The sequence below is a fragment of the Bufo bufo genome, chromosome 3 (genome assembly GCF_905171765.1).
Source record: "Bufo bufo chromosome 3, aBufBuf1.1, whole genome shotgun sequence".
In the NCBI taxonomy this organism is placed as follows: Eukaryota; Metazoa; Chordata; class Amphibia; order Anura; family Bufonidae; genus Bufo; species Bufo bufo.
In genome coordinates, this window is record NC_053391.1 from 587,773,852 (window position 1) to 587,845,940 (window position 72,089).

At 44.0% G+C, this 72,089-nt stretch overlaps 1 protein-coding gene across 1 annotated transcript; it reads left to right on the forward strand.

Annotated features, from left to right (window-relative positions):
• Positions 1–7,488: 7,488 nt before the first annotated feature.
• COPZ1 (COPI coat complex subunit zeta 1) lies at positions 7,489–28,162 on the forward strand. The gene is made up of 9 exons (XM_040425850.1): positions 7,489–7,587; positions 16,612–16,680; positions 17,598–17,679; positions 19,812–19,903; positions 20,978–21,033; positions 22,820–22,897; positions 23,507–23,558; positions 25,491–25,529; positions 26,951–28,162. The coding sequence occupies exons 1-9, from the start codon at positions 7,570–7,572 to the stop codon at positions 26,996–26,998; spliced, it is 534 nt and encodes a 177-aa protein (XP_040281784.1). The 5' UTR covers positions 7,489–7,569; the 3' UTR covers positions 26,999–28,162.
• The last annotated feature ends 43,927 nt before the right edge of the window (positions 28,163–72,089 follow it).

A 72,089-nucleotide genomic window follows, 5' to 3' on the forward strand; every position in this document is an offset into this window, starting at 1 on the left:
TCTCCTCTCTCATTGGCTGCTAAAGTTTGGGCCTTCAGGGTGGCCGTAGCGTGGCCTATGAGTGCCAGTTCTCGGGTAGGTGGGTGGAGTCCAGGTAAAGAAGGAACGAGGAGGGGGCGGTTGCAGTGAGAACTGGCAGGCAATGGGCACAGGCGGCCGGACGCAGACGTTTTAGAAGCGGTCAGTGCAAGTGTGATCGCTCCTATGACGTCACTAATATACCGCAGTAATTAAGAAACTGTGATATCGCCATATCGGCGTTTCTTAACACCGGTATATTGCCCAACCCTAGCCGCGCCCAGGCCAGTTGATACTAGTTGTGATGTCACTGGGCCTGCGGCTAAGCTCTGTTCACTTGAATGGAGCTTAGCCGCGCCCGGGCCAGTTGATACTAGTCGTGACGTCACTGGGCCTGCGGTAAACAGTGAGAAGGCCGCGGCGCTCCTGGAGCGCCACCGCCTTCTCAAACAGCTGATCGGCAGGGGTCCCGGGTGTCCAGAGGATAAATCTTTAAAAAAAAAAAGTGGAAAACCGGCACTCTTCACCTGGTAGAACAGGTAAAAATGCGCATTTATTCCATATAAAAGTCAATCATAAAGAGTATACTTTAAAATGAAGGGGGTAAGGGAGGATCGTAAAATACAATGTATAAAACTAGTACATGGTACAGTGCTAATGAATGGTTTATCCAGGAGAGAGGGACTTCTGGGTGGTTTTCTGTAAATAGGTTGCAAAAAAGAAGAATAAAAATAATAATGAATTGATCATTCAGCAGTTATCTCCACCTTCAGTGGTTGTTAGTGAGTTTCAGATAGTTTCCAATGCAGTCAGTTTGCAGATAAGTTAATATGTAAATGTACTTGTTATTTGCAATGCTTCCCTCTTATGAATTGGTAGCCAGTCACTGTTACTGATGGTGTTAGCAGGGTTATAGATGTTAATATGTCAGTTGGGGGCTGTGCCTTGTGTGGCGTCCCACACGGTGAAAAGGACCACACCTGACTGTAATTTACCTTCTCCGGTCGATTCGTATGTTGCGGCTGTTAGCGCGCCTTTCTGGACTCTGTGTTGGCCGTTCAGATTATTTTCTTCGGAGTCCCACGTGTCTCGGGTCCGTTCGCGATCGCTGTGTAGCGATCTTTTTAATCCAGTATAGGGGGAAGGTACCGTAGTTGTTGAAAGCGCTTCCTAGACTTCATAACTGAATTAGCCCTTAAAAAAGTGGGTTCAAACATTTTCTTAAATTTGCTTCTAGAATTCTAAGCCTTTAAACGTTCTAAAAAAAATAAAATAACATTTACAAAATGATGCAAACATAAAGTAGGCCGCCCTCGATTCATTTCTATGGGGCAGCTGAAAATAGTTTTTATATTTTCCCAACTCCCATAAAAATGAATGGAAAGCACGCTGGCATAAACGGGGGTCACAGAAAGGACCATACTAGTGACATGCCACCAATGTCTCAGATGACACAAACCCTTTAGGCTCAATGCACACGATCAGGATTGCGTGCGAAAAATCCGCACTGTAGGTCATGTACGTTTTATTCTATGAGAATTTGAAATTCTCAGTGCACACGATGCAGATTTTAAAATCCGCAGCATGTCAAATTTATTTTATTTTTCCTGACCGGATTTTCTTCATTCACTTAGTAAAATTCGCACCGAAACCGCACCAATTGATGCGGATTGACCGCACAGAATTGCCTGCGAACACCTGCGGATTTCAGTGCGGATGCTCCGCACATATATCCTGAACGGGTGCATGTACCCTTAAAGGCCTCTTCCACATGTTTTTGTTCCATTAAACGTATCCATTTTTACTCAGAAACATTAGAAAAATGGATGCATTTAATGGATACATGTATGTGAAAAGTGCTTACACTTCATCTGTTTATTTTAACTGGATGAGAAAGCAGATGTCTGCGCGATTCCATCCAGGGGAAAAAAAACAGATGTGGCGCTTTGTGCCGCAATCTGTAAAATAAATAAATAAATCAACTGAGAGTAATTGGAGGATTTATTAAATAGATTACATGTAATAGTATCAATTTTAACCCCTTCCTAAATGTACAGCGGAAATGGGGTCTTTAACCCTAAGAGAACCTTGCGATTTTCAGTTTTTGTTTTTCATTCCCTACATTCCCAGCACCATAACTTTTTTATTTTTCCATTCACATAGCCTTATGAGGGCTTATTTTTGGCAGGACAAATTTTACTTTCTAATGGCACCATTTAATATTACATATGATGTAGTCGGGAGCTGGAAAAAAAATTCTAAAATCGGGTGTAACTGGAAAAAAAAATTGAATTGTGCCATATTTTTATATTATATATTTTTTTTTATGTGTTCCCTTCATTCTCCAGGTCAGTACGATTACAACAATACCACACTTGTATAGTTTTTCTTGCTTTTTAATACTGGAAAAAAAAAAAAACTCGCCATATTCTGATACCTATAACTGACAAAAATATATTTTAATAGTACGGGTGTTTTCACACACGACAATGCCCATGATGTGTTTTTTTTATTGGTAATGTATTTTATATACTTTTAAAACCTTTTTTTTTTGTCACCCAGGGTGACTATAACTGGCAAACATTAGATTGCCCACTGTGTTCTGTGCTGGCTATACAGCCATCATTCAACACCCCATTTACAATATATCAATACAGTGCTGCCACTTGCTGGACTGTATTGGTATGTTCTAGTAGCTTGCTTGAGGCTTCAGGCTATTACTACCCGGAACAGGTTCTGATGTCAGCCGCGGAATGCTGTTATGGGCGCAGGAGAGCGCCTCCCACATCTGGACCGCTCAGATGTTTGAGACCAGAGATTGGTGGAGCTGTTCATTCGCTGTGGTAGCCTGGAGACTTCTATGGGCATCGGAGCCTGCCAGTCACAGAAGCCCAGGAAATCCATCCCCTAGGCTGGGTCTCCTAATCAACTGTCAGTTAGGGTCCATTCACACGTCCGTATGAATGGGTCCACATTCATTCCGCAATTTTGCGGAACGGGTGAGGACCCATTCATTTCAATGGGGCCGCATAAGATGTGTGCTCTCCGCATCCGTAGTTCCGTTCCACGGCCCTGCAAAAAAGATAGAGCATGTCCTATTCTTGTTCGCAGCTACGGATAAGAATAGGCATTTCTATCACAGGGTCCCTGTTTTGCGGATCTGCAATTTGCGGACAGCAAAACACTTGCAGACATGTGAATGAACTGTAAGACACTGGCAGTTCAATCCAGCACAATACAGCAAGTATTGTACTGCATTAAACCAGGAATCAAACCCTGAAAAGTCAAAATCCCACAGTGGGACAAAAATAAAAAAGTGAAATAAAAACCATAAACCATAAAATCATGTATAATAAAAAATAAAATAAATAAAAACAGACATATTAGGCATTGCCAAATCGTAACGACTGGCTCTATAAAAATGTCACATGATCTACCCCCTCAGATGAACGTCTTAAAAAAATAAATACAAACTGTATCAAAAAAGGCATTTTTGTTACCTTACATCACAAAAAGTGTAATAACAAAATAGTACCAATCAAACCATCACCTTATCCCGCAAAAAATTATCCCATACATAAGACAATTGCCCAAAAAATAAGAAAAATATGGCTTTTGGAAAATGAAAACATTGGTCAATTTAAAAAAAATTGACATATTAGGTATCGCCGCGTCCATAACGACCTGCTCTATAAAAATATCACATGATCTACCCCCTAAGGTAAACGCTGTTAAAAAAAAAAAAAAAGAAGGCCAAAATAGTATTTTTTTTTTTTTTGGTCAACGTAATCATATGTACCTAAAAATGGTACTAATAAAAACATCAGCTCTTCCTGAAAAAAAAAAAAAAAAGCCCCTACACAGAAAATTAAAAGAAATGTAGCTTTCAGAAAATGAAGACACAAAAATAACACACAATCTATTCTGTCAGGAGAACTCCGTAAAAAACAAAGAATAAAAACAGTGCCACAACAGCCATTTTGTGGTTACCTTGCCTCACAAAAAGCATAATATCGAGCGATCAAAAATCATATGTACCCCAAAATACTACCAATAAAACTGTCACTTTAACCCGTAGTTTCCAGAATGGGGTCATTTTTGGCGAGTTTCTACTCTGGGGGTGGATCAGGGGGTCTTCAAATGCGATATGGCAACTTAAAATGATCCCAGTGAAATCTGCCCTCCAAAAACCATAGGGCGCTCTTTCACTTCTGTGCCCTGCCGTGTGCCCATACAGCAGTTTACGACCACATATGGGATATTTCTGTAAAATGCAGAATCAGCGTAATAAATATGTAGTTTTGTTTGGCTGTTAACTCTTTCTGTGCTACAGGAAAAATGGATAAAAATGGAAAATCTGCAATAAAAAGTGAAATTTTGAAATTTCACCTCCATTTTCCTTTAATTCTTATGGAACACCTAAAGGGTTAAAAAAGTTTGAAAATCAGTTTTGAGTAATTTGAGGGGAGAAGGTTCTAAAATAGAGTCATTTATGGGTGATTTCCTTAAAAAATTCAAAAATTGCTTCTAAAATTCAAAGTCTTAAAAAAGTCCTAAAAAAATAAAATGACATTTACAAAATGATGCCAACATAAAGTAGACACATGGGGAATGTTAAGTAATAACTATTTTATGAGTTATCACTATTAGTGATTCAAAATTAGAAAACAATGAATTTTTCCATAAATTAGCAATTTTTTTTAAATAAATCTGAAATTTACCACTAACTTGAAGTACAATGTGTCATGAAGAAAGTAGTCTCAGAATCGCTTGGAAAAGTAAAAGCATTCCAGACTCATTACCACAAAGTGAAAAATGTCAGATTTTCAAAACTGGCTCGGTCTTCAAGGAGTTGTCAACAAATGGCATTTATCATGTAGAGAAAGTTAATACAAGGCACTTACTAATGTATTGTTGTTATGCATATTGCTTCCTTTCTTGGCTTCATTTTTCCATCACATTATACACTGCTCGTTTCCATGGTTACGACCACCCTTTAATGCAGCAGTGGTGGTGTTGAACTCTTTGGCAGCTGGGACCGTGAGAGTGCGCATAGGCCAGACATGCCCCAGCTAGCAATACCCATCTGTACCTATATTTATAAACTTGTAGCAAGAATAACAGAAGAACAGCACAACATAAAGTCATAAGAACATATGCTCCAACAATACAGCGCTGCGCAGGACTGTAAAGATGGCATCCACTTGCAAGGGTGTCAGGCGCCATAGGTGCCAGCTACTTTAAACAGCAAACTGGCCTAATATCTGCGACCGGCAGTAATGCCGATTGCGGACATTTAACCCCTCAGATACCTTTGGTCAATCGTGACCACAGCATCTGGAGGTGCAAAAGCCTTGAAGCGGACACTTCCAGGGGTGTTTTGGCTCTCCCCCCCCCTCCGGTAAGGATCTGGGGAGCTGGAATGTGTGTGCAGCAGCCTCTGTATTTCTCAGTGATTTGAAGCTGCCCCACATTAGTGCCTATGGAGCCCCTGTCTGTTTTAAAAAATATAAAAAAATTCAAACCATCCCCCCTTTCCCCAAAATTAAGATACATTAACAATAAAAAATATACACATCATGGACATCGCCACATGCAAAAATGCCCATACTATTAAAATCTAAAAACATTTATCCCATACGGCAAACAGCAAAATGAAAAAAAAAAGTCAAAATGGCGATTCATTGTTTTATGGTCGTTTCACATCCTACAAAAATTAAATAAAAATTGATCAAATAGGCATACACAACCCAATATGGTATTAATGAAAAGTGCAGATCGCCCTGCAAAAAAAATGAGCCCTTGCAGAAATCCATACACATAACTCTATTCACTGCAAAAGAAAAAAATATTTTTTTTTAAGGTTTTTATTTTTTTTGGTATTACATAGTAACATAGTAGTAACATAGTAGATAAGGCCGAAAAAAGACATCCATCCATCCAGTTCAGCCTGTCATCCTGCAAGTTAAAAAAAACAAACTGTGAGGTAGAAGCCAAGTTTCCTCACTTTAGGGGAATAAAAAATTCCTTCCCGACTCCAATCAGGCAATCAGAATAACTCCCTGGATCAACGACCCCTCTCTAGTAGCTATAACCTGTAATATTATTACGCTCCAGAAACACATCCAGGCCCCTATTGAATTCCTTTATTGTACTCCCCATCACCACCTCCTCAGGCAGAGAGTTCCATAGTCTCACTGCTCTTACCGTAAAGAATCCTCTTCTATGTTTGTGTACAAACCTTTTTTCCTCCAGACGCAGAGGATGTCCCCTCGTCACAGTCACAGTCCTGGGGATAAATAGCTGATGGGATAGATCTCTGTACTGCCCCCTGATATATTTATACATAGTAATTAGATCTCCCCTCAGTCGTCTTTTTTCTAAAGTGAATAACCCTAATGTTGATAATCTTTCAGGGTACTGTAGTTGCCCCATTCCAGTTATTACTTTAGTTGCCCTCCTCTGGACCCTCTCCAGCTCTGCTATGTCTGCCTTGTTTACAGGAGCCCAGAACTGTACACAGTACTCCATGTGTGGTCTGACTAGTGATTTGTAAAGTGGTAGGACTATGTTCTTATCACGGGCATCTATGCCCCTTTTGATGCAACCCATTATCTTATTGGCCTTGGCAACAACTGCCTGACACTGTTTTTTTGTGTTTTTATCAGTGTTTTGCAGAATGCAAAATACCTCTGGTCGTGTGCATGAGCCTTAAAGGTACAGATACGGGTGGCTGGTCCAGGGCAGTTTCCTTACAGAGATGCTGCCCATTGACTTCCAGCAGATTTAAAGGGGTTGTCTATGGGCAAAAAAAAAACAACAGAGCCGCACTCTTCCAAAAACCGTGCCACACCTGCCCACAGCTCAATCCTATTCACTGCAAATGGAGCTGAACTGCAGTGCCAGACACAGCCCATGGACAGGTGCGTTTCTGGAAGAAATCCAGGTGCCTTGTGAAAACCTTGGACCCTTTAGCTGTTACTCTATATATATGATGTCGATTTTCTGCCTGGAAACCGGCAGCCTGTTTCAGACGACAGTAATTTCTGTCTGAACACGGCCCACGCAATGCTGCAGACCACGTGACCCATGTAGATTACGCCAATTAGCCGGAACCTAACTGCGGAAGCCACGTCTTCATCTCAGTTACCATAGCAACTGGAAAACTATTTCTATTGGTTTACATTCTGGACCAATCACACATAATAACTTCCTTTCTTCGCGGAATCGTCGGACCAATCCCAAAGAAGCCGGAGAAGAACGTAACAGCAAAGTAATGGGCGGAGTTTATCCGATACCTCAGCCAATCAGAGAAGCTCACTGGTAAGCCAGCGCACCAGTGGCTACAACTTCCGCCTGTAGATTGGAGGCGACGTGCATTTTTCTGTCAGAGCAGGGAGACGCTGACCAATAGGAGAGCTCGGCGTGCGCTATTCCGGTTTCTCAATGACTGCATCCAATTAGAATTGCGGAAAGGCGGGGCCTATAGTGCAGACTGACAGCTGTGGTAGCCAATCCGTGTTTTGCTCCACGTCGGCAAGACTGAGGAAGATGGACGCGGTGCTGCTGGTGAGTGAGGCCGCAGAGTCTGGATGGGACGGTGTGCGGTTTGTTGTTATGTGTTAGGCTGTTGTTTTAGGTGGTGGCGTGTGTGACTGTATGGCAGAGGGGCAGACCGTGCCCACCGTCACCAGCTGGCATGTCTCCAGTCCTTACAGCTAGAAACCAGCAGGCATGGAATGCAAACAAGCCTATATAGATGTCGTGAGAAGAGGGTTCATCCTGTGTGGGGCCCTGTCGTGCCAGTGTGCCCTGCTGTTGGCACAGTGTAGTCCCAGCTCGAAGAAAAACCAGGGGCCAAATGTTTTTGTGCTTCAAAGAACTTTCCACTTAACCCCGCTGAAGACCTGAGACTAAAGGGGAACTCTAGCCAACCCCAGTACCCCCTCCTGAGATATGAGAGATTGTAAGGTTCTCCCCCGGGCACATTCTGGGGTGACGCACCTCAGGCAGTCCGTGAAACCCACGCCAGCTCCTGTTTCCAGGCGTGACAGGTTAGTAAGTTTGCCAGGGGCCAAAGTTACAGAAAGGGGTCTTGTAACTTTTTTTTTTTTTTATACCAAAAGCAGGCGTAGCGGCCTTAGCAAATGACCCCCGCTGTTCCTGCAAATCTGGGACTGTTGGCAGCTGTGCCTTACGTGGTCCAAAATGTGTGATACATGTAGTTTGGGTCTTGGTAACAGATGATCACGGCGACCACAGATACCAGTGTCTTATCTTCCTGGACTCGGTGGCGGGGAATAATTGAAGTCCGTTTTTCTTGAGTCTGCGTTGGTGAACTTTGTACCAAATTTATCAAATGTCACACGTTGCTGGTTAAATTTGGAGCATCTTTAGAAGCAGTGCTAAGTCTGGAGTGCAACTAATTAGCATAGCTAACCACGCCCACTCTTCAAAGCTGGAGTGGTGTAAAAATGCCAATATTTGTGCTGATAAACCCAAAAACTAGCAAAAGCCCTATTTTGTCACTTTTTAAAGGAGTCTGTCGCCTACATTTCACATTTGTACTACCAGCAATGCTGTCATGCAGGCGCTGCGTTCTCTCCACTGTTTACCTGCTCGCTGTCAAAATAGCTGCGGCGATCAGTGTAATTACAGCTCCTCCGCCCCATTCAGGTTCTATTAAGGGAGAGTTCACATCTCAGTGTCATTTTCTGTTCTTCTGATCCGTCAGAAGAAGAGGGGCAAAAAAAAATAGTTCCTGTAAATTTTTTTTTTAAATAATCCGGATCCTGTTGCATCAGTTGCCCATCATTTGAGCCATCTTGTCTGAAAAGTGCTGCATACAGGACTTTTTTTTTTTTCTTCTTTTTTTTCCTCCTATCTAAAAAAAAGTGTCAGACAAATGGGTCAAATGGATGCCACATGTGCAACAGGATCCGTTTTTTTTATTTTTTTCCTATTATGTTCTTTTGATCAGAATAACAGAAAATGAAATAGTGATGTGAACTCTCCCTAAGCAACTGGTTTCTGGGGGTGCTGGAGTTTGGACGCTCGCTGATCTTAAATTGATCAGGTCATCAGTATGGGAAAACTGGCCCAACTCCCAACAGGCAGCTCTGTTCCAGCACCGAGGGTCCCATCCCTGCTGCTTTTGGTCCCCTGTGGGCCGGAAGCGTGACGTCCCCTCCGTGGTCGCGTTCACTGCTGTGAGTTACGTCACCGCACCACGAACAGGAAGTCACAATTCTAGTCCACGTGGCACCAGAAGCAGCCGGGATGGGACCCTCTGCTCTGGAACGGAGCTGCTTGCAACAGGCGGGTGTCCTTCTTTCACAATTTGTAACATAGTTTCACCAGCTGTTAATTTTGTTTGGGGGTCCGACAAGCCCTTTAAATTTGCCATGTGTTTTGTATATTTAGGAGTTCCGTGGCAGGTTAGCACAAGGATTGTGTTCAGTGGAGCTAATCCTCCACATTTCTGCCTGAAGGTTTTTTTTTTGTTTTTTTTTATAGTTTTTTCCATTGCGTAGCCGGAAATCAACACAGAAATCTTCCCATGCATTGAATTGTAGAGACCTCACAAGCGTGGCATGCAGACTCTCCTAGTATATGATGTGAATCTGCGTCAGTGTGAATGTGGCTTATGAATTGCATACAATTAACGCCTCCTAGAGCCATTGAAATGCTGAATTGTATTATACTTGTGCGACAGGTCCTGGAAGGGTAGTAGTGAAGCTACGTACTTGCAGAGAACGATTAAAAATACTGGAGCAGTTTTACTTGGGCCTCATTCACATCTCTGTTTTCAGATGCGGCAGGTGGTTCCAGCACAGGGCAGCCTGCTGGATCCTCCGGTGATCCGGCCGATTTTCCGGCATAAATGCCAGTTTTCAGCTGGATAAAAATGGTTGCATGCAGCCAGCATTTGTGCCAAATCCGGCGGATGGATCTCCTAAACGGCGATGTGAACGAGGCCTACCATGCGGTTAAAGGGCTTGTTCAAGATTAGAAATATGGGGCTGACTACTTCCAAAACACCACCTCGCCTCTCCATGGTTAGGGAGTGAATGGCGCTGAGCTGCACTTCCACACGCAACCTGTGGACAGACGTGGTGCGGTTTTTAGAAGAAAGCAGCCATGCTTTTCTAATCCTGAAAACTCTTTTAAGAAAAAAAAAAAGTTTTTTCTCATTGGCTCCTTGTTGCCTAGGCTGCTTTCACACAGTCAGTAGGGATTATTTATTAAGGGACTTGAGACTATTTTAGTAAAAAAAGAAATCGTCACAAGTCTCTTTTTTTTAACCAGTTTCACACCATGTTAATTGGGAGGGAAGGGGGCATGTTGGGGTTCGGGACTGAAAGTGTAACTGTCATGTTGTCATCAAAAAATTAATTTTATCAAATGTTACTGTTGCTTGAGGATAAAGCCATCTAGTTTCTTCACATATCACTGGTTTCCTTGAGTTTTACTCTTAGTTATAACTGTTTTAACCCTTACAATATGAGGATCTTCTCGGGATGGCTCCTCTGCCAGTTCTGAGGCCAAAACTGCTTTCCCTCACTTCCCGTACACACTTGCTGTAGCCAGCAGCTTTCTGCCAGCCAATCAGATTGGATTACTGAGAGACACGCCGCCTCACTCTGAAGCCTAATGCAGCCGTGCAGTGTGGAGGACCGCCCCTCCGTCTTCTGTTTATACTAAAGGGAAGACAGACAAGCCATAGCAACGGTCTTGAAAGGGACAGGGGACATTAAGGAAAGCTGTTATTATAAGTAGGAATGAGCGTACTTCTGTTTTCAAGTTCGATGTACAAGGTTCGGGTTATCTAGGAATTCTGTTATGGATTCCGCTACTGCGGACAATAAGTTATAGTACGTGGTAGCAGAATCCATGACAGAATTCCTAGATAACCGAAACCTTGTACATCGAACTTGAAAACAGAAGTATGCTCAACACGAATTATAAGGCAATTACGGATCTTTTGGCAATAATTGAAAGACTAACTCAAGAATACATGCCTAGCTCATGACCGTTACACTTGAAGCCCTGGCTAATCTACTAATATCTATACCTGCAAACAGGCATAATTGTTGGCGGAACACTACTTCAGACAGGCGCAAGGCCTGCCTTAGATGTGTCTAATTTATGACGAGGCACACACCTCGTCATAAATTAGATGACTGTAATGGCCGTACAGGGGGGAATCTAAGATCCCCACTAGAACGTATTTTCTTTCTGTCTGTTCCTTTTTTTTTGGCGGACCGTATGTGGAGCCATTCATTTCAAAGAGTCAGCAAAAAAATGAAAGTTACTCCGTGTGCATTCTGCTTCCGTATGTCCATATTTCCGTTCTGCAAAAAAATAGAACATGTCCTATTATTGTCCGCATTACGGACAAGGATAGGACTGTTCTATCAGGGGCCGGCTGTTCCGTTCCGCAAAATACTGAATGCACATGGATGTCATCCGTGTTTTTTGCAGATCTATGTTTTGCGGACCACAAAATACATACGGTCGTGTGCATGAGGCCTTACAGGGATTGTCCACTTTTTGCTATTGATGACTTATCCTCAATGGGATGGCTCCTTCCTATTCAAGTACAGTGGTCCCACAAGATACAATGACCTCAGGATACAATATGTTCAACATACAAGGGTCTTTTCTGACCCATCGTAAGTTGAAACCAGACTCCGCATACAATGACTCAGACTCAGATCCAACCAATCAAGGTCACTTCTCTGGTAAAATGTCTGTATTAGTTGCTAGTTAGCAGATATTCCTGGCTGTTATATGTAAGGACTTGTATCTGTCTCATTTATCTGCTTAATTTTCTTAAATATTCATTTTCTCTTGAAGTGGATGACATTTTGGGGCTTTGGAACCGATTACTCAACTTACAATGGTTTCAACATACAATGGTCCTCCTGGAACCAATTAATATTGTTACTTGAGGGACCGCTGTATATAGGAATGAGGGTCCCATAGAAGTGGATGGGACCGCTTGCAATTACACTGCTCACCGCTGCGATGTCAACGGCGAGCAGGTAAACAATGAAGGGAAAGTAGCGCTGGCACGGAGCGTGGCCTTCTCTTCAACCAGCTGAATGGCGGGGGTACCAGGTGTCCGACCCCCACCAATCTGATATTGATGACCTATCCTGAGGATAGGTGATCAGTAAAAATAACTTGGACAACCCCTTTAACCCTTTCTTGTTATTGGTGCCATGTTTTTACATTGTCGCAATGTATCAATCTGTGTAAAAAAACAAGCCGATCTGTGTATGTAGTCCCCTACAACTGAAAACCGCCACATAGATCTTAAGAGATTAATTAGGAATACTTTGGGAGATTCTTGGATATATTTTTGCACACGTGGTAACCTGTAGATTAATTGAGATGCCCCTGTCATTATTATGGGTAATAATAATTGGTTCATGTGTCATTATCCTAAGAAAAAACACTTTTACCTAATTTTGGGGATTAACCCATGTTTGTGAAGCATTTGATATGAACCCAGATGAGTTCTTAGATGTGGCTGGTCCCTTCAGTAAAACGCAGTTCGGCTGCATTGTATAGAAATTCTTCTTTTTATTCTATGCCCATAGGAAGCCCCGCCCCTCTCAGAAGAAGGGCGGGGCTTCCTTGTGCTGTTGCTGGCAGGCTGCTGATACAGCGCTCTGGACGACCATGCGTAATAATACTCGCAGGTCTTTTTTTTTAAGGGAGTAAAATGGCCCGAACAGACGTCTATGATGTTTGTACAGGCGTTAATGCGAACTCTGATGGAGGGGACACGGGTCCCATTTTTGGGATCAGCAGGGGCTCCAGGGGTGGGATCCCTACCAATTAGACACATGTCCCCTATCATGTGACTAGGAGATAAGTTGCTGTAATGGGACAAACCCTTTAATGTGTCACATCCATGATACAAGTGAGACTCCAGGATGCCATGTTTTATTCCAACTGTACAATAAAGGCATTTACTCTGCTTATCCTGCCGTTGACGGCTTTGTGTTTATCGGGGGACGTTGTGGTGTTTTTGCATAATGGATACAGATTTTTATGCATTTCTCCTAGACTTCTGAATGATGAACACATGACAGCTCTGCAGCCTCTGTTCGTACACCTCTAGGCAGATGTGGCCAATATTAGTATACATGTAAGGCTACATCCACATCACTGGTAGCCTAATCCTGCAGGCTGTTCTAGCAGCTGCCAGAGTTCACCAGATCCAGCATTGCCGGTTACTGCCGTTCACCGCCGGACCCCATAGACCCAGACAAAAACCATTGCAGTGATGAAAAGTTGCTTCTCTGTTACTGTTTCTAATATCTTGCAATGTATGCAGATGCAGTACCTGGTATGGCGTCTGTCACATATTGGCAGAGAATTGAGAGCTGTCCGACTCATGGGCAGGTCTGTCCCCATCAGAGGTTGCAATAACGCCTGTACAAGTATAAGACGCCTGTACACGCCATTTTACTCACTAAAAAGTAAGATAAGCTTTGTTATTGGTTGGTTTGAGCGGGCTGCTGACCTGAAGCTGCAGCACACCATCTGCACAGGGCAGCTCTCTCATTGGGTGCTGCCCACACTCTACAGCACCCATAGCACCATGTGCAGGAAATAGACCGGTGCTCGCCCTCCGGTCCTAGCTGCTGCTCAGGATGAGCCCAGTGAGTTAGCTCCTCTTCTCCTGTGGTGAGGGGTGCTGTGGGTAGAGGGGCACCAGGTATCATCTCTACAGTGTGTGTATTCATCCATGGTGTATGGCACAGAGCTGAGGCACTGCAGCCTCCAGTGTGTATGCTCTGAGAAGAGGAGGGGCATGCCCCTGGCACTGCTCTTCTGAAGTTGCCCTGTGCATGTGGAGGGCAGTGAGGTGCAGTGGCAGGAAGGCCTGTGCCCTGCTCTGGTTCTCTGGCCTTTCTGCAGTACTTGGGATGGAAGTGACGGCACAGTCCGAAGCTAGTCATTCTCCATGGTTCTAGCTCACTCCCATGTTACAGGTCATATGCGTGTCTGACATTAGCCAGTGCAGCTGTATGCCACCTATACCCAGAGGGCTGTTGTGGCCTACTGATTCTGTCAGGGGAGCTGTCACTTTTATGACTGACCTGTCATAAAGAACAGGGGAGATCCACTCTATTGGACTGTACTTTATCACTTCACTATAATTACCTGCTGTTATTTAGACTAGTAATAGTTCCCTTGAATAAATCCCAACCTCTTAGGCCCCTTTCACACCACCACAATTTATTTCTGTTGTTCTGCTCCATTAGATGAGCAGAACAATGACAATAACGGAAGTGCTGGATCGGGCAGGTAAGTGAGATGTACAGAGCTGAACAGACTCCGCTGACTGTGATGGAGTGCATTCAGTTTCTGTTCAGGATCCTGTCTTTTTAGCAGGCAGCTCATCCCTTTTCTCTTGAATGGGACAGAGTTGTGGCTAGGTCATGTGACTGATGAACATGAGGTCATTGGCCTAGGAAGAGGCCACAATGTTCACCAGAGCGCCTCTGTCAGCGGGGTCCCGCTTGTCACCCCCCTACCGATCCAATATTCTCGGACAACCCATTTAAAGGGGTTCTACAGTTTGTTTTAACTGATGATCTATCCTCTGGATAGATCATCAGCATCTGATCGGCAGGGGTCCGACACCCGGGACCCCTGCCGATAAGCTGTTTGAGAAGGCAGCGGCGCTCCATCTGCGGCGTGGCCTTCTCACTGTTTACCGCTGGCCGAGTGACGTCACGACTAGTAACACTGGCCTGGGCGGGGCTAAGCTCTTTTCACTTGAATGGAGCTTAGCCCCGCCCAGGCCAGTTGATACTAGTCGTGACGTCACTGGGCCTGCGGTAAACAGTGAGAAGGCTGCGGCGCAGCTGGAGCACCGCTGTCTTCTCAAACAGCTTATCGGCAGGGGTCCTGGGTGTCGGACCCCTGCCGATCAGATGCTGATGATCTATCCAGAGGATAGATTATCAGTTAAAACAAAGTGCAGAACCCCTTTAAGGTTCTTGTAGAAACCTTCAAGTTGGCCTGGCCTGTAAGAATCCCTATGCCCTTTAGCAGTCCATGGGGATCAGGTGAGTATACTTCTCCTCATAGGTGCTGCTGGGGGATGAGAGGGATTTAAAAAGTGGACGGCCCCTTCATGTTCTAGTATTTTCTAGAAAGACAGAGCAGAAAGTTGCAGAGCACATTGACATTACACTAATGTCCCCACGTCCGTCTCTGTCACATATTGCTTATTGACTCATTGGAGTCAGTTCAGTGCCCAGAATGGTTCTCCACCACCTGCTCCATAGTTTAGGATGCTGTGTGCCCTTCTGAATATCACACCGGGAAGAAGTATGGATGCCTAGAGGATGTTCAGCCAAGCAGTGTGTAGGAGTCTCTTCCCTCTTCTCCTGCACGTGTCTGTGGGAGAAGTGTAGGGGGCATATAGAGGACAACAAATTAGGGGAGGATCTCTCTCTGATACGGGGCACTTGGAGCTATTCATGTCATTAATCTAACCCTTCATTGCGGTAAACCAAGAAGTGAACCCCGATCTACTGACCCTAAAGACCGTCTGCGTTTGAGGTGAAGTTCTGTTATACACTCAGGCTGAGAGTATGTGGAAGTCAGTGCATCACAGAACTTTGTCTCGAGGGCTCTGGGGCAACTACAGGATGACCCGCCAAGAAGAGGCAGCGGCTGAGGGGCAGGTTGGGCTGTGGGGGCAGTTCCTTCTCCACTCCTGTGTGACTCTCCTGCCTCAGGCTCCTCTTCTCTATCTCTTCATTCTTTCGTATCCATTTCTTAAAGGGAGCCTGTCACCAGGAATCCACTGATAAACCAGACTCAATGTGCTGTAGTAGGGCTAGCTCAGCTGAATGCAATGATACCTTTCACTTAGTGACCTGTTGCTTCATTTTGGAGGAAAAGTGCTGTTGATACATATGGAAATGAGCAGTTAAGTGCACTGAGGGTGGGCCCAAGCCGCTCTGTGCACCTATTTTTCACCTGCTTCCACTACCAGCCCCTCCCTCTCCTTGATTGACAGAGCCAGGTGAGATGACTATGCAGAAATCTGGCCCTGTCAGTTACAGAGAAGGAGCAAGGGTGCACAGAGTGGCTTGGCCCCACCCTCAGTGCACTTAACGGCTCATTTGCATATGGTCCAAAAGTACGGCTGGCTAAGTGAAAGTTGACATTACATTTAGCTGCACTAGCCCTACAAGACAGCGGGGGAGAGACTGATGTAAAGGAAACACAGCAACCAATCACATTGGTGGAATCTGATTGGTCGCTATGGGCAACTGAGCCAGTTCTACTTTACACCAGTTTGATAAATCTCCCCATTGATACAGGTTTCTCCGTGAATTATCTGGGGACAGATTGCACCATGTGTCGACATTTCATAGACACTCTGTATTATGTTGGAAACACTTATTTTTCGAAACAATAAAAATCTTCTACCTTCCATTCCCATATAAAATATGATTTCTTCTCATCTAGGATCTTCAGTATGAGCCGTGCGGGGGAGGGGTGTGTGGGTACCGAATGATAGTGATTTCCATGTATTTTTGTTTTTGGCAGGACCCTTCACTGTACACAGTGAAAGCTGTTCTTATATTAGACAATGACGGGGAGAGGCTGTTTGCTAAGGTAAGTATCACAGTGCATGTTACAGGCTTCTTACACTGAGCGGTGACCTGCAGAGGCTTTCATTGGGTCCCCAGCGCTATAGGTTTCTTACTGCAGCCCTTGACTTTTTTAAGGAACTGTTGGAAATGTGGACACCTTCTTTGACCATAACCCTCGTAGGCTCTGTGCTCCACATGGATGACCTGAGGGCTTCCTATAGGCTCCTGTCGCTGTGTCAGCCCATCGCCACCCGAGTGACTGGAAGCCCTGTCCCTCTATCGGTTTAGATGTCATTGTTACTACTGACCAATCAAAGAGGTTAAATGGGCAGGATCAGCGTAGATAAGTGATGCCAGTCTCGTGCCGCTGCTTATCTGTCCATATGTTTGGACGGTTCAGTTCCAACCTGCCCAATCTTTGTTTTTTAAAAGTGTCTGCTCAGTCCTGGACTCTCAGATTAAGGAGGACCTGTCACCCTTCTGACATGTCTGTTTTAGCAACTACTTACACCCCCCTCGTTATAACCGTTTTGGAGAATCTATTCTCATCTATGTTGTGCCATTTCCTTAATTACTCCTGCTAGAAGTTTATGAATGAATTAGTAGTAGTTTGCAGTGAAGGTCCAGATGGGTGCCTGATACTGGCAGCACTGATTGGATAGTGTCAGATTAGGCAGAGTCCCCCTCCCCACTGGTAACACCCATCTGGACCTTCACTAAAAACTAAATTCATTCATAAACTTCTAGCAGGAATAATAAAGGGTTGGAACAACGTACAGTCATAACAATAGATGCTCCAGAATTGTTATTACAGGGAGAATATCGTTTCTCAAACAGCTATGTCCTGTTTAAGAGTCGTTGGTTATGGGTAAATACTGGGACTAATGTGGACTACACAAGCAGACTGTGTACTGTACTGACATCCTATTAACTCCACAGTACTATGATGAGACTTATCCCTCGGTGAAGGAGCAGAAGGCTTTTGAGAAGAACATCTTCAATAAAACACATCGGACAGACAGTAAGTTTGGCGCCGTGTAGAACTAGTGTACCGTTACTGAATATAAGGGAAGAAAGGGACACAAATGAGCGCTGTCTCTAATGCCACCAGATGTAAGGCAGCTGTCCTATAAGTCAATGTTTGACCCTTTAAATAGGCCTTGAGACATGACTTGGCTAATAGATAAGCCAGCATCTCATCTGCAGACAGCTGTTTCAGGGTGATTGCCCCTCATCAGTGCAGAGCTGAGAGTACTAGCTTAACTGTGCGAGAGGCCCAAGTCAGGAATTGGAGGTACTCGCTCTCCTTGGGGAGAGAGCACCTTAATCGCCGTGAGGAGACTTATAGGACATACATGCTCCTCTGGGATGAAAGGGATGCATGTATGGCCTATAAGTGTCTTCACGCTGATTCGCTCTCCCCAAGGAGAGATAGTACCCCCCAAATTACTGAGCATGTGATACTTGATGAAGGATGCGAAGCATATAGTATAAGGGCTGTTTCACACGAGTGCATCCTGTGTGTCATCCGCAGCGTGAATGAGGGCCAAGCGCCGTTCCGGACAGCAGGGACACGGAGTAGTAACATGAGTGATAATGCTCTTTGCTTCTCGGTGACCTTTTTACTACAAAATCATGGGGACAACTTTATCTCACTGTGATTTTGTAGTAAAAAGATTAGAGAGGCAAAGAGCATCATCACTCATGTTACTACTCCGTGTCCCTGCTGTCCGGAACGGGGCTTGGCTCTCATTCTCGCTGCGGATGACACGTGTGGGATCCGCTCGTGTGAAAAAGCCCCAACATCTAAAGAATTTAATAATGGTCATGTGATAACTGCCTGTTCAGACAAAGCAAGAAACAACTAGTGTGTAAGGTCTTATTGACTAGGGCAACCTCCAGCACTCCAGCTGTTGTGAAACTACAACTCCCAGCATGCATACTTGTTATGCTCTTCTAAGAACTCTCCTAGAAATCAATGGAACATGCTGGGAATTGTAGTTTCACAACAGCTGGAGTGCCGAAGGTTGCTGATCCCTGGACCAGAGGAATGAGGGCAAACCAACTTTTATTCATTTATTTCCACGAGGAATAACATAGGAATGGAACAACATAGAGTTCCAAGAAAATGTGATGGGAGATGCAAGTATTTACTAAAACAGACGTATTGGGTATACTGACAAGTCCTTTTTGAACAGGACCTGTCACCATCTATAACAGTAAAATGCTTGTATTCCCCATAAAAATTGACAATGGTAACACTTAGTTGTCAATTTATTCATATGTTTCTTGGAGGAATAACAGAGGAAAGGTATAATGCAGAGTCCTAAGAATTGCTATTCCATGGGGAATTAAAGTATTTAATTCCCCATGGAGCATATACTGGGCCTGTAATCCTGCTGAAGAGGACTTTTGGGAGAAGCAATGTGAGGGGAGCTATATCTGTCAGCCAGTCACTGAGAACATTACTGCAATGAATGCTTCTGCTAAATGGTTAATGTCGGGCTCCGTATACCACTCCACTGGCTTAAAGTGTCGCAGATGTTTCCAAAAACACTCGATATGTCATAGCAACGTATCATAGGTTCTGATCAGTGGGGGTCTGTGTGCTGAGACCTGCACTAATCCCTAGGACGTGTAGAGAAGCGCTCGCTTAGTGTACGCTTTCTCCTTGCTGACGGAGAGGAAGCAAGACGGACTCAATAGAAAGTCTATGGGAGCGTCTCAGTTTCGTTATCATCCTTTTGGCACTGATTGGACCCTGTCACTTTGACAAGAGAATGGTAACACTTCGTTGTCAATTTATTCATATGTTTCTTGGAGGAATAACAGAGGAAAGGTACAATGCAGAGTTCTTGCTATTCCATGGGGAATTAAAGTATTTAAAAAAAACAGATGTCCAGTTCTGAGAGGCCCTCTTTAAGAAATGCCCAGAAGGTAGTTATCTGATGACAACCCCTTTTGTACTTTTCTTACACGTCAAGAGGAAAGATTAGAAAAGTCAGAATAGTGGTGGTCGGACCTCTAATACTCCCACTGTTGCTGAGTGATTAGTTCCTGTTGGCAGCCAGAGAGGCGGGTGAACATGTCGCTCACCGGAGACTCTGATGGGTGCGTCAGAAATGTCTAACTTTTTGTTTCCGCCCGGTGCAGGTGAGATTGCTCTCTTGGAGGGCCTGACCGTGGTGTATAAGAGCAGCATCGACCTGTACTTCTATGTCATTGGAAGCTCCCATGAAAATGAGGTATGTCTCGCAGCTCGTTCTGCTGATGCGTTTTAGAAGCTGCCGTCATTTGCTTAGATAACTTCACCCCTGCCTGTGCTCACAGCAATTATATTCCCGTACATTAGCTAATATTAATGAATTGCCGCCGACAGCATGTTAATAGGGTTATATAATCTAATGATGATCACCTAACAGAAGAGAACTAGCAAAGACATTCATCCCATAAACTTCAGAAGTGTCTGCAGGTTTTCTTCATGAAGACAAATGGCTGCTATTGTTGAGGTCTCCTGTTGTGTCTCAGTTGTCTTCACTTTTCAATCCCCCTTTCTCCTTTGACTTAAAGGCCATGGGCCCCTTTTGGGGCATTTTTTTCCATTACAGTATACTCCTTTTTAGCTTAAAATTTGTTTTCTATGGACCTTTATTAAACATTTTCTCGACTGGTTTCACTTTTCACAAGATTTTCAGGGATTTTCAAGTGATGACTTAGGCTCTGGATTAGGTCAGCAGTATCTGATCACTGGGGGTCCGACACCTGGGACCCCCACTAATCGGCTGCTTTAGAAGGCACCAACCTTCTCTCAGCTCACCAAGAACAGTGCTGTACATTATATAGCGGCTGTGCTTGGTATCGGTCCCAGCCCCATTCACTTCAATGGGGCTGTGTGACTGAATAAAGTGACGCTACATGGCCTTAGCTAAGCTGCTAGTGCATTCTTAAACAGCTGATCTGCAGGGGTCCCGGGTTTCGGACCCCCACCAATCAGATACTGATGACCTATCCAGTGGATAGGTCATCAGTATAAAAATCTCCCCCTTCTCATTGAAAGTGCTCTTGATGACTTGTTCTGTAGCTCTTATCTCTAACCTCCTGACAGCTCATAAATACTCATTTAAAGGGGTTGTCTGAAAGTTTAATATTGATGACCTATCCTCAGGATGGATCATCCGTATCTGATCAGTGGGGATCCAACTCCTGGCACCAAAGCAAATGTGAACAGAGCCTTTAATATGTTTTATTTCTCTGTCAAAGTACAAAAAAATGTTTTTATATTCTCTAATGTTTCTGTATGTCCTTTACACCCCCTAAAGCTCATGTTGATGGCTGTCCTCAATTGCCTCTTTGACTCATTAAGTCAGATGCTGAGGTAAGTGAAGGGGTGGCCGCCGTTACCATAATAATCTGTAAAGCAAAGAAATAGACTTTTTTTTTTTTCAACTTTATTTTTAAAGCAGGGCTATATATAAAGGATTAAACTAATGGTTGCTATTGCCAGATTTAGGGAGCATATACTGGGCCTGTAATCCTGCTGAAGAGGACTTTTGGGAGAAGCAATGTGAGGGGAGCTATATCTGTCAGCCAGTTACTGAGAACATTACTGCAATGAATGGTGGAAGTTCTCAATGCTTCTGCCAAATGGTTAATGTCGGGCTCCGTATACCACTCCACTGGTTTAAAGTGTCGCAGATGTTTCCAAAAACACTCAAAATGTCATAGCGACATATCAAAGGTTCTGATCAGTGGGGGTCTGTGTGCTGAGACCTGCACCAATCCCTAGAACGTGTAGAGAAGCGCTCGCTTAGTGTACGCTTTCTCCTTGCTGCTGGAGAGGCAGCAATACGGACTCGATAGAAAGTCTATGGGAGCGTCTCAGTTTCGTCTCCTGCTGCGAGGAGAGAGAGAGTGTCTGTGTTATGTGAGCGCTTCTCTCTCCTTGTTCTAGTGATTGGTGGGGTTCTCAGCACTCGGACCACCACCGATGGCTATGAAGGCTCAGTGACCCCTTAATAGCACTTTATGGGAATGTTTTATAGAATGATCCTGTACATAGAGAGCTCCCAGTAAGAATACGTGTCACAGCACCATTTTCTAATACTTTGTTGGAGACGCTGATTGACCTGCTCTTAGTTGGGATAGGAGGGCTGTTTAGTCAGTAAAGTTATATTAAAGGGGTTGTCTCACTTCAGCAAATAGCATTTATTATGTAGAGAAAGTTAATATAAGGCACTTACTGTATTGTGATTGTCCATATTGCCTCCTTTGCTGGCTGGAATCATTTTTCCATCGCATTATACACTGCTCGTTTCCATGGTTATCACCACTCTGCAATCCAGAAGTGGTGGTCGTGCTTGCACGCTGTCGGAAAAAGCACTGTCCTATGTGCGGTCCCGGCCACCAGAGAGACCTGCGCTTTTTCCTATAGTGTGCTAACATGACCACCACTGTTGGATTGCAGGGTGGTCGTAACCATGGATACGAACAGTGTATAATGCGATGGAAAAATGAATTCAGCCAGCAAAGGAAGCAATATGGGTAATAACAATACACTAGTAAATGGCTTATATTCACTTTCTCTACATAATAAATAATATTTGCTGAAATTCTCTTCGAAATGTGTTATTAAGGATACTTTCACACTAGCCTATTTCTTTTCCGGCATAGAGTTCCGTCACGGGGGCTCTATACCAGAAAAGAACTTATCAGGCATATCCCCATGCATTCTGAATGGAGAGTAATCCGTTCAGGATGCATCAGGATGTCTTCAGTTCAGTCGTTTTGACTGATCAGGCAAAAGATAAAACCGTAGCATGCTACGGTTTTATCTCCGGCGAAAAAAAACTGAAGACTTGCCTGAATGCCGGCGTTTTTCCCCATAGGAATGTATTAGTGCTGGATCCGTCTGTCCGCATGACAAGCGGAGAGACGGATCCGTTCTTGCAATGCGTTTTTGAGATTGATCTGCATCCGGATGCGTCTCACAAATGCTTTCAGTCACATGCGGATCCGGCGGGCAGTTCCAATGATGGAACTGTCCGCCTGATCACACTGACACAAGTGTGAAAATAGCCTTACTTTTTGTGTTTGACCTAATACCTTTGAACCTGTAGTTTATGGAAAACAGTGACTAATGCTAACCATTCATACTTCTGCAGAAAAAATGTTGAGAAGAGAACTCTGCTGGAGAACATGGAAGGGTTGTTCCTGGCAGTTGATGAGATTATAGATGGCGGGTAAGAGATTAATTGGGTTTCTGGTCTAGCCTCTGATATACGAGGGCATCTGTTCCCGTACGGAACGTGCCATGGAAGCCGCTCCTTCATTTCACCTCTATCTATTTCTCAGGTTATAAAGTCTGTGCTGCATTAAATGCTACAGTGCTCTTCCGCGTCTTGTAAAGCATGGCACAGCCGGCGTTAACGACCGGCATGGCAATGGTTAAACATTCAGCATGAACATTAAGGCAATTCACATTCACGAATGAAGACAGTAAAATCCTCCTGCGATAGTAAATAGAAGTGTTAATCTGGAAGCTGTACATTTCCCGTCTGTGCTTGTTTTTGTTTGAATTGTGATAGCGCAGCAGTTACCACCATAGAGACTGTGCAAGGAGAGCGGCTCCTAACAATGTCATTACCGTGTAAGAGCGGCAATGTATCCGCGTAATGACATCATTAGGAATGCTTCCATCATAGACTTCTGCAGATTGAGCAGCCGTGCTCCCGCTGTAAAGACGTGGAAGAATTGCCTTTCCTTTAACTCTCTGAGAACTGGAGCTCTCCTCTAGCGTACAGTAGACTTGGGTTATGTATAATCTTGCTGACCTGTGTCCCTCTTTACAGTGTCATTTTGGAAAGCGACCCCCAGCAAGTGGTTCATCGCGTTGCCCTGAGGGTATGTTGACATATATTGATTATAGGAGATGGTGTTGTCTACATGACCTGGAAGGCAGAATATGATTGAGTAATGATAATGGGTTAGTCAGAGCTCAGGAGCTGGATAACCAGAGTGCCTAGAGATCTGATACTGGCACCCAGCCTGTTACCTGTCTCTTCTGCTGATCCCATAGCTCCATTGGAATTGGTACATCCTGATGTACATAGGTCTTATCACAAATCCATAACTATGTAATTAAGTCTGTTAAATGGGTTTTCCATGGATAGGTCATCAGTATCTGATAGGTGGGAGTTTGCCACCCGGGTTCCCCACCGATCAGCTGTTTGAGAAGACGGCTGCACTCCAGTGAGTGCCACAGCGCCATACATTGTATAGTGGCTGTGCTTGGTAATGCACCTCTGCCCCAGTCGCTTGAATGGGACTGAGCTGCGCCTAGGCCACGTGACCGATGAACATAACGTCACTGGCCTAGGGTAAGCTATGAGAAGGCTCTTGTGCTTTGGGGTCTCCGTGGCCTTTTCAAACAGCTGATTCCCTGGTGTCGAACCCCCATCGATCAGATACTGCTGACCTATCCAGAGGATAACGAGTCGGAAACGAATGAAGTGGAAATATTCCTTCCTGACCCCTGCTGGCAATCTGATCAATCCATGGATCACCATTCTACAGCAAGCAATATTAACTCTATCCACACTGTCAGCCTTGATCATATCCTGTAGGTACCTGTTCCAGCTCAGACAGAAGAGTAATGCTTTCAATATATAGTGCTAGGGGGTAGCCTTGGAATGAGATCCTTAATCCCATTCGGCAAGGTTCCAAGTTGCCTTGGGGAGATGTAACCTCCATTGGACTGACCAAAAGCTGAATTGCAGTTTTGGTGTTGCGTGTATCTGAGAGGCCATCAGTGGGTGCATATAATAAAAACTACTGCTAGCAGGAATAGCTATAGTGTGTCGGATATAATTGGGAATAATCTACAGTAAAGTCCAGCCTCTTGCACTCGAGGACTCTTTAAAGACTTTGAAAACTGCTGGGTGTACTTTGTGCATTTTGATCTGACAGCGGTGAAGTGGTTAAGTGCCGTGTCGCCATATGTTGTTTCTCTTCCTGGCATCTGTCCCCTGGGTCCTCCACACAGCTCCCTGTGAATGCCTGCTGAGAAGACAGATTTATGGGCACCATTAGCATGCTGTTACAGTGTTTGCTGTGCTCTCTTAGGAGTCTGTGCCCAGCTACTGGCAGTGCCACCTGCTGAGCTGTGGGATGATGGAAGAGGTTTCTGTACCACTGTAGTGGAGAGAAGATCAGTAGGGTGCCTGGAAGGGTGGAGGTTAATATGGGGGAAAAACTTCCATTTTATGTCAAAGTATTCAGGTGAGGGACCCAAGTACTAATTGTACAATAAGAAAAGAAGTTAATATTGAACATAAGAAAAAGGTTTGGTACCGTGTTAGCCAGTAGTCTTGATGCTCTCAAAGAGAGAAACAATATAAAATATTGTAATTTGATACCTTTTAATGGCTAACTAAAATACATGATATTATAGGGTAAGCTTTCAAGACTCTGAGGGTCCTTCTTCAGGCCAGGAATGAAAAAACTCTAAAGAATCATGGATTTACTAAGGAAAGAACAGAGAGGTGGAGTAATAAATTGCAAAACACCAACAAACGGAGGAATGGTCTTGGAGAAACAGTCCTTTTTATAAAATTACCGATGAGCTGTGGGAAAGTTTGTTTGTCTCTACGTTTAGAGAGGAGCGACCCCTCTTTCTCCTCAGATGTTGGAGCAGGCCATAAAACCTTGAGACAAATTCATTCCTGTGTTGAGTGTATCAAAGACTAATAAATAAATTTGTATTCCCAAACTCGTCTATCCCGTTGGGATTTGAAATGAGCCTTTCAATATTAATTGTGGCATTTTGTTTCCTAGGGTGATGATGTGCCTCTCACAGAACAGACCGTCTCACAGGTAGGTTGGACATACTGCAGTTTGTCATGTACCACAATACAGTAAATCGGCATCTTTAAGTGGTCCTAACATTCCTCAGTGACCTGACTGGGAGCTGACACCATGATCTCCCCCAGAGTGGTGGTGATCGTCACCCACTGCTCGTCAGCTGATTACTTGTGCATCTTCTAAATTATATCTTTATCAAGATCGTTATGCTATTTAGTAACATCAGCCAGCCATATTGATGAGGTGCAAGCACCCGAAACAGCTATCTGCGGATGGATATTTGGTTGGCTATTTTCCCTTGTTCTGTTCTAAACCTTGTTAAAAAGTCAGACTTTGACTCGTAGTGAGCCACTTTCAAAAGGGGGCACTAGCAAGATGTTTTTCTTTATCGGCAACCTACCTTTTGCATAGTAAAAATTGGCAAAGCTGTACATTGCTTCATGTGGGTTCAACACTTACACAGTTTCAGCTCTGAAAACATTTGACTTATCTTTTGTTGGCTCCGTTTGTTTGAGTTCGCAGACTTTTTTGTTTTCCCTTTGCTGGTCTTAAAGGGGCTGTCTCACTTCAACAAATAGCATTTATCATGTAGAGAAAGTTAATACCAGACACTTACTAATGTACTGTGATTGTCCATATTGCCTCCTCTGCTGGTTGGATTCATTTTTCTATTACATTATACACTGCTCATATCCCGGACTTACGAGGTGCAAATACGAGGTGTCCCGGATAGGAGCTGCTATGCATGTGTACTGGCGGTTCCAGCCACCAGAGGCCATTTACAAGCACAACCACTGCTGCTGGATTGTAGGGTGGCCATAACCCCTTGATATGAGCAGTGTATTAAAAAAATGAATCTAGCTAGCAAATGAGGCGACATTAGTATGTGCATTGTATCAACGTGATAAATGCCACTTGCTGAAGTGAGACTACCCCTTTAAGCCCATACGTTGACCGATTGTCTATATCCCCAGACTACCCCATACGTATACATGCATGAGTTTTCAATGAGGAGAGAAGAGAGAGCTTCTGCCAGACACTTGTCTTCCTGGAGAACGAAAGGATCATACATTACATCTTAAAGTGCTCAATCCTTTTCTCCCCCTGACACCATCTGTAGGGAGCCCTCATACACGTTAGACTGTCAGTTTCTCCTGCTGAAAACAGTGGTTTTTGCCAACAAGGTGGTAGCGTGACCATCCAAATCCATGACGATAATAGGCATAGTGCAGATTTATCTGAATGTTATATTTTTAGTCTATGGAGTATAGAGTGTAGTTTCTAATAATCAGAGGGGCTGTTCTGTGAGAACCTGCTGTGTGTGATGGGGCTTAAGAACATGTCCCATGTACCACAGTTTATTGTGTGTACATTTGCATGCGTGCGTACTTCTAAGATAATAATCAGTATTTGCTATGTGTTTCTGTTCACAGGTTCTGCAGTCTGCAAAAGAGCAAATCAAGTGGTCACTTCTACGATAGCTGTAACTTCCTGACCAAGTCATGAACATTCCATCTTGAAGGGAGGGCTCGCCCGAGTCCCACCTACGCTCCATTGTTTTTATTGTATAAAAACCTTACGTTTAGGGCAGTAGCACTGAAGTGTATTAGACATTGGCAGACGTAATAACGTCTGGCACTGCATGTGCATTTTTGGATGCCTTTGTACTAGAGAAGCCTTTCCTCATCCCAGAATCTTTCACTGGTTCCTTCTGTTTGTGAACAATATAATTATATTAATGCTGCCGTTAAGAGTACAACTACACCATGTTACTGCTCTTTCAATATTAATTCAGATGTAACATTTTACACCTAAATTATAGTTCGCCCTATTAAAGGGGTTGTTTATGATTTTACTGATTAGTGGGGTCCGACACTCCTAAACCCCCTACTGATAATTTTTTTTGTGGGTAGCTTCAGTGCTGGAACTACGTAGCTCTGTCCATTGTGTAGTAGATGAAGCTGGCTACTGCAGTGCTGCTCACATTGAAGTGAACCATTTCCACCTACTGTACTACACAATGGACAGGACAGTGTAGTTCTACCTTTGAAACAGCTGATCAGCAGGGGTGCAGTGTGTCAAACACCCACCCATCAGATATTCATGGCGTTTTTAGAGGATAGCCCATCAACTGTAAAATCCTGAACTACCCCTTTAGGACTAAAGTTAAAATCTTCATATGCTTCATACTGCACATGCACGTTCTACAGCTGCTCATAGTCCGGGGAACTCATTACTGTTTAGAAGTAAATAAAATATTTCCTAGTGGACCAATATAGGAAGGAACATGTAAGTACTTAAAGCGGTTATGCAAACATATGCTGATTTAACATCAGTGTGACGTGGCACCACAGAGTTACTGTGACAACTGTCTAAAGGCCTGCAATTATTGTCTAGGTTCTGTAAATTAGAATGGGACCCATGCACGGTACTCACTGGGTGCAGCTGTACCAAGCAGCATGCAGTGGCACCTCTCTGCAACCAATGTCGATTTGTGCTGAGAATATGCCTGCACAACCCCTTCAGGTAACTTTCTGCTTCTGATCTGGATATTAGACCAGCAGTGGGCTGGTTCCTCCTTACACTTTGTAATGTGCTGTACAATTCCGAACTCTACAATGAGTAATAAATTACTGATGAAATAACGACTGTTTTAAGTTTCGTTACTGTGTCAACGGTATTTTGTAATTAATTATAGTAGACTTTTATGTTTGTTTGATTTGCTAGTTGAAACTAGCAAAATCCCGTGCGTAGTTCACACTTCAGTGATTTGATCAGTAATATCCATCTGTGATTGTGGAAAGAAGAAAACCTAGAACAGGTGCAAGTCCTATCATTGTGCCTTATGATAAGGGGGTACAAGAACCAACTGGTTCTACTAAGATTGGACTCGGAGGAGAGTATAAGAGAGCTGGAAAGCCAGGTTCCACCCTCTGTAGAGTAGCACTGCCAAGTCTGCTGCCACCCGCTGGGGAACCAGGGTATTGCATGAACATAACAGTTTTGCATAGGAAGAAATGCACACTAAATGAAGGACCTGGAATAAAGGCATAAGGTGACATGGTTATTGCATACACAGACAGAAGTGGGGTGTAGGAGTGGTAATGCCACTTGGGGACGTTACATTCCCCCTTACTTAAGAGTCAAGCCGCCCTCGGCTTGTGCTTTTAGGGTAAGCTTCAAGGGTACCCAAGGGAAGTTAAAGTGCTGCCTTAGACTATATACACAGTGTAGGCTTTACTTCTAGTTTTGGCTCACAATAACTGATGGAAAACTCAGACCTAGTTAACACTTCAGTGATATGGTCAAAGTCAGTAGTTCCCAGAGCCCAAACTGCAGCAGTTAATGTCATTCATGGTGATGTCACCTCTGCAGGTGCTTTGTCCGTATGAAGGACAGAACTGAGCCACAAATCATAATTGTCCCAAAATGTTTGACACATGTTTCACACATGCCTAAAACACTTCCATCTCGTTCATCACCCGTCTTTATAAAGAATTTTTGATATACCAGTCTTCAGACAGCTGCACTGACCTTAGGACTGTCTGCGGAAACCCACAGGTTTTTATTTTTGTAGTTTGCGTTTTGTTAACATTTTGCTTTGTCCATCTGGCCTTAAGGCCCCTTTACTCTGCTCAATTGAGCAGATGATTGTTGTGAAGAAAGTGTTCCTTCCCAACAATCGCCTGCTCATCAATGAGGGAGACCATAGCATTTACATGCAACGATCTCCTCCACAGCATGGAGAGGAGCGATCACTAATGCCACAGCTCGTCCACGAATCATTATTTTCCAGCAGCAAAGGCTGTTTAGACAGCATGATCTGCTGCCCAGAAACAATAATTTAGGTGTCCACAGAAACTATCCTGTTACCTGATGAACGAGCCTTTTGCTCGTTCCTCGGGTCATTAGCAGCACCTTTTAGCCCGGCAGATCATACAAACGCTCATTAGCAATAATCTGCTTGATCATCGGGCAGTCTAAAGGGGTCTTTAGTATATTATGCAAATTAATATTTGTGCAGTGCAATGCACAGAGTTGGATAGACTAAGCTATATTTCATCCTCAGTAAGGCCCCTATTACACGAACGCATAGCACCCGCACTGAATCCTGACCTATTCATTTCAATGGGTCTGTGTACATGTGTTTTTCCCCTCCCCCACGACAGCACCTTAGAGAGCACCTTAGAGAGAGATGGCTCCGCCCCAGGACAGGTAACCTGCAGCATAAAAAGGTGGAGCCTCTCTCCCACCTCAGTGAGGTTTCCTGTCCTGGTACGGGAGCCTGCAGTTGTCCTGACCTGGAAGTCCTGGTAGATGCCGGAGGGTTAGCGGCGGCGCGTTGTACCTGCCCAATCATTCCCCACACCACAGGCGTCGGGGGGAAGGATGCCGGTGACAGATTCTGGGCCGCAGAGGCAGAAGGTGCAGTTTCCTCAGGCGAGGAGGACCGCACCAACGGATTGAGTGTGGCCAGAAGGCCCCAAGTTGCTGCAGATCAGCCAGGACGCCACCGGATGTAGACGCTGGTTAGTGGCGTCCGGGCAGGAAGTGCCATGTGTTCCACGGCCGGGCGATTCCGGTCAGGTGACCGGAAGTTCGGCATCCCTGCAGTTTTAAAACAAGCTCTATTCAGGTATGAGTGTGGTTGGGTTATTTGGACACCGGTGTCTGAATTCAGAGTGACAGAAAGTGGACCAGGTTCTGTTCCAGTGCTATCTGTGGAGTGGTGGGTCTGCAAGAAGCTGTGTATCTCTCAGGTGAGAGGAATACTTGGTGGCAGAAGGTAACTTTGACAATGTTTCATCAGTGCAGGTTTACCTTCATTATGGATGAAGAGAGGAGGTCTGAAAGTGCGGATATTGAGATCCTGCTGCCGGTATTGTGAGTCCTAATCTCGGGCCTTAAAGGGTGTAGGCTGTTCCTTAGATTTGGGTATGTTCCTTTTTTCTTAGACTGTGCCTAAGAAGGTGGTGGCTAAGAAAAGGAACAAGAAATGCCCTATCTGCAAGTGCTCGCTGTCTTCTTACACTAAGAAGCTCTGTCAGCAGTGCATTGAGAAGACGGTGGCTGAGGAGACCCAAGTCTTCTGAAAGATCTAAAATCTATTATGTCAGAAGTTAAAAATTCCCTGAAAGGAAGAGGAGAAGAGCGGTGAGGCAGGAGTCTGACGTGGAATCGGAAGATAGTGAATCTCTCTCTGGGAATCTTCTGCGGCTGCTTTTAGGCCTAGTATAGCTGCCACCGTTGCGAGGTCTATGTCACTGTGGTTAGATAAGCTAGAAGGGCAGATTAGGGATAGATGCCCTAGAGAGCAGTTGCTAGCGTCTATACCCACTTTCCAGAAGGCCGCAGACTTTATTGCGGATGCAGCGGTGGACAAAGTGAGGCTGGAAGCAAGAGCCGCATCCCTTTCCAATTCTGCGCGACGTGCTTTGTGGCTTAAAAATTGGAAAGGGGGTGATATGCCGTCTAAGCTGAGGTTATGTAGCATCCCCTGTGATGGCCAGTTTCTTTTCAGGTCTGAACTTGACTCCTTACTCGAAAAAGCGGCAGATAGAAAGAAAAAATTTCCCCAGGAATCTTTTACTCAGTTCAAGCAGTATAAACGGCCCTTTCGGAACCCGTCAAGATTTCAAAATAAGAACCAGACGGGGGATAGAGAGCAGGGAGCAAGGCCTAGATCAGGAAGTAGAGGTTTTTTGTTCAGATCAGCCACAGCTCGTGCGGGAAAACAAGGAAAGCAATGACGCCATGATCCCAGTAGGAGGAAGATTAAAATTCTTCCTTCCTGCTTGGGAAAAGATGGCAGGGAAATGGTTGATAGGTCTTCTGCGGGAGGGTTTAAGATTGGAGTTCTTGAGATTCCCCGCGGAAAGATTTGTGATTTCAAGATTTTCTCTCATTATGCTGCAAGAAATAAAAAAATTGATAAGCAAAAAGGTGTTAATTCCTGTCCCAGAGTCAGAGCTAGGGAAAGGTTTCTATTCCACCCTGTTTCTAGTGAAGAAACCAGATGGGTCATACCGGACTATAATAAACCTCAGATACCTGAACAAGTTCCTGAAAGCCAGAAAATTCAAAATGGAAACTATCAGGTCAGCGATATACAGTCATGTGAAAAAATTAGGACACCCTTTGAAAGCATGTGGTTTTTTGTAACATTTTTAATAAATGGTTATTTCATCTCCGTTTCAACAATACAGAGAGATTAAAGTAATCCGACTAAACAAAGAAAACTGAAGAAAAGTCTTTTCAAGATCTTCTGTAAATGTCATTCTACAAAAATGCCTATTCTAACTGAGGAAAAAGATAGGACACCCTTGCCCCTAATAGCGAGTGTTACCTCCTTTGGCTGAAATAACTGCAGTGAGACGGTTCTTGTAGCCATCTACCAGTCTTCGACATCGGTCTGAGGAAATTTTACCCCACTCCTCAATGCAGAACTTTTTCAGCTGTGAGATGTTTGAGGGGTTTCTTGCACGTACAGCCCTTTTCAAGTCACCCCACAGCATCTCAATGGGATTCAAATCTGGACTTTGACTTGGCCATTCCAGGACTCTCCATTTCTTCTTTTTCAGCCAATCTTTGGTTGATTTACTAGTATGTTTTGGGTCATTGTCATGTTGCATGGTCCAGTTCCGCTTCAGCTTTAATTTTCTAACTGATGGTCTCACATGTTCTTCAAGCACCTTCTGATACACAGTAGAATTCATCGTGGATTCTATGATGGTGAGCTGACCAGGTCCTGCTGCAGCAAAGCAGCCCCAAACCATGACACTTCCACCTCCATGCTTCACAGTTGGTATGAGGTTCTTTTCTTGGAATGCTGTGTTTGGTTTACGCCAAACATGTCCTCTGCTGTTGTGTCCAAATAATTCAATTTTGGACTCATCTGTCCAAAGAACATTATTCCAGAAGTCCTGGTCTTTGTCAACTTTATCTCTGGCAAATGTCAGTCTGGCCTCGATGTTTCTCTTGGAAAGCAAAGCTTTCCTCCTTGCACACCTCCCATGCAAGTTTAACTTGTACAGTCTCTTTCTGATTGTAGAGGCATGTACTTCTACATCAACAGTAGCCAGAGCCTGCTGTAGTTCTCGAGATGACACTTTAGGGTTTTTGGAGACCTCTTTTAGCATCTTGCGGTCTGCTCTTGGGGTGAACTTGCTGGGGCGACCAGTCCTGGGCATGTTGGCAGTTGTTTTGAAAGCCCTCCACTTGTAGACTATCTTCCGGACAGTGGAATGGCTGATTTCAAAATCTTTTGAGATCTTTTTAAATCCCTTCCCAGACTCATAGGCTGCTACAATCTTTTTTCTGAAGTCCTCTGACAGCTCTTTTGCTCTCACCATGGTGCTCACTCTCACTTCAACAGTCAGGAGCACACCAAACTAAATGTCTGAGGTTTAAATAGGGCAAGCCTCATTCAACATGCAGAGTAACGATCTACTAATTATGTGCACCTGGTGTGATATACCTGTGTGAGATCTGAGCCAATTTAAGAGGGAATACATGTAAGGGTGTCCTATCTTTTTCCTCAGTTAGAATAGGCATTTTTGTAGAATGACATTTACAGAAGATCTTGAAAAGACTTTTCTTCAGTTTTCTTTGTTTAGTTGGATTACTTTAATCTCTCTGTATTGTTGAAACGGAGATGAAATAACCATTTATTAAAAATGTTACAAAAAACCACATGCTTTCAAAGGGTGTCCTAATTTTTTCACATGACTGTATCTTTTATCTCCAGGCTGTCATATGGCGGTTCTGGATTTAAAAGATGCTTACCATCATATTCCGATTCATCCAGATCACCAGAGATTCCTCCGGGTGGCTGTAAGAACCGAGGCGGGTCTTCACTATCAGTTCCAGGCTCTTCCCATTGGCCTTTCCATGGCGCCTCGGATCTTTACCAAAGTAGTGGCGGAGATGGCTTCCTTCATCAGAAGGGAGAACATCACGTTTTTGCCTTACCTGGACGACTTTCTGGTGGTGGCCCAATCTCAAGTGGAGTGTGTCAGGGCTCTGAATCGGGTGATGGAGATACTTCAGTCCCTGGGGTGGCTGTTGAATGTTCAGAAGTCCAGGATGGAGCCGTCAACAAGCCAGGTTTTTTTGGGTCTGGTTTTAAATTCCTGGCTGGAAAAAACTTTCCTCACAGAGGAGAAGGTAGCTGGGGTTCAGGGAAGAGTTCAGAGGGAAAAGGAGTTTAGCCATGGACCCTTGGGTCGTTAGGTTTTTTAAGGCAGTAGATAGGATTACCCCAGTAGCAGGCCCTAGATTTCCTCCCTGTGACCTTAACCTAGTGTTAAATGCCCTTACCAGACATCCCTTTGAACCTCTAGTCTCTTGCTCGGTTAAAGTACTTTCCCTTAAACTAGTTTTGCTAGTGGCCTTAACATCAGCTAGGAGGGTTGGGGAGATTCAGGCCCTCTCCATTAACCCCCCTTTTATGTCCATTAGAGAAGACAGGGTAGTTCTCAGACCAGATCCTGGTTTTATGCCGAAGGTTCCTTCTAGGACAAATAGGGCTCAGGAGGTAGTTCTTCCAGCTTTCTTTTCAGAACCAAAAGATGACAGAGAAAAGGAGCTGCATTCCCTTGATGTCAGGAAGTGTATTTTGCAGTACCTGGATGTGACTAAAGACTGGAGAAAATCTTCCGCCTTATTTGTTCTGTTCGGTGGGGCTAGAAAAGGTAATACTGCCTCTAAAGCATCTATTGCCCACTGGATCAGAGAAGCTATATCCTTGGCGTATTCAGTGTCCGGGGCGTCTCCCCCTGTTTCTGTGAGGGCTCACTCCACGAGGGCGGTGTCCACTTCTTGGGCTGAGAGGGCCAGCGTATCTATTGAACAGATCTGTCGGGCTGCCACCTGGTCTTCTCCGTCCACTTTCTATAAGCACTATAGGCTTCAGCTCGACTCTATTTCTGACCTTCTCTTTGATACAAAGGTCTTGAGTACTGTCTCCCACCCTGAGGATGATCTCTGAAATCTCTCTCAGGTGCTGTCGTGGGGGAGGGGAAAAATGATGATTACACTTACCGGTAATCGGATTTTTCTGACCCCACGACAGCACCTCTTTATTCCCTCCCTTTGGTGTTGGGCTGTGTGTTCACGGGTGTTGCAAAAAAAAAAAAAAAGTGTAATAACTAAACTAACGTAAGGGGGAGTCCCTCTCATGCTCTGGAAACTCACTGAGGTGGGAGAGCGGCTCCACCGTTTTATGCTGCAGGTTTCCTGTCTTGGGGCGGAGCCATCTCTCTAAGGTGCTGTCGTGGGGTCAGGAAAATCCAATTACCGGTAAGTGTAATCATCTTTTTTTTTTTTTTTACTCAACAGTTTTGCGTTGACGTGAAAAACGCAGCATGTTCTATGTTATGTGTTTTTCACGCAGCCCTGGCCCCATAGAAGTGAATGGGGCTTCAGTGAAAAACTCATTGCATCCGGAAGCAAGTGCGGATGCAGTGCGTTCTTCACTGATGGTTGCTAAGAGATGTTGTTTGTAAACCTTCAGTATTTTATCACGCGCGTGAAAAACGCATTGCACCTGGGCAGAAAAAACTGAACATAACTGCAGACAAAACTGACTGAACTTGCTTGCAAAATGGTGCGCGTTCCATCACGCTTGTGTGAAAGGGGCCTAATACTTCTATTTGTGCTCTAGATTTCCAAATGGATCAGGACCCAGAAAAATAATTTTTTTGTAAGCAATAGCTGTCATGATCCAGGTTCTAATAAAAATCTTCGTATAATTGTCCTGCAGGGGAATGTGCATCTTGCACTTCACTTGAAATCAACTGCACCATGTCTAGGTAACCTATAAGGCTACTTTCACATTAGCGTTTATTGCGGATCTGTTATGGATCTGCAAAAACGCTTCCGTTATCATAATACAACCGCATGCATCCGTCATGAACAGATCCGGTTGTATTATGTCTTCTATACCAATGACTTATCTATTTTTCTATTGAATGCTGCTCCTATGACACGGATCCACAGCATTAGGGCTCATGCACACGAAAGTATATTCTTTCTGTGTCCTGTTTTTTTTGGCGGACCGTATACAGAACCTTTCATTTCAATGGGTCCGCAAAAAAAAAACAGAAGTTACTCCGTATGCATTCTGCTTCTATATGTCCATATTTACGTTCTGAAAAAAATAGAACGTGTCCTACTATTGTCCACATTATGAACAAGGATAGTACTGTTCTATTAGGAGCCAGCTGTTCCATTCTGCAAAATACGGAATGCACACAGATGTCATCTGTATTTTTTGCGGATCCATTTTTTGCAGACCGCAAAATACAGTTGTGGCCAAAAGTTTTGAGAATTACATAAATATTAGAAGTTGCTGCTTAAGTTTTTATGATAGCAATTTGCATATACTCCAGAATGTTATGAAGAGTGATCAGATGAATTGCATAGTCCTTCTTTGCCATGAAAATTAACTTAATCCCAAAAAAAACTTTCCACTGCATTTCATTGCTGTCATTTAAGGACCTGCTGAGATCATTTCAGTAATCATCTTGTTAACTCAGGTGAGAATTTTGACGATCACAAGGTTGGAGATCATTATGTCAGGCTGATTGGGTTAAAATGGCAGACTTGACATGTTAAAAGGAGGGTGATGCTTGAAATCATTGTTCTTCCATTGTTAACCATGGTGACCTGCAAAGAAACGCGTGCAGCCATCATTGCGTTGCATAAAAATGGCTTCAGAGGCAAGGATATTGTGGCTACTAAGATTGCACCTCAATCAACAATTTATAGGATCATCAAGAACTTCAAGGAAAGAGGTTCAATTCTTGTTAAGAAGGCTTCAGGGCGTCCAAGAAAGTCCAGCAAGCACCAGGATCGTCTCCTAAAGAGTATTCAGCTGCGGGATCGGAGTGCCACCAGTGCAGAGCTTGCTCAGGAATGGCAGCAGGCAGGTGTGAGCGCATCTGCACGCACAGTGAGGCGAAGACTTTTGGAAGATGGCCTGGTGTCAAGAAGGGCAGCAAAGAAGCCACTTCTCTCCAAAAAAAACCATCAGGGACAGATTGATCTTCTGCAGAAAGTATGGTGAATGGACTGCTGAGGACTGGGGCAAAGTCATATTCTCTGATGAAGCCTCTTTCCGATTGTTTGGGGCATCTGGAAAAAGGCTTGTCCAGAGAAGAAAAGGTGAGCGCTACCATCAGTCCTGTGTCATGCCAACAGTAAAGCATCCTGAGACCATTTATGTGTGGGGTTGCTTCTCATCCAAGGGAGTGGGCTCACTCACAATTTTGCCCAAAAACACAGCCATGAATAAAGAATGGTACCAAAACACCCTCCAACAGCAACTTCTTCCAACAATCCAACAACAGTTTGGTGAAGAACAATGCATTTTCCAGCACGATGGAGCACCGTGCCATAAGGCAAAAGTGATAACTAAGTGGCTCGGGGACCAAAACGTTGACATTTTGGGTCCATGGCCTGAAAACTCCCCAGATCTTAATCCCATTGAGAACTTGAGGTCAATCCTCAAGAGGCAGGTGGACAAACAAAAACCCACTAATTCTGACAAACTCCAAGAAGTGATTATGAATGAATGGGTTGCTATCAGTCAGGAATTGGCCCAGAAGTTGATTGAGAGCATGCCCAGTCGAATTGCAGAGGTCCTGAAAAAGAAGGGCCAACACTGCAAATACTGACTCTTTGCATAAATGTCATGTAATTGTCGATAAAAGCCTTTGAAACGTATGAAGTGCGTGTAATTATATTTCACTACATCACAGAAACAACTGAAACAAAGATCTAAAAGCAGTTTAGCAGCAAACTTTGTGAAAACTAATATTTGTGTCATTCTCAAAACTTTTGGCCACAACTGTACATACGGTCGTGTGCATGAGCCCTTAGTGATTTATAATACTGTGTGCTCCTGCCCGATTTCAACTCTAATGAATTGTACTCAAATATTGCTGTCATTAGAAATCACTAGAGTTGAGGTCAGGCAGGAACACAGTATTATAAATCATTATAATTTATATTCTAATTCTGTGGCTCCATGTCATAGCAGCATTTGGGATAGGAAATACCTCTGAAAAACAGCATGCTTCTTGCATTGAATACTTTTATGTGAAATTGGCCAAACTATGGCTTTTTGTTGCCGTTTTTATAGTTTGCAATAAATGCCATAAAATTCTGGGATGACGTATTTTAGTCCAGCCTGGAGTGTGGTTGACAACAATAAAGGATATTGATAGATCTGCATAAAGGGGTATTCTGGTTGTGACAAATTATTCCCTATCCATAAGATCAGGGATAACTATTGTCGGTGAGGGTCCTAACATTGGGACCCCCACCTATCATGTGAGTTTGGGGACCCCCTAAACAGAGTGACAGGTCAAACTTGCACCCTGCTGCTCCATTCATCTCTATGGGAGTTCCGGAAATAGAGCTGTAATCAGCTGTGTTCAGAACTCCTGTAGAGATGTATGCGGTGGCAGTGTACATGCTCAACCTGCTGCTCCATTCATTGCAGGGTGCCCCATGCGGTATGAGCTCTCCAATTTCATGATCAGGGGTCTCCCAGCTTTAGGACCCACTGATCTAATAGTTATCCCCTATACCATGGTTAGGGGATAACTTGCCACAACTGGAATACCCCCATTGGATGGCACAAGGACTCATAGACACTCCATGTGCCACCATAGGTTTCTTATGAGGCACAGTACTTTCCCCTAGAGCGATTCTTCCAGGTAAGAATACCTCCAAAATCCAGCGTGTGACAGAGCATGCCATTCCCCCTCCCTTTCAGATTCTAAAAGAAACCTCATTGTGTTTCCTTGTACAACAGAGGTACGGTAGGCCAATGACTATAGAATACTATAGCACCATAATAAAGATCAGGCATACTTAACCTGCGGCCCTCGAGCTGTTGTAAAACTACAACTCCCACGATGCCCTTCTGTAGGCTGTCAGGGAATGATGGGAGTTGTAGTTTTGCAACAGCTGGAGGGCCGCAGGTTGAGCATGCCTGATATAGATCAATACAACACAGATTTGTAATACAGCCATGCACAGAAAACCAACGTCAATGCAGGTACATTGCCACTCCAAATAGATTTGGTAGAATCACTTCCCAAGACTCGAGATTTGCAGTGAATCACAGTGATTTGTATTGTAAGAGGATCAATAGAGAAATTTGTCATTGCGACAGAAAGGTGTCAGTGCTAAATCCATACACTCAGTGAGAAAATACAAGGGCACAGTGCGGGAAATGCATGTCAGCAAATGACATAAGTGGATTTATGAACAATACACGGTGAAGGTGGGACACAATGTATATCAAAGCTGTCAACCTCTTCATTATTTCAATCTGCTCACCAAGCTTCTAGATATGTATCTGGAAGTTCACACCGATATGGATGCTCCTAATGTAGATATCTAGCCCATCTCATTTCCATGACTTGCTACTCCATGTGTCACTCTGCTTCAACCACTAAACTATTACATTGTTTCCTACGTGAATAAAGGGAGTCATTTATTATACTGAAATACGCCCATATAAGGTGTGTTTCAGACTCAGATGGTGGCGCAATGATTATTTGTCCCGCTATCTGCAACTTCGCCCTGCTAACGCCAGGTCCAAAATTGTGGGCTGGGAAGGGGACGAGCCGGCAGGCCCATCTCATTCATCATTTTCTACGCCTGTTTCAGGCATAAAAAAAGGTCTAAATGTAAGACAACTCCGAAGCTGTCTTACAATTAGAACTGGCGGAAGAGCTGTCGAAGTCATGGAGAGACCGGCGTCTAAAACACCGGCCTTAATAAATGTAGCAAGAAAATCCCAGTGGACGCTCTGCCTTCAAAACATCTTTCTTTATTACATCAATGCAGATACATATTGAGGACGTGTATCGGCCCGTCCAGCCTTCATCAGCTCATTGCAAACAAAGTAATGTGGAGGTGATATTTAAACACAACTGTTGCGAAGAGAGGGGTTCAGGATTCATACCCTGGGGACATTGCAACCCAAGAGATTGAATCGAGAATATGAAATTACTCATCTGATATAAGATCTATGTTTACTGTGCTTATGAGGTAATATGTTCACTGGGAATATGCGATGAGTAGCAAGTGATATTTACATCGATCTTTGTTCCACATCCGATTTTTGTATAGATGTTATTTATTTTGTATGTTTGTCTTAGGTGTCGTTGCAATGGGTCAGTGGAATGATTTACTAGCATAGCAATTCATTATCACAGCCAGCTGTGGGTGTTTTTATATCAGAAAGGAGGAGGAGTTTTGATCGAGGAGGTTTTTAAGGCTACACATTACTTTGTTTGTAATGAGCTGAGGCTGGACGGGCCGATACGCGTCCTCAATGTATATTTGCATTGATGTAATAAAGAAAGATGTGCAACGGCCAGGTTCAGCATCTGGGGGATCCCTTGCCCCTTAGGAGGTTTCTACTAAATCTGTCCCTCTTATAGAGCAAGTAAACGTGACGCCAGTTGCAGTTAAGCAACGAGGACATGGAGTCCCCTTTGTAGATGGTAGTATTGGTACCCAGGGTAGGAAAGCCAGAGTGGTGTTAAATAGGCCACAATATCCCTAGAGATGTTGTGTAGCACTATGTCACGGTGCTCCTTTACCTGGATACGGTTGGATCCCAGAGGTGGCCGTCCAAAGCAGTGCAAAATGGTAGTTAACTTGGATAGTGTAGAAATAAAGTTGAGTGCAGACTTGGTTATATGGAAGTTCAACAGTTGCTTTACTTTGCATAAACGATAATCCAAACAATCCACAGAACTTGTCTTGGTTCCCAACAGGTTTTAGCAGGACTTTGGCAGGCAAATAACTTCTGCAAAACAAACTTCTCTCTGCTGAATCTGTAGTGTACTCTCTCAGCTCTGCTGTAGCTTTCTCAGCTCTGCTATGTCAGCAATATTAAATAGGAATGATTTCCTTTCTGCTTGATACTGCTGTTCTAAGTCTGTCACCCACTATGATCCTAGGAACTTCTTGTCCTGGTTGGCTTTTAGGGAGAGCTCAGTTCCACCAGGGACGAGCGTCTGCTTTCCTCCCTATACCATGGGGTACAGGAACCAACTGGTTCTACTAAGATTGTACTTGCTCCTCAGAGGAGAGTATAAGAGAGCTGGAAAGCCAGGTACCACCCTCTGTAGAGTAGCACTGCCAAGTCTGCTGCCACCTGCAGGTGAAGCAGGTTATTGCATGAACATAACAGTTTTGCATAGGAAGAAATACCTACACTACATGGAGGACCTGGAATAAAGGCATAAGGTGACATGGTTATTGCATACACAGACAGAAGCAGGGTGTAGGAGTGGTAATGCCACTTGGGGGCGTTACATTCCCCCTCACTTAAGAGGCAAGCTTTTCTCGGCTTGTGCTTAGGGTAAGTTTCAAGGGTACCCAAGGGAAGTTAAAGTTCTGCATTAGACTATATACACAGTTACTAAACTGGTATAGTAACGGCTACCACAAGGTTTCTCTGCCCGTATGAGTAGGGTGTCTGAGAACAGTTTCCCTCTCAGGTGTAACCAGAGAACCAAACAGGTGTGCATTAAGCGCTCATTACTGACTGACTTTTAGATATCACGGCTGTTAATACCAAGAGAGTCCGGGGGTGTCTTTACTCTGTAGTCCTACCACTATGCAATGAAACTCCAGCAAATAGAAGGGTGGCTTTATCCGGTATTCCCTTCCGACAACAAGGTCTAATTATGCTTTATGCTTTGTCACCTTGATGATTGAAACAGGTAGCTACACATTTACATCTCTAAGGCGAGGCCTAAAGCCTTAGGACACATCAAACTAGGAGGAGTGATCAGTTTCCTCCCATATTTTCATTAGGACTTTTTTCTCAAAACACACAGATTAGCAGCGGGTTACCCTTACAAAGTGTTAGACCCGCTTGTGACTTTATCACTTGGTCCTACCTGTGCAGCAACAATACATTACAATATCATACCTAGGCTTTCTAGCAAACACAAGAGAAATACAGGACCATTAGTACTTTTAAGTCCACAGAGGCAGTCGGTATGAGTAAGAAATCAAAAACGCTAACTATCTGACTAGCAATATAAGTCCAGAGTCCATTTAGAGTGCAAAAGAGGTCACATTGTACTCGTAAAAGAGTCCATACAATGGGCTAAGGTGCTTGATCATTGCTGAAACTTTAAAACGTTAGTGCAAAAATATCATAGTAGAAATCACAAAGAGCTCAGGTATATGTTTGAGTCTATTCTTTGGGTGCTTGCCTGTAACGTTGCAAAACAGGAACATATAATGCAAAAAGTTATTTGTAATCCACATGGGGTATAGTTGAAGTTTGGAGTCCATGAAGTTCAGGCACAAAACGGAAGGGTGAAAAAGAAAATACAACCACAAAACAAGGGGAAAGTTTCTCAAGATGTGTCCATGGCTTGGATCTTATTGTCTCTGTAGCTAAACACTGGTTTCAAAGAATTCCCAATAACAGGCAGGTGGGATACCTTTGTTGGTCCATTGGGATCTCCGCAAGGGCAGTTCTGAGTCTCCGGGGGTAGAAGTAATGTCCGGGACTTGTGAAGGAGGATCGGCCACTGGACTTGGTTCTGCAGATGCAAAAAATTGGTATGGCATCAGAACTTGAATTTGAGGCAGAGAGAACCATTGAAGGGGGTCCAGCATGGACGACAACTCTGTTGGAGTCTCGGTCATTTGAGGCAATGGTGGTTCAAGTGATTTATCCACTTCTCTCGGCTGTTCCTGAACAGGTTCCTGTAGGCACTTCTTGAGCCTGTTGCGGTGTACTAGCTAAGTACCTTTATACACTCTCTGGATCTCATAGACCTCCAATGAGGGGACAGCCACAGCTGTGTGTGGTTCGCGTTCCCAGCGACTGTCCAGCTTGCTTACTGGGTGATTGTTTCTGAGCCAAACCTTGTCTCCTGGTTGTAAGGGTTCAGCATGTGCATGTTGATCAAAGTCCTGTTTTAGTTTTTGTTGAGCTATCTCTATTTTAGAGTCCACTATTTCTCTGGCATCCTCTAAGCGCTTCTGATGCTCTTTGACCCACTCAGATTGGGGAAGGAGTTGTTCAGAGTCCGACACAGGGATGTCAAAGGCAAGGTCTACAGGTAAACGACCTTGTCTTCCAAACATGAGGTAGTATAGAGTGTACCCGGTGGAGCAGTGAGTTGTATTGTTGTACAGGTACACTAATTCAGGCAGAAGCAAAAGCCACTCGGCCCTCTTGTGAGGTGGTACATCCTTGAGCATATTGATCAGAGTTTGGTTCATCTTTTCGCACAGGTCATTCCCCTGTGGGTGATATGCGGTGGTCCTCAGTTTTTTGAAGTTGCACAAGGCACAAAGTTCGTAGAACAACTGAGACTCGAATGCTGATCCTTGGTCAGTGAGGATCTTGACAGGACACCCATATGGCAGAATTAAGCTTCTCCACAGGGAAGCTGCGGTAGTTTTGGCTGTTAAGTCCTTCACAGGTAAAGCCACAACAAACTTGGTGTAGTGGTCTATGATCGTAATATCATAGGTGTACCCGGATCTGCTGGGTTCGAGTTTCACGTGGTCGATGGCCACAATTTCCAGAGGACTTTTACTCACTATTGGACGAAGGGGGGCTCGCTGATCATGTCTTTCGCCTCTGGCCACAGCACAGGTGGGACACCCCCGGCACCTGGCTTCGATATCACTTCTCATGCCAGTCCAGTAGAAACGTCGCCTGATGGTGGCTTCCGTCTTTTGGGTTCCAAAGTGACCAGACCTGTTATGGTACATGTCAATTACCATCTTGGCATCTCTCCGGGGCACCACTATCTGATGAAGACGCTCATAGGTGACTAGATCAAGCATTCTTCTGAGGAGTAGATCTCTGTGTATAAGGAGCATTCTCCATTGTCGCCAGTAGCTCAGAGTCAGCTCTCTGTTGCCAGATTCTCTCCGGTACTCTCCCACTGGAAAAGTAATCCAATAGTTCTCCGATAACTCTACTCTCTGCTTGTAGTTGGTGCCAGAGCTCTTTCTCAACTGGAGGTGAGGGACCACTGATCCTTAGAGCATTAGAGGCTTTGGAGACCTGGTACTCAGTGCGTAGAGCTTCCTGCCGTGCAAATTGGGAGTAGAACATTGGCATTTCTACATCTTCCCACTGATTGTTTTTAGAAATTAGTTCATTCTGGGCAGGTAGCCTGCATAAGACGTCAGCGTTGTTGTGACGGCACCCCGGGCATAAAAGGGGGTAAAAGCCGTTTAAGAGAGATATTCCCTTTGCAGATGTAAAGGCAGCTACTAAAGACGCCCCTCTCCCTGGAAACCATATGAATGCTGCATACAGCCGAATAGGAAAAACAATAGGAAAGGTTTACACTCCTAGCAGTCGAACTGGAGCAGCATACAATCCCCCCCCGAGAACGAGACAAGCTCTGTGTTGAGGGTAAAGCAGTGAACAGCCAGAGCTGTGGGTTTATTGTTCTTATATACACATTCTTACACATTAGTACCACCCACAGGGTTTTGTAAAACAACCAGCAACCACGTACAATACACTCAGACACTCCCACACAAAATCCTCCCCTCTGCCTGTGATACAATTACCTTACACAATGGGTTAATGTAATTATCACAGGCAGGAGAATACACAGTTTTACACAATGTCTTCTGTCCTGGAGACAATTGGGAAGTAATCCAATTTATCTCCAAGGGCAAAGGCAAAACTCCATTAGCCACATGGTAGCAAAAGACATATAAATATTTAACTGTGCAGCTATTGCATAAAACATAGACATTTAACATATCCCCAGATAGCTCAGGTCTGAGCGCATATTATTAGGTCAATGGCACTCAGACTACACGAATACTGTAAAATCGCCATGGAGCCAAATTCTTTCACATAGTCTTTCGTTATCCGAATGGGCTCCATGGCTCTATTTGGGGTATCACTGTTCACATAGGGAAAGTACCAAATGACCCAGCTTTCATGTCTTTGCAGGGGAAAATCAAGCATTTTAACATGGGGCCATAGTCTAAAGGGAGCAGGCGGGCAACCAGGCTTCTCCAATGCAATGTAGTGAGATTGGTCTCGTCACAGTTGTCATTAGCTTTGCCTGTCCGGTACTTAATGGTAAAGTCGAAATTTGTCAGTCTAGAGGCCCATCTTTGCTCTAGAGCTCCCAGACACGCAGTGTTCAAATGAGCCAGTGCATTATTATCGGTATAGACAGTGAAAGGTGTGGCTGCTAGATAATACTTGAACTTCTCAGTTACAGCCCATACCAAGGCCAGGAATTTCAGTTTGAAGGAGCTATAATTGTGGTCAATCCGCTCCGATTCTCGTAAAGATCTGCTGGTATAGTCGTTGACTCTTTCAGTCCCGGCTTGTGTCTGAGCTAATTCGGCTCCTAACCCTTTCTTACTGGCGTCCGTATAGAGACTGAATAACAGGCTATAGTCAGGGTAGCCCAAGACTGGTGGTTCAGTGAGTTTTTGTTTTAGTAGTTGGAAAGTGGTCTCTTGCTCTTCATTCCATTCTACTAGTATTTTAGCATTGTGGCCGCCTTTGGGATGACCCTTCAACAGCTCCTGGATAGGCTCCGCAACTTGAGCGAAGTGGGGGATAAATCTCCTACAGGGAGTGCAGAATTATTAGGCAAGTTGTATTTTTGAGGATTAATTTTATTATTGAACAACAACCATGTTCTCAATGAACCCAAAAAACTCATTAATATCAAAGCTGAATATTTTTGGAAGTAGTTTTTAGTTTGTTTTTAGTTTTAGCTATTTTAGGGGGATATCTGTGTGTGCAGGTGACTATTACTGTGCATAATTATTAGGCAACTTAACAAAAAACAAATATATACCCATTTCAATTATTTATTTTTACCAGTGAAACCAATATAACATCTCAACATTCACAAATATACATTTCTGACATTCAAAAACAAAACAAAAACAAATCGGTGACCAATATAGCCACCTTTCTTTGCAAGGACACTCAAAAGCCTGCCATCCATGGATTCTGTCAGTGTTTTGATCTGTTCACCATCAACATTGCGTGCAGCAGCAACCACAGCCTCCCAGACACTGTTCAGAGAGGTGTACTGTTTTCCCTCCTTGTAAATCTCACATTTGATGATGGACCACAGGTTCTCAATGGGGTTCAGATCAGGTGAACAAGGAGGCCATGTCATTAGATTTTCTTCTTTTATACCCTTTCTTGCCAGCCACGCTGTGGAATACTTGGACGCGTGTGATGGAGCATTGTCCTGCATGAAAATCATGTTTTTTCTTGAAGGATGCAGACTTCTTCCTGTACCACTGCTTGAAGAAGATGTCTTCCAGAAACTGGCAGTAGGACTGGGAGTTGAGCTTGACTCCATCCTCAACCCGAAAAGGCCCCACAAGCTCATCTTTGATGATACCAGCCCAAATCAGTACTCCACCTCCACCTTGCTGGCGTCTGAGTCGGACTGGAGTCTCTGCCCTTTACCAATCCAGCCACGGGCCCATCCATCTGGCCCATCAAGACTCACTCTCATTTCATCAGTCCATAAAACCTTAGAAAAATCAGTCTTGAGATATTTCTTGGCCCAGTCTTGACGTTTCAGCTTGTGTGTCTTGTTCAGTGGTGGTCGTCTTTCAGCCTTTCTTACCTTGGCCATGTCTCTGAGTATTGCACACCTTGTGCTTTTGGGCACTCCAGTGATGTTGCAGCTCTGAAATATGGCCAAACTGGTGGCAAGTGGCATCTTGGCAGCTGCACGCTTGACTTTTCTCAGTTCGTGGGCAGTTATTTTGCGCCTTGGTTTTTCCACACGCTTCTTGCGACCCTGTTGACTATTTTGAATGAAACGCTTGATTGTTCGATGATCACGCTTCAGAAGCTTTGCAATTTTAAGAGTGCTGCATCCCTCTGCAAGATATCTCACTATTTTTGACTTTTCTGAGCCTGTCAAGTCCTTTTGACCCATTTTGCCAAAGGAAAGGAAGTTGCCTAATAATTATGCACACCTGATATAGGGTGTTGATGTCATTAGACCACACCCCTTCTCATTACAGAGATGCACATCACCTAATATGCTTAATTGGTAGTAGGCTTTCGAGCCTATACAGCTTGGAGTAAGACAACATGCATAAAGAGGATGATGTGGTCAAAATACTCATTTGCCTAATAATTCTGCACGCAGTGTATAGTAACTTTCAAATCCCAGAAAGCTCTTGACCTCTTTGATGGTCTTAGGAGCGGGCCGTACAAAGCTGGCCATCTTATCAGGGTCCGGTTTCACACCTTCTGCACTCACAACATGTCCCAGATATTTCACTTGGGGTTTCAACAAGTGACACTTTGAAGGTTTGACTTTCAATCCATGTTGAGCATGAACGACATCATCTAAGTACAGCAATATGGATTCAAAGTTTTTGTGTCCAAGACATCTTTCCATGAGTCTCTGGAATGTTCCAGAGTCGTTACACAGTCCAAATGACATGTAGTTGAACTCGAACAGACCCATTGGGGTAGTGAAGTCTGTTTTCTCCTCATCTTCAGGCACCATGGGGACTTGCCAATAGCCACTGGTTAGATCCAGGGTTTAGAAATAAGCAGCAGATCCCAGGGCTGCTAAAGACTCTATAATTTGTGGAAGGGGGTACGCATTCTTGTGCGTAGTGTTGTTAATTTTGCGATAATCCACAAAGAAACGGATGGTTACGTCCTTCTTTACCAGAACCAAAGGGGCAGCCCAGGGGCTGTGACTATCCTAGATGGCATTAGCTGTTTTAATGTCCTGAACTATATTCTTCACCTGCAGGTATAGAGCTGGAGGCACGGGCCTATATCTTTCTTTAATTGGAGGATGAGTGGGAATAGTGTGTTTTATTAAGCTCATTTGACCATAGCCCAAGGGGGTGTTTAATGAAGACTTATTGGTGCTCCTTGGCTAAGTCCAACACACCTTTGAGTTGTTTGGCAGAGGTGGTGGCATCTCTGATGTGTAGTTCGGCCCACCAGGTTGTTCAGACAGATCTTTGGCTGCATCCGCTGTTTGAAGCGATTACAGTGCAGCAGCAGAAGGGGAATCCAGGACATCTTGTAGACGGACATGATGTAGACTCGCCACTGAATAATATTTCTTTAGTTCCACAGCTTTATCACTTAGATTGACCAAGCGGATGGGCACTCTTCCACACGACACAGTGACCAGGCTCCTGGCGACTCGGACAAGAGGGTGATCCTGCAACTGTAGGGGCTCCACGAGGGCCTGATAATCCTGACCTCAGACCCCGATGCAAGCTCGGCACCATATCAGGGTCTCTGCTACAGGTTGAAGTCTAATAGATTGAGCATCATTGATGCGAACGTGGCAGATTTCTCCCTGTTGGTTACTGAATTTTTGTTGAGCGGTTAGCACTTGGAGGGTCTGGCTGATGACATGTTGAGTCGCACTTGATGCCATTAGTATGGTGTTCTACAGGGCTTTTAGCACTTCAGTGTAACAGTTCTCGATTACCTTAGAAACATAGTATCACGGTCGGCGTGACTATCACATACGTGACGCAGAGGGAGGGAACAAGGAAGGCCCTGCCCAAGTGAGAGGGAAGGTGGTGACCCCTGACTCACCTAGCGGCTGGCACCTGGCTGCCCTGACGTCCCTAGACGGGTTCCTCACCCGTACGCCGATCACGTGCCTAAAGCCCTGGCTTTCCCTAAGCTGAGCCCTAGATAGTGAACAGGGCGGTGGGAACACTAGTCCGCACCACTAGCTCTAAAGGAAAACACCAAGGGAAGGACAGACAATACAAACTCAACATATAATCCCAGGTGGGCGACAACAGGAGACAACAAGAAGCCCAACAGGGATCCGGAGGGTAGCACTCTGGAACGACAACCAGGATTCACAACTCCAGTGGGTCAGTATAGATGTCCAGGCAGGAAGCTCTATAACTGGCAACTAGAGAAGTGTGAGGGGAGAATATAAGGAGGTTGGGAGTGGCAGACAAGAAACAGCTGAGGAGGAGAAGCTACGGATCCCTGATTGAGACAAAAAGGATAGCAAGGCAAACACAGAAAACAATCACTAAGAAACAACGTGATCTTTAGATATAGAGCGCGCAGCCACCCGCTGCGACCTCCTGACCCCGGGTATAACGGAGTCAGACGTGGCTCTTGATACCCTCGTGACACATAGAATGTGTCGGCAAATAAGAACCATTTGGCCCATCTAGTCTGCCCAATATACTGAATACTATGAATAGCCCCTGGCTCTATCTTATATGAAGGATGGCCTTATGCCTATCCCATACATGCTTAAACTCCTTCACTGTATTTGCCGCTACCACTTCTGCAGGAAGGTGTCACACCGGTGACAGGTTTTAGAAGGTCTGAAAGATTATCTGCACATTAGTGATCTGACAGCCTCTTTTAGTTTTGGTTTCACTTTGTCTGTGTGTTGCTTGTATGTCCACACCTCCTGTTCACGTGTGGATCATGTGACCTTTACCTCCCCTATTTAGTCTGACTACCAATCACTCCTTGCTCTGGATAGCTTCATTTAGTTTTTGGAAGAGCTGGAGTGTGGTTCTAGTTGAAGTCCTGTTCATCCATAATCCATCAGCCTCAGATGTTAAGTGTTCCGCTTGTTGTATTTTGTATTACCCCCCACCTTTGTTGTTTACTAGGCCTCAGCGAGACGCTGGTTCCTTCACCAGGGAAGGAGCGGGTTGTCTCTGCCCTGTCATTATGATTAGGGCATCCGAGGGCCACCAGGGTTTTCTAGGTTCCTGTGTATGGGCATCTCTACCATCGAGAGGTGCCCATACGGATAGGAGTTAGGGCCAGGAGCAGGGTTTTATAGGTGTTGACCCTTTTCCTTCCCTAGCGGTGAGGCCTAGTGTATTTTCCCTTCCTTCTTGTCTTTTGCTGTTCTCCCCTACTACATCCGTGACAGGCTATTCCATGCATCCACCACTCTCTCAGTAAAGTAATACTTCCTGATATTACTTTTAAACCTTTTCCCCTCTAATTTAAAACTATGTCCTCTTGTAGCAGTTTTTCTTCTTTTAAATATTCTCTCCTCTTTTACCTTGTTGATTCCATTTATGTATTTAAAAGTTTCTATCATATCCCCTCTGTCTCGTCTTTCTTCCACGCTATACATGTTAAGGTCCTTTAATCTTTCCTGGTAAGTTTTATCCTGCAACTGCAATCCATGTACTAGTTTAGTAGCTCTTTTCTGAACGCTCTCAAAAGTATCAATATCCTTCTGGAGATATGGTCTCCAGTACTGAGCACAATACTCCAAATTAGGTCTCACTAGTGCTCTGTAGATTGGCATGAGCACCTCCCTTTTTCTACTGGTAATGCCTCTCCCTATACACCCAAGCATTCTGCTAGCATTTCCTGCTGCTCTATGACATTGTCTGCCTACCTTTAAGTCTTCTGAAATAATGACCTCTAAATCCCTTTCCTCAGATACTGAGGTTAGGACTGTATCACTGATTTTATATTCTGCTCTTGGGTTTTTACACCCCAGGTGCATTATCTTGCACTTTATCAACATTAAATTTTACTTGCCAGATTTTTGACCATTCCTCTAGTTTTCCTAAATCCTTTTCCATTTGGTGTATCCCTCCAGGAACATCAACCCTGTTACAAATCTTTGTGTCATCTGCAAAAAGACACACCTTACCATTGAGACTTTCTGCAATTTCGCTGATAAAGATATTAAACAATATGGGTCCCAGAACAGATCCCTGAGGTACCCCAGTGGTAACAAGACTATGGTCTGAATATAGTCCATTGACTACAACCCTCTGTTGTCTGTCCCTCAGTCACTGCCTATTCCATTCAACAATATGGGAGTCCAAGCTCAAAGACTGCAATTTATTGATAAGCCTTCTATGTGGGACAGTATCAAAAGCCTTACTAAAGTCTAGATAAGCGATGTCTACTGCACCTCCGCCATCTATTATTTTAGTCCCCCATTAATAAAAACTATCATGTCAGACTATTAGTCTGACATGATCTCCCTGACGTAAACCCATGGATCCCTAGGACAACAGGTTCTTCATCGTCGTCTGGAACGTGGATCACGATTACTCCCTGGTGTAGAACTTCGGTATCTTCAATCCGTAAGGTGGGTTCCCAATAACCTAGGACGGGTACCATCTGGCCATTAGTAGTTCTCATGTGGATCCAGGATTTCGGGGGCTGTGTCAATTGGGCTCCTTTCCGGCATATTTTGAATGCTGATCGGCGGATGGTAGTCACTTGAGATCCGGTGTCGATCAAGCCAGAAAACGTTACTCCGTTGATGCTAACTTCATTCACAGGGCGGCCTCCCACATATCTAAATATGAAGGCTGGATCTTTGAGACCTAGTATTCTTCCTTCTGAGGGGCGGTCCTTGGCCTCAGAGGATTTTGTCCCTCAGCTTCATGTGGATCTAGGTGGATAACTGCCCACAAAGCTGCTTGTAGGGATAGAGCAAAGTCTCTTAATGACTCTGTGGACTGCTGTCATTTCCCAAAGAAACGCATCTTCAGTTCAGAGGCGGTCCTAGTGTCAAAAGTGGCTCTGAGTCGGTCTAGAATCTGCTCGGCTGTTTTTCGCTCTAGCTGGGGCCAATTCTTGACCTCTCGGAGCGCAGCATCCTCTAACTGACCAATCAGGATTTCCACTTTCTGGTCCTGAGATACTGGATATAGCTTAAACGTAGTCAGCATTTTATCACGGAATTCCCTGAGTGAATGGGATTCTCCTTATAGTAAGAGGCATGATGCATGCATCTTCGCTGTCAGACATGGCTTTTGGGTATTTGCTACCAGACTAGAGGGGTAAATGTAGGCTAGACTGCGGTTTTTGTGTACGTTGCTATGGGCAACTGCAGTGGAATTGGTGCGTGTCTCCTTTAAGAGTCGCTGTGATTGCGCAATTTTGGGGAGTATAATACTCTGGCAGGCAGATAACAGTCCCAAACAGTCTCTAATAACACTACTTTCCCCATTAGTACTCACTCAGACTCTGGACGGAGTTTCTCAGGATTCGGTGAAGAGAGAACTGCCTTTGCCCTTTTCCAAGATGGCCACCACTTCACTTCCTTTAAGGGCGCCATCGATTTCCTTTGTCTTCCCTGGTGCGGGCGTGAACTTAAGACTAAGGAGGAGCTTTGGGGGCGGAGTTGCCACTTCCCTTCTCTTTACTGTGACGTTGCTTCCTGTAGGCAGGGCTGTATTTTCCTGCTGCGGAAGGGGCGTTTCTTGTCTTTCCCGCTTTTGGACGGGATAAGAAGAGGCGTCATCAAGGTTAAGATGGCTGATTAACCTTTCGGGTGCTGGCACGCGCAGATTTGTGCCTGCCACTCTGCGGTAAATTTAGTCACTTCTTAAGGGTTTTCTGTTGATTATGTAGGCTTTACAATGGGGTGGGACACAGATTTGCGTTATCAGAATCCTGTTAGTGACGCCAAATGATGCAATGACCGGGTTCAGTGTCTGGGGGATCCCTTGCCCCTTAGGAGGTTTCTATGAAATATGTCCCTCTTATAGAGCAAGTAAACGTGACGCCAGTTGCAGTTAAGCTACGAGGACATGGAGTCCCCTTTGTAGATGGTAGTGTTGGTACCCAGTGTAAGAAGGCCAAAGTGGTGTTAAATAAGCCACAATGTCCCTGGAGATGTTGTGTAGCACTTTGTCACGGTGCTCCTTACCTGGATACGGTTGGATCCGAGACATGGCCGTCCGAAGCAGTAGTGATGAGCGGCAGGGGTCATATTCGAATTCGCGATATTTCGCGAATATGTTGTAGAATATTCGTCGAATATTCGCAAATTCGAAAATTCACTATTTTTTTTTTACTCGAAAAATCAGAAAGGTAATGATTGTGTAATATGCGAATTTTCGGATTCAAATTTATTATTGCGAATTTTTCAACTTACAACTATTAGACAAAGAAGAATATAGCACTATATTAGCTAAATTGCTCTATTCGATTTTTTTCGAATATTCTCTATATTGCTATAACATGGTTTTTTCGAATATTCGTAATATTCTAAAACAAGAATATATAGCAATATAGCGAATATTCAAAAAAACGAATATAGAGCAAAATTCGCAAACACTACTACTCCTAAAGTCAAGTATATTGCAGCCTTCTTATTGGCCCACAAGCTAGAAGCAGTGAGGGATCATGTGTACTGATAAAAAAAAAATAAAAAATTTTTTTTTAATATTCGAATATATATAACTATATTAGCGAATTTTCGAAGTATCTATATTCGCGATAAAAATTTGAAATTTGAATATTCGTGATCAACACTACGAAGCAGTGCAAAAGGGTAGTTAACTTGGATAGTGTAGAAATAAAGTTGAGTCCAGACTTGGTTATATGGAAGTTCAACAGTTGCTTTACTTTGCATAAACGATAATCCAAACAATCCACAGAACTTGTCTTGGTTCCCAACAGGATTTAGCAGGACTTTGGCAGGCAAATAACTTCTGCAAAGCAAACTTCTCTGCTGAATCTGTAGTGTACTCTGTCAGCTCTAATGTAGCTTTCTCAGCTCTGCTATGTCAGCAATATTAGATAGGAATGCTTTCCTTTCTGCTTGATGCTGTTGTTCTAAGTCTGTTACCCACTATGATCCTAGGAACTTCTTGTCCTGGTTGGCTTTTAGGGAGAGCTCAGTCCCACCAGGGATGAGCATCTGCTTTCCTCCCAATACCATGGGGTACAGGAACCAACTGGTTCTACAAAGATTGTACTTGCTCCTCGGAGGCAGGGGCGTTGCTAGGGTCTGAAGATATCCGGGGCATGAGCCCCCGTGAAGCCATGCCCCCACCCCATAAAGCCACGCCTTCATCACACGGGGGGGCCTTCACAGTAGTTATTAACCCCTTTCAGCAGTCCCCCCTTCAGTGAATGGGGGACTGCTGAAAGGGGTTAATAACTACTGTGAAGGGCCTAGTCGTCTGGGCAACCCCACAGATCATCCTAACCTACGGTCAGCCTAATTTAAAATTAGGCAAACCCCCCAACTATAAACTAATCACAGATTGTGCTGCTGGGATGCCAGAATCAGTTGTAATTTGTGAATGAACCCATCAACAAGTGTAGGAAGTTGGAACCCATCAACCCCCCTTGTACTTGTTCCACTACTTGCAGGCTGCGCGGGCATGAGTTCAGAACTTCGGTCCGCAATTCTGTTCTGCGGTGCGTGATCCCGCGAGACCCGTGACCCACCGCGGCGGGTCTCGCGGGATCACGTGCCATAGAACAGAATTGCGGACTGAAGTTCTGAACTAATGCCCGCGCAGCCTGCAAGTAGTGGAACAAGTACAAGGGGGGTTGGAAGATGATCTGTGGGATTGCCCAGACGGCTAGGAATATTAAAATTAAAAAAATCCCACCAGCATAAACATTCAGGGCACTGGACAAAACATCTGGGGCTCTAGACCCAAATGTTTTGACCTAACAACACCCCTGCTCTGAGGAGAGTATAAGAGAGTTGGAAAGTCAGGTTCCACCGTCTGTAGAGTAGCACTGCCAAGTCTGCTGGGGAACCAGGTTATTGCATGAACATAACAGTTTTGCATAGGAAGAAATACCTACAATACATGGAGGACCTGGAATAAAGGCATAAAGTGACATGATTATTGCATACACAGACAGAAGCGCGGTGTAGGATTGGTAATGCCATTGGCATTACAAATGTTTTGAAGACGAAGAGCGTCCGCTGGGATTTTCTTGCTACATTTTTATTGGAGTGATTCCTTTCCCGTGCCGAAGAACTGGAGGTCAGCTGCTGACCATTTTTGCAAGGCCTTAAAGCGAACCTTTCACCTGCATTTCACTTGATAAACTATCAAAAGTACCTTATAGATCATCCTCATTGTGTTATCATACAGTCTTGTCCCGCTTTTCTGCCATGCATATGCATGAAAAAATCGCCTTATAAAGTACTCTTCTCCAGCTCCACAAGTCACGATAGAAGTCAAGGGGGTAGCCCTGCCCTCACTCCAGGCTGTAACTCCCCTGCCCTAACCCCGCCTATATGCAGTCTAATTGACACCCGGCTCAGTCGCCGGGACCGCGCTTGTACAGGCGGCGCATGCGCCGTCGGACTCAAGCACGATCCTGTAACTGAATCGCGCATGCGCTGTCCCCGATGCCTGCCTGTCTTCAAGATAGCCATCTAATTAAATCTGGGTTTGTCACATGTGTATATCTATGTATAGATAGATAGCCCCATGAAATATGCTGAGTTTTTGACATATAATACCTGCTGAATATGATAACAATGCTCCAGATGATCACTGGCTTACGATCTGCAGCAAGTCAACAGTGATCACGTGGACGCATGGAGTGTGAAGATCGGGCGCGAGCGCGCGTGAGGAAGAGAAGACAGGCAGGCATCGGGTACGGCGCATGCGCGATTCAGTTACAGGATCGCGCTTGAGTCCGACGGCGCATGCACCACCTGTACAAGCACGGTCCCGGCGACTGAGCCGGGTGTCAATTAGACTGCATAGAGGCGGGGTTAGGGCAGGGGAGTTACAGCCTGGAGTGAGGGAAGGGCTACCCCCTTGACTTCTAACGTGACTTGTGGAGCTGGGGAAGAGTACTTTATAAGGCGATTTTTTTCATGCATATACATGGCAGAAAAGCGGGACAAGACTGTATGATAACACAATGAGGATGATCTATAAGGTACTTTTGATAGTTTATTAAGTGAAATGCAGGTGAAAGGTTCGCTTTAATGAATGATCACCCTCCTTCCTTACTGAAGTGTCCACTCACTCTGGATTCTCTGATAAATCCTTCTAGGTCTCCCAAGACACACCAAAAGAATGGCAAAATTAAATCAGCGCCTCCATAATGCATATAGATAAGGACGCAGGTGTATGCTACCTTGGCTAAAATATAGGGTAGGCCATTTATATGAATACACCTTAATAAAATGGGAATGGTTGGTGATATTAACTTCCTGTTTGTGGCACCTTAGTATATGTGAGGGGGGAAACTTTTCAAGATGGGTGGTGACCATGGCGGCCATTTTGAAGTCGGCCATTTTGAATCCAACTTTTGTTTTTTCAATAGGAAGAGGGTCATGTGACGCTTATTGGGAATTTCACAAGAAAAACAATGGTGTGCTTGGTTTTAGCGTAACTTCATTATTTCATGAGTTATTTACAAGTTTCTGACCACTTATAAAATGTGTTCAATGTGCTGCCCATTGTGTTGGATTGTCAATGCAACCCTCTTCTCCCACTCTTCACACACTGATAGCAACACCGCAGGAGAAATGCTAGCACAGGCTTCCAGTATCCGTAGTTTCAGGTGCTGCACATCTCGTATCTTCACAGCATAGACAATTGCCTTCAGATGACCCCAAAGATAAAAGTTTAAGGGGGTCAGATGGGGAGACCTTGGGGGCCATTCAACTGGCCCACGATGACCAATCCACTTTCCAGGAAACTGTTCATCTAGGAATGCTCGGACCTGACACCCATAATGTGGTGGTGCACCATCTTGCTGGAAAAACTCAGGGAACGTGCCAGCTTCAGTGCATAAAGAGGCAAACACATCATCATGTAGCAATTTCGCATATCCAGTGGCCTTGAGGTTTCCATTGATGAAGAATGGCCCCACTATCTTTGTACCCCATATACCACACCATCAATTTTTTTGTTCCAACGGTCTTGGAGGGATCTATCCAATGTGGGTTAGTGTCAGACCAATAGCGGTGGTTTTGCTTGTTAACTTCACCATTCACATAAAAGTTTGCCTCATCACTGAACAAAATCTTCTGCGTAAACTGAGGGTCCTGTTCCAATTTTTGTTTTGCCCATTCTGCAAATTCAGTGTGCCGATCTGGGTCCTCCTCATTGAGATGCTGCAGTAGCTGGAGTTTGTAAGGGTGCCATTTGTGAGTAGCTAATATCCGCCGAAGGGATGTTCGACTAATGCCACTCTCCAGTGACATGCGGTGAGTGCTACGCTGTGGGCTCTTGCTGAATGAAGCTAGGACAGCCACTGATGTTTCACCATTAGAGACAGATTTCATGCGTCCACATTTTGGCAAATCCAACACTGAACCAGTTTCACGAAACTTAGCAAGCAGTTTGCTAACTGTAGCATGGGAGATGGGTGGTCTCGTAGGGTATCTTGCATTGAAATCTGCTGCAATGACCCGGTTACTGCGTTCACCAGACATCAACACAATTTCTATCCGCTCCTCACGTGTTAACCTCGGCGACATGTCAATGGCTGTAAACAAAGAGAAACTTGTAAATAACTCATGAAAGAATAAAGTTACGTTAAAACCAAGCACACCATTGTTTTTCGTGTGAAATTCCCAAAATGGCCGACTTCAAAATGACCGCCATGGTCACCACCCATCTTGAAAAGTTTCCCCCCCTCACATATACTAATGTGCCACAAACAGGAAGTTAATATCACCAACCATTCCCATTTTATTAAGGTGTATCCATATAAATGGCCCACCCTGTACAATACATACATAGAACTGCAGGTAGCAGCACACAAAGACATAAGTACAGAGTGAATTCATGGAAAAAAAGGAAACTGCATTGTTGCTATACTTACTGTAAGAAAAAGTAGCAGCTCTTTGCGCATATTATTGATCAAAAATACATCGGGCCCAACTACTGCTGTTACTTGTAGTTCTATGTATGTATTTTAGCCAAGGTAGCGTGCACCTGTGTCCTTCTCTATATGCATTATGGAGGTGCTGGTTTAATTTTGCCCTTTTTTGTGGCATCCCCTGTGAACCGTGCACGCCGCCCATATACCTGGTGCTTCTAATCAGTAGCATTACATAGCTGGATCCTACTTTGCCAATTATAGGCCAAAAGCCCAGGAGAGGCATGTATTTGAGTAGGAAATATCACATAGCTGGGTCTTACTTTGCTCAGATAGCAGGCTGATAGCCCAGTAGAGGCATGTGTTAGAGTGGGTCCCATCTGTTTGAAGCCACCTTGTCGCATGTAGATGGGCCCAACATAATTTTGATCAAAATTATGCGCAAAGAGGTTCTACTTTTTCTTACAGTAAGTATAGCAACAATGCAGTTTCCTTTTTTCCCATGAATTCACTGTTTAAGAGGGTTTACAGGAATTGGGGACCTGTCAGAGCTAGCCAAGCTCCTGAGCCTGATAGAAGAACTGCTTCTGCCCTGCTTCTGAAGAGCTGGGAAGCCCCTGTGTGTCTGAATGTGATCTCTCCCTTCTTATCAGCTTTCTGAGCTCCATAGTGGGCAGTGAAGCCACTGTGTACAGTACTGGCAGATTCCAGAGAAGAGCCCCCTTCTCAGGACCCTCCTATATTTGCCATAATAAGGATCTTCTGCAATCAGCAGCTTCTTCTCTGAAGGATTCTGTTACATGGTTACAAATTGACAGAGAACAGTTAATCACTAGCAAGTCCACAGTACTATAATATAAATTAAGATGGGACAACTTCTATATAATCATTAGAAATTGTTCTAGATTTTATGTATAAAAAGTCAAATACACAAAACTGTTATGCCCATTTGTCATTGATCGCATAGTCCTTTAGGGCCCTTTCACACTTGCGTTCTTTTCTTCCGGCATAGAGTTCCGTCGTCGGGGCTCTATGCCGGAAGAATCCTGATCAGGATTATCCTAATGCATTCTGAATGGAGAGAAATCCGTTCAGGATGCATCAGGATGTCTTCAGTTCCGGACCGGAACGTTTTTTGGCCGGAGAAAATACCGCAGCATGCTGCGCTTTTTGCTCCGGCCAAAAATCCTGAACACTTGCCGCAAGGACGGATCCGGAATTAATGCCCATTGAAAGGCATTAATCCGGATCCGGCCTTAAGCTAAACGTCGTTTTGGCGCATTGCCGGATCCAACGTTTAGCTTTTTCTGAATGGTTACCATGGCTGCCAGGACGCTAAAGTCCTGGCAGCCATGGTAAAGTGTAGTGGGGAGCGGGGGAGCAGTATACTTACCGTCCGTGCGGCTCCCCGGGCGCTCCAGAGTGACGTCAGGGCGCCCCAAGCGCATGGATGACGTGATCACATGGACATGTGATCCATGCGCATGGGGCGCTCTGACTACTACTACTATGGCAGCCAGGACTTTAATAGCGTCCTGGGTGCCATAGTAACACTGAACGCATTTTGAAGACGGATCCGTCTTCAAATGCTTTCAGTTCACTTGCGTTTTTCCGCATCCGGCGGGCACCTCCGGCAAATGGAGTGCACGCCGGATCCGGACAACGCAAGTGTGAAAGAGCCCTTACCTGGTTTATACAAAGTGATTATTGTTACTTTTGACAATTTATCCAATGATTGCTACATGTAGTTACATCTCTAGTAGTTCAGGGATGCTCAATGTGCGGCCCTCCAGCTGTTGCAAATCTACAACTCCCAGCATGCCCTAATAGCTGTAGACTGTCCAGGCATTCTGGGAGTTGTAGTTTTGCAACAGCTGGAGGGCCGCAGGTTGGGCACGCCTGCGTATAATTTATAGCTCACTTGTAATAAAACCATAAATCAATGAAAAGGCAACCAAAAAAAAAAAAAAGGTTTAAGGTATCAACCAACTCCTTCCAGACCACAAATGTACTGTAGAATACTATAAAAGGTGAGACGGACCTATAGCAAAATGTGGGATTGGCCCTATTCCACTATGACCACCTTTTCCAGCAAGTGCAGAACATCAAAAGCTTATGATTATTTTGTTCTCATTAAAACACAGGAAAAAGGCAGACAGTGATGTCACAATAGTAGGTTAATGTGCAGAGTGAAGTTTTTGCATAATGTTTATGTGCTCAGTGATGTTACAACATAGGAAAAATGCAAATTCTACTGCCACAGAGAAAGGATAATGTACCCAGCAGGTGTAACCATGGTGCCCTGTAGTATAACTTCGCATGTGGTTGCATTCATTTTCCATGCCCGCTTCCATGGTCATCACTAATACTTATAGGGAGATTTTATCATGAGAGGATTTTATAATGTCAGTTTTGCAGGAGTCTGTGTTGCCATATTTTGCAGCAAATTTATAAAATTTTGCACAATGTTTGATAAATATGGTGCTGTCCTTGAAGAGTTACGCTGCATACTATGTCACCTCTTTTTTGGAATAAGTTTGTAACAATTTATGTGTCTTTTTGTGTTGCAGATGATACATTTGTGGTACGCTAAGAAAAAAAAGATGCAATGGTGCAACATAGGGCGTTACCCCGTACAACACGTTAATATATGAACGATGAAATGTGCTCACCTTGAGGGGTTGTTCAGGCGGCACAACTTAACTGTAGACTCATGGAATATTGATGCTGCATCCAAATGTCCAACTGATAAATCCAAATGGTACGATAGAAAAGAATCAATCAGGAAAGCTAAAAGTGGACTTCACTAGCACTGCCAGTAAAACAATAATCAGGAGGAATAGTCTTCTAGGACCTTTATTTTAATGTGTAAAGTACAATGCATTTCAGGACTGGACTAGACCCTTTTTTAGTTGATCACAGAATATAACAACATGGGACATCAGAGTTATATATACACACCCAAACGAAACTGCTAAGAATTACCGTAGCAGGCCAGAGGTGAAGGGTAGTTCAAGTGCTAATAAAGATGTTAAAATTATATATACAGTATATATATATATATATACTATATTATAGTGGAGGGCAATGCAGTGCAAGTGTCCAAGTGAGTAGGTGGAATAAGGGAGTACGTTGGAATACTTCAGCCCCAGCAAGCCAAGTTGCACTGCTGGTAGGCTGAAGAGGCATCTTGGCAGAGGAAGGGAAGCTCGAGGACCTGGGCAGGTATATCCTTTGACTGTTAAGCAGAATCTATATTAAACTGGCAATATGGATCAAAAAAGGGGAAAGCATCATCCCAAAAGGGGTGGCTGGCATATACAGTAATGATAAAATAGTAGGACAGACAGATAAAAAAATCATACTAAAGAAATAGAAAAATGGAGTGAATGGCTGGAAAATAAAAGTAAAAAAGTAAACAAAACAAATGGCAGTACATGGCATAGCGCTGCACTATAGCAAATCAGTCTTTTTATATTGAATTAGTAATACAAATTATTAGGCCAAACCAAGAACATTACATGGTCAGGCTGTCGCCAAGACCATTTAGATATCTAGTACTGTCATCTCATTCAAACCATTAGGAATTATGGGCTCAATGGAAATGAATTGGGAGAAGCAACCAAAATCACCATTATGTCTGATCGTACAGTACTCTAAAATACTGTGTGAAATACATTTCTTATTGCAGTTCAATCTGTGTTTGTTTAGGTGATTAAAAAGTGGTTGGATCATTCACATGACATAATATAGATGAGAGGAACATTTGATAACATACATTATGAAAGTAGAATTGCAAGTGAGTCAATATTAGAATTTTTTTGCTCCATAATAACATTGGTAAAAAAACATGATTGCATTATGGTGGATAACTTTACAACAAAGGCATTTCATGGAACTGCATAAGTAACTTTCTACTCTTGGTTTATTCCCCGTATCGATTATGGCAGGATTTTTTGAAGGGGTTTATGAACTAAAAGAGTTGTCAAAGAGGGAGCTCTGTGGAACGTGATTCTCGAGCTGGCTGGAATTGTTTTAAATAGGGATCCTGTTGGAGGATGTTCTAGTGATTATGAGAGAGTGAGCAGAACTGTATATTGTGATGAGATTCACATCTGAATAAGTTAGTTTTTGTTGTCTGCTTAGGAGACTTCTCTTTCAGTGTGGGTATACAATTCTGTTGTGTCAAATGCAAAGTTCTCTCAAAATCATGTTGAACCAAGGTTTTAGTTAACCCTTGGTTTTATTGAGGATTTTTGCCTGTTGGTGAAAATCCAAGTCCAGGGTACAATGTTTTCTTACTCTTTTGAACTGGCTAAAAGGAATGTTCTCTAGCCTTTCTTGCAGTTGCCACTGGAAAAGTGCAAGTAGCCATTAATGTTTACCTTCTTAAAATAGGTACGAGTAATAATCTGGTGGTCTGAATGTGGGATGATAAAATGTAGGAATACTGCTTGCTCTCAGTCAGTAGAACAGGAGAGGTTAACATAGAAACATAGAATGTCGGCAGATAAGAACCATTTGGCCCATCTAGTCTGCCCAATATATCTGAATCCTATGAATAGTCCTTGGCCCTATCTTATATGAAGGATAGCCTTATGCCTATCCCATGCATGCTTAAACCCCTTCACTGTATTTGCAGCTACCACTTCTGCAGGAAGGCTATTCCATGCATCCACTACTCTCTCAGTAAAGTAATACTTCCTTATATTACTTTTAAACCTTTGCCCCTCTAATTTAAAACTGTGTCCTCTTGTGGTAGTTTTTCTTCTTTTAAATATGCTCTCCTACTTTACCGAGTTGATTCCCTTTATGTATTTAAAAGTTTCTATCATATCCCCTCTGTCTCTTCTTTCTTCCAAGCTATACATATTAAGGTCCTTTAACCTTTCCTGGTAAGTTTTATCCTGCAATCCATGTACTAGTTTAGTAGCTCTTCTCTGAACTCTCTCTAGAGTATCTATATCCTTCTGGAGATATGGCCTCCAGTACTGCGCACAATACTCCAAGTGAGGTCTCACCAGTGTTCTGTACAGCGGCATAAGCACTTCACTCTTTCTACTGCTTATACCTCTCCCTATACATCCAAGCATTCTGCTGGCATTTCGTGCTGCTCTATTACATTGTCTTCCCACCTTTAAGTCTTCTGAAATAATTACTCCTAAATCCCTTTCCTCAGATACTGAGGTCAGGACTGTGTCAAATATTCTATATTCTGCCCTTGGGTTTTTACGCCCCAGGTGCATTATCTTGCACTTATCCACATTAAATTTCAGTTGCCAGAGTTCTGACCATTCTTCTAGTTTTCCTAAATCCTTTTCCATTTGGCGTTTCCCTCCAGGAACATCAACCCTGTTACATATCTTTGTGTCATCAGCAAAAAGACAAACCTTACCATCGAGGCCTTTTGCAATATCACTTATGAAGATATTAAACAAAATTGGTCCCAGTACAGATCCCTGTGGAACCCCACTGGTAACATGACCTTGTTTTGAATGTTCTCCATTGACTACAACCCTCTGTTGTCTGTCACTCAGCCACTGCCTAATCCACTCAACAATATGGGAGTCCATGCTCAATGACTGCATTTTTTTGATAAGTCTTCTATGTGGGACAGTGTCAAAAGCCTTACTAAAATCTAGATATGCGATGTCTACTGCAAGTCCACCGTCTATTATTTTAGTCACCCAGTCAAAAAAATCTATAAGATTTGTTTGACATGATCTCCCTGAAGTAAACCCATGTTGTTTTTCATCTTGCAATCCATGGGATTTTAGATGTTCCACAATCCTATCCTTTAATAGGGTTTCCATTAATTTGCCTACTATTGATGTCAGACTCTCTGGTCTATAGTTGCTCGATTCCTCCCTACTACCTTTCTTGTGAATGGGCACGACATTTGCCAATTTCCAATCTTCCGGGACGACTCCTGTTACTAATGATTGGTTAAATAAATCTGTTAACGGTTTTGCCAGCTCACCACTAAGCTCTTTTAATAATTTTGGGTGTATCTCATCAGGCCCCTGTGACTTATTTGTCTTCACCTTAGACAGCAAACTTAGAACATCTTCCTCTGTAAAGATACATGCATCAAACGATTTATTAGTCATCCTTTCTAGTGGAGGTCCTTCTCCTTTTTCTTTTGTAAAAACTGAACAGAAGTATTCATTAAGGCAGTCGGCTAGCCCTTTATTCTCTTCTACATACCTTCCGTCCTTTGTTTTTAATTTAGTTATTCCTTGTTTTAATTTCCTTTTTTCATTTATATATCTGAAGAATGTCTTATCCCCTTTTTTCATAGACTGAGCTAGTTTTTCTTCTGCCTGCGCTTTAGAAGTTCTTATAACTTGCTTGGCCTCTCTCTGCCTAATCTTGTAGATTTCCTTATCTTCATTGCTCTGGGTTTTTTTATAATTACAAAATGCTAGCTTTTTATTTTTAATGATTTGGGCCACTTCTGCTGAGTACCACAGTGGTCTCTTCCTTTTTTTGCTTTTACTGACAAGTCTAATGCAATTTTCTGTTGCCTTCAATAATGCACCTTTTAAGTAGTCCCATTTCTCCTGGACTCCATGTAATCAGTTCCAGTCTGATAAGGACTCATTTATGACTAATTTCATTTTTGAAAAGTCTGTTTTTCTAAAATCTAAAACTTTTGTTTTTGTGTGGTGGGACTCTTTCACAGTTCTTATATTAAACCACACTGACTGGTGATCACTAGATCCCAAGGTTTCGCCTACAATGACATCATATACCGAATCCCCATTTGTGAATACCAAATCCAAAATGGCCTCCCTCCGGGTTGGCTCCTCAACCACTTGTTGTAGAGATAACCCCAGTAGGGAATTTAGAATATCTGTACTCCTGGTAGAACTTGCTATTTTGGTTTTCCAGTTTATATCTGGAAGATTGAAATCTCCCATAATGATAACTTCTCCTTTCATTGTCATTTTAGCTATTTCTTCAACTAGTAGATCATCTAGTCCTTTAACTTGACCAGGTGGTCTATATATCACACCTACACGAGTTACTGCATGGTTAGCAAACTGCAACGTAACCCAAACTGACTCTATGTTGGCCTCACCAACTTGTATTAGGTTAGATTTAATGCTATCTTTCACATACAGGGCCACTCCTCCTCCTTTCTTGCCTTCTCTGTCTCTTCTATATAAAGAGTACCCTGGTATGGTTATGTCCCAGTCATTTCTTTCATTAAACCATGTCTCCGTAACAGCCACTAAATCTACATTCTCAGATGCCATTATTGACCCAAGTTCATTGATTTTTTTACCTAAACTGCGAGCATTTGTAGACAGGACTCTGAGCTTATCATTTCTTAACCTCTGTGCTTCTGACCTGTTCTGGCATTGTTTCGGGGGGCAATTGGACTCTTTTATTTTCACTCTTTTGCCCCCCCTTCCTAGTTTAAATACTCTTTCGCAAATTCTTGGAGTTGTTCACTAAGTACATTTGTTCCTTTGAGAGAAAGATGCAAACCATCTTTTTTGTACAGTTCCTTTCTATTCCAAGTAGAGCTATCATGAGAAACAAAGCCAAATCCTTGCTCTTGACACCATTTACCAAGCCATATGTTGAACTCCTTTATGCGCCTCTGCCTATCATTCTGAACATTATGCACAGGCAGAACTTCAGAAAATGAAATGGTGGATGCAAAATCCTGTACGTCATTACCAAGTGTGATAAAAGATTTTTTCACCTCTGACACTTCATTGCAAGCCAGGTCATTTGTCCCTAGATGGACAAGAACATCCACTTCCCCTTCCTGCTTTGCTTGCTTAACAATATTAATAATACCTCTTCTAGCAGTAGCCCCAGGGAGACATCTCACAAAACCATTTTCTTTAAGCTCCACACTTCTTATGATTGAATCACCCAGCAACAGCTGCTTCCTTTGAGACTCCACTTTATCTTTTTTGTTGCATACATTAGACATAGGAGTCAATGGTTTCTCACCCTCTGTGCTTGAGTCCATATCCATGTTGTCCTTACATTCTGAGAGTGCTGCAAATGAATTATGGAGAACCACCGACTGTGGGACGTGTCTTCTATCCACCACTCTAAGACTTCCCGAACCTACAGTACCCCATCTGCCATTTCTGGGGGTCCTCTGTGGCAGTGGCATTGCAGCAGTCCTAGCTGGAGTTTGTTTAAAAGATAATTTAAATATTTCAGATTTCAAAAATGCAATTTCCTGCTGCAGTAAAATGAACTGTCTACAGATCTGACAGCATCCGAATCTCCAAAGAGTGGAACATGAAATAAATGCACAACAATTCCTGCACTGAACCAAGTCTGCCATTTTAAAGAGGAGAAAAAAAAATATATAAAATAAAAAATTGTAAATTTAAATCAAACAAATCTTACTTTTTTTTTTGTATTGTTTCCACCTTCCAGCCTACCTCCTGACTATCTCCTGCAATATCTCTTTACTGTACTTAATGTAGTACTTGAAGGTAGTACTTGCAGCTAATGAATGTCTGAATGAAAATTAGTCTCCTGAGTTCAGGGCGGCATAGCTGCTATGCCTAATTCTCTGGTAGTTATGCCTATGAATATATCAGGAGTATTAGGTATAATCTAACACAATCTGGGTGGCAAAATATGAATAAATGAAATGAAAGTATGTTCTGGTCTGAACTAAGTAGAAGAAATGTTCTGATACTAAAAAGTCATAGATAGCAGTAATTCATCATGACTTTTGCGACAGAAAATTGGACACCAAAAATGGCCAATGTTTTAAAAAAGCATTATTTGTGCACAAACATTGTAACTTTTTGGGTTTTACACTGGTAGCAGCAAATTATTTACAAAGAATTACAAACCGATAAGAAACTGGAGTAAATTTTTGCTCAATTCTACATCAGCTCAAGATTTGATTATTGTGATGTGTGCAAGGGACGGCCTCCCCCAGGGCCCTCTCTATATAAAACGCGTCCCAGGTGTAGGAATGCAGAGTGGTATAGTGCGGCCTAAAATGTTTCTTTATGTGTGTCAAAGTGCTCCTACCTGGATACCGCTGGACCCCAGGCTTTGGCTCTGAAGCAATAAATAGGGGGAGTAATTGAGGGCTAAAAGAATAACTTGAGTCCAGACCTTGAGATGAAGTTCAATGGCAGCTTTACTTGAGTAAACGTTCTCCAAAACGGCTTACAGGCAGAGGGGGCTTTGAATGGAATAGTAAGTTACACTCTCTCTAACTATAGCTCTGTCCTATTTGCTGCCACCTGCTGGTGAACCAGGCACATTACATGAACAGTTACATAACATTAGAAATTTACAGTGTGGAGGACCTGGAATAAGTGCATAAGATGACATGAGGTTAGACAAATAAAGACATTAGCAAGGTGCAGCAGTGGTAACACCACTCTGGGGTGTTACATTCCCCCTTACTTAAAACCAAGCCGTCCTCAGCTTGTGCTTAAGATGTGCTCTAAGGTACCCAAGGAAGGTTATAGTGCTGCTTTACACTATAGACTATTATGACATACATATACTAACATAGAGACGGCTAACACTAGGTTCCTGCCTGTATGAGTAGGGTATTATATGACAAAACCCCTGTTTTAGGAATGCCCAGCCTTTTGTATTTCATCTGCTGTTCGCGTAGTTAGCCCTATTTCACCCTTTAAATGTACACAAACCACCTCCTCTGCCTGTGACGTACTTAGCAAACACAATGGGCATTGCCTGTGATACATTTAGCAAACACAATGGGCTTGGTCGTCGACCGCATGGAACTATGTCCGGCCCCTTTATCCAATTATCTCCAGGATAGAGAGAGGGGATTTTACTGTTCATGTGGAAGTGTGTTATAACTTACTGTATATTCATTGGTCACTGTATTTTGTGTGCCTGTTCTCCACAAGGTCCCCGTGGGAGTGACCCTTGCTGGAGGACTTGCATAAAAGGCTGAGCTGTGGCCATCAATAAAAGAGATAATTTTACCCCTTCCTGAAGTCTTCGATCCTGTTTTGGGGGGGATCAGGAGCTATATATTCACAACACCTTCGGTTTTACTTGGATTTCGGGAGACGCTGTACGGATTTACTTAGCTGGAGTGTAAGATATCCGTAAAAGGTGTCTACAGTTTTCCCTCTTGGTATAACCAGTGAACAAAAAAAGATACTGCAGTAAGAGCTCAAATACTCCATACAGGACTGGGCCAGAGTCGTATATGGAGCGTGGGGGTGTCATGTACTGTAATCCCTCCAAAGATACTATGAGATGCCTGCAAATAGAAGGGTGGCTTCATCCTATAATCCCTTATAATGCTTTACGCTTTGTCACCTTGATGAATGAACAGGTAGCTAAACATACATATCCATACGGGATGGCAGACGGCACTAAGCCTTAGGACACACCAAACTAGGAGGAGGAGCCGGTTCTCTCCCATATCTCCATGAGGGCTACTCCCTCTAAACACACATTTGCAGCGGAGTTACCCTTGACGTCGTTAGATCTACTTGTGGCTTTACATTGACGTCAGAGGCAGTCCATATGAGCTAGAAAGTATGGAGCTAGCTATCTGGCTAATTGCATTATTTTACCAATGTCCATTTAAAAGTGCAAAAGTTCACAGTGTTGTACCTGTAAAAGTACATACAATGGGTTAAGGTGCATACACATTGCATAACATTATAAAACATTAGTACAAAAATAGTAAAAATATATAATGCAATCAAATTCACATCTTAGGGCTCTTTCACACCTGCGTTATTGTCTTCCGGCATAGAGTTCCGTCGTTGGGGCTCTATGCCGGAAGAATCCTGATCAGGATTATCCTAATGCATTCTGAATGGAGAGAAATCCGTTCAGGATGCATCAGGATGTCTTCAGTTCCGGAACGGAACGTTTTTTGGCCGGAGAAAATACCGCAGCATGCTGCGCTTTTTGCTCCGGCCAAAAATCCGGAACACTTGCCGCAAGGCCGGATCCAGAATTAATGCCCATTGGAAGGCATTGATCCGGATCCGGCCTTAAGCTAAACGTCGTTTCGGCGCATTGCCGGAGCCGACATTTAGCTTTTTCTGAATGGCTACCATGGCTGCCGGGACGATAAAGTCCTGGCAGCCATGGTAAAGTGCAGTGGGGAGCAGCATACTTACCGTCCGTGCGGCTCCCCCGGCGCTCCAGAGTGACGTCAGGGCGCCCCAAGCGCATGGATCACGTGATCGCATGGATCACGTCATCCATGCGCATGGGGCGCTCTGACGTCATTCTGGAGCGCCCCGGGAGCCGCACGGACTGTAAGTATACCGCTCCCCCGCTCCCCGCTCCTACTATGGCAGCCAGGACTTTAATAGCGTCCTGGGTGCCATAGTAACACTGAAAGCATTTGGAAGACTGTTCCGTCTTCAAATGCTTTCAGTACACTTGCGTTTTTCCGGATCCGGCGGGCACCTCCGGCAACGGAAGTGCATGCCGGATCCCAACAACGCAAGTGTGAAAGAGGCCTTAAGTGCTTGGCTTGTCTTTTCCTTAAGTGCTTGGCTTGTCAAGTGCACCAAACTGGAACAAGTAGCGCAAGAGTCATTTGTAATCCACATGTAGTAGTAAAGTCAATATTTGTAATCCACATGAGGTATGCATAGAATAGCAGCAATTATTATGAGAACCCTTTAAGCAAGGGGGTTCCCACTTAACCTGAGAAGAAGAAAAAAAAAAAAAGGAATTGGCGCAGACGTGCGCAGCTTGGGAATATTTTGCAGATGGGGGGAGTCCTGACAAGCATGTCCATCTCGATAAGGGCTAAACAAGGGTAACAAAACAAACAGAATGGCCAACAAGTCCTCACCCTTCAAAAAAAAAAAAAATAACATCCATGATGTGGCTCCCATTGTCCATGATTTTTCTTTTTTTGATCCACCGAAGTGAATCTCCTTAGAGGAGGAATCTGAAATCCTCTTCACTGTTGGAGCTGCTGAAGCTCATCAGAGGGCGCTCCTGCCTCTTGTTTGCCAAGCTGGCTGCGATGGTGTAGCTCCACTGACCTCTAGTGGAAGTTTCTGGTACTGACCGAGTGGTCACACTGGCTATGGCTGCGGCAATCCATTGCTTAACAGAACCGGAACCTCCTGCCGGGATGGGTGAACTTAGGATCTCCGGCTGCAAGGGCTGTGGTAAGAGAACCTCCAGGGGTGGTGACGGGGCCCGAGAAACTCTCGCGGCAGGGAATGCCATTTTCCAGGGCAGCTGATAATTCATAACAGTAGGGTTGTATGAGAAGGCTGTCGTGGCCTGGTCCCATCAGGAAAGTTGGAGGTGGCGGTAGTCCCGGGATCAGTGGATCGAGCTGGGGCTGCGGTTTCTCCTGGAAACGGAGGACTCCCTTTGCGTTCTCTTGAAGGCAGCACATGCGGCCTGCTGGATCCTCCTGCCAGCTCTCGGTGACTGGCAGAGGAACAAGGGCCTTGGACAGCAGGGTTGGCAAACAGTCCCTTGAGAGAATTCATGGGGGTATATTCGACGTGGTCCCCCACTTAGAGACTATGATGGGCCTGGGGCAGATAGGAGTGCTTTACTGACCTGCGGCCCATCCTCGTCGTCTGCCAGGAATCCACTGCCACCTTCTACCGAAAACCATAAGACGGTGCCCTGGCGTCTCTCTAGATGTGGATCACCCGGCCCTGGGTGGTCCAGGACCTGGATTACTCAGTCCTCGATCGCCTTCTTATAGTCCCACATTGTCTGGGGATGGGCCGTCACCTCAAGCGGGACCATCAGGTACAATTGGGAGAACGAACCGCTCTTCCTGGGCGGCGGAGTGGACGCTCCAGCCGCCTCCACTGCACCAGCTGGTGCGTCTCTCTTGCTGGGTTCCGCTGCACTTGGGAGAGTTTCAATTCTTCCAGGGCGGCTTGCACTTCAGGCTCATCGCCCCAGACCATCTCTCCCCAGTTAGGCCGCAGAGGACGTGCCATCTTGTCTTCCTCTTGGCTACTGCAAACTGGTAAGGGAGGAGGAGTTTTAGGGATGGAGTCTTCACTCTCTGCACTTTGCACTAAGCAGTTCCCGGTGGGCAGGGTTGTCTTTTCCCACGCTTGGGCTGGGCGGTTCCCTGTTTTCCCGCTCTTATGATACAAGAAGAACATACGCCATCACTGGCAAAGATGGCGGATTAACCCCTCGGTAGCCGGCGAGCACAATCCTGAGTCTGGCGCTCTGCAATAAACATGATAAAGTCATTTTTAGGGAGTTCTCTGACAATTCTGTAGGCCTTGTAGTATAAAGATACAAAGGTAAATTCTGTTTGTGATGCCAAAATTGCAACGCGGGGGCCTCCCCCCAGGGCCCTCTCTATGTAAAACGCATCCCAGGTGTAGGAATACCAAGTGGTATAGTGCGGCCTAAAATGTTTCTTTATGTGTGTCAAAGTGCTCCTACCCGGATACTGCTGGACCCCATACTTTGGCTCCGAAGCAATAAATAGGGGGAGTAATTGAGGGCTAAAAGAATAACTTGAGTCCAGACCTTGAGATGAAGTTCAATGGCAGCTTTACTTGAGTAAACGTTCTCCAAAACGGTTTACAGGCTTTATCTTGGTTCCAGCAGGCTTTGGCATGAAACTGGCAGGCAAACTCCACTCTGCTACATCTGTTTCTCTCTGAATCTGCTGTACTGACAGGCTGGCTGTATAACTCAGCTTCTTCTGTATGCTGAACTTCTTCTCTGTAGTCTGACTCTAGGTTATGCCAGGGAACTTTTCTCCCGGCTCCTGGGTCTTCAAGCTTTGGCCTCCAAGACCAGCAGAGCTTAGGGTGATCTGCCTGGCGTGGGCATGTCCAGCAGAGACATGCACCTGCACACCTTTTCCCTAGCAGGGGGTAAACTAGACTGACTCTAACTGGTCCCTACCCTTCCTGCAGGAAGTAGGGCTGGCCCACTCCCCTACAGAGGGGGGTTAGAATGGAATAGTAAGTTCCACTCTCTCTAACTATAGCTCTGCCATATTTGCTGCCACCTGCAGGTGAATCAGGCATATTACATGAACAGTTACATAACATTAAAAATGCACAGTGTGGAGGACCTGGAATAAGTGCATAAGATGACACGAGGTTAGACCAAGAAAGACAGTAGCAAGGTGCAGAAGTAGTAACACCACTCTGGGGTGTTACATGTGCAGACGGAACAAGATGCAACAAAATTACCAAGAGGCCTGTGCAGAGCACTTTGGGCTACCACATGAAATGCTGGTCATAGTAAGTTCCCCCACAGTGTTTGTTTAGGAACAGAAACATAGCAAGTAAAGAACAACCTTTACAGTACTAGAGTGGGCGTATCTTCTAGGAGACAGATCCAGCTTCTTAAATAATTCCACATAGTTACTACATAATGCAGTATTTACTTGGAAGGTTTCATTTCCAGTAATGCTTGTTCACACAACAGAAGCCTGGAAGGCATACAAAAAGCCATCTCCAATACCCATCACCTGGGACATATAAAGGCAGCGTCGAAATCTTGGTGTTGGAACCTGTAAGGGATTAAGTGGGTGAAATACAGCATAGTCCTCATTCACATTACTTTTTATATGTGTTTAATAATTTAAACTACCAAAGTTGTATTGTTCCCTAATGTATGGTCAGATGTAGTCCCTGGGTGCCACAATGCTACGAAACCTTGATTAAAGCTATAAGGATTGGATGAGGTTGTGTGACTAGAAATTTGTTTATATGAAGACTCCCAAAACTAACGTTATACTTTTATTTTTGTGGACTAACTGCGTCCTAGTAGTTTTTGCACACAAAAAGGGAGGGGCTGTTATATAAAAATAATCAGTTTAGGTAATAATGTGTATTCTGTGGTAATTAAGCAGATATGCATTATGGAAATTGTTATTTTTTATTACGGTAACTTTTTACTTTTACAGTTACAGGCAAAAAAAAGAGGGTTATGAATGGTTAGCAGCAATAAACCAGATGTGTTTTTATTTATTTTGGAAGCGTATAAGCAGGCTT

Coding starts and splice junctions, on each gene's coding strand:
- COPZ1 (XM_040425850.1), top strand. Junction 21,034..22,819: donor TCATTAAGTCAGATGCTGAG/GTAAGTGAAGGG, acceptor ATACTTCTGCAG/AAAAAATGTTGAGAAGAGAA. Junction 25,530..26,950: donor CAGAACAGACCGTCTCACAG/GTAGGTTGGACA, acceptor TTCTGTTCACAG/GTTCTGCAGTCTGCAAAAGA.